Below are 71571 nucleotides of genomic sequence, written 5' to 3' on the forward strand. Positions count from 1 at the left end.
AGTAAAGTATTATTTCACTTGAGTGGCTATAAATACTTTTGTTTATATCAGTGTTTTTCAACCACTAGTGTGCCGTGGGAGATTATCTAATTTCACCTATTTGGGTTAAAAATATTTTTTGCAAACCAGTAATTATAGTCTGCAAATGATGTGTCAGTGCTGTCTAGAGCTCGGCAGAGTAACCGTGTAATACTCTTCCATATCAGTAGGTGGCAGCCGGTAGCTAATTACTTTGTAGATGTCGGAAACAGCGGGAGGCAGCGTGCAGGTAAAAAAAGTGTCTAATGCTTAAACCAAAAATAAACAAAAGGCGAGTGCCCCTAAGAAAAGGCATTGAAGCTTAGGGAAGGCTACGCAGAACGAAACTAAAACTGAACTGGCTACAAAGTAAACAAAAAAAAGAATGCTGGACGACAGCAAAGACTTACTGTGGAGCAAAAACGGCGTCCACAGTGTACATCCGAACATGACACGACAATCAACAATGTCCCCACAAAGAAGGATTAAAAACAACTGAAATATTCTTGATTGCCAAAACAAAGTAGATGCGGAAAATATCGCTCAAAGGAAGACATGAAACTGCTACAGGAAAATACCAAAAAAAGAGAAAAAGCCAGCAAAAATAGGAGCGCAAGACAAGAACTAAAACACTACACTCTGGAAAACAGGAAAAAAGTCCAAATAAGTTAGGGTGTGATGTGACAGGTGGTGGCAGTACACCTGCTTTGAGACAAGAGGTTAGTTATGGTTTAAAGTCATATCCAACAATTGCGACAACGATTTTTTTTTACTGTCAACTGAGTTTCGTTTTTTAATGATTTCTGCTGGTGGTGTGCCTCCGGATTTTTTCAACGCAAAAAATGTGCTTTGGCTCAAAATAGGTTAAAAAACACTGGTTTAGAGTAATTATTCAACTTCATGATTTAAAGTGCTACAAACTGTCTGTATTCATGGTTGCTTATTTAATTTTGGTTGACTCAAAATATCACAAGTGTCATAACTAAAATCAACAATATGATTTAGTAGGTAAAATAACCTTCAAAATCCTGCCAACTTGCCACTTATTATGCACCAAACATGATCTTTCTATTAATAACAGCAAGAGCCCCAATTCAGTAAGATCAACTCATATGTTGCCTTTTAATATTTACTATACGTAATAAATACAGTCATTATTTAGTACATACATCAAGATTTGTTTGTTTTTTTCCATTTCATCCATGAGATCTGAGCCGAGGATGTCGTTGTGGCTTGTGCAGCCCTTTGAGACACTCGTGATTTAGGGCTATATAAATAAATACGTTTTAAAATATAATAAATATATTTGTGGCAGCATCGGTCCTTTTAAAGTTATGTTAAAGTTTCACTTTTGTAGCTCACAGCACATAACTGTCAAATATCCTTCAAAAGTCAAGCATCGCCAAATTTTTTTTTTTTAAGGCAGGAAGGGCTTAACCCCAACAGATGCACTAATCATAATTAAAAAACTAATAGTTATTATCATTATAATGATATATTTTTAAGGTGATAATGATTTGTATCCACTATAATGACACAGCTAATCTCAATACAAAGTGAATGGAAACTTGACAGATTTAAAATCATACTGAATAATGACATATTGTATGATTATTAAAACTCACTTTCTGGCTACTTTATATCACATTTGTCGGCACTATTTAAAAAAATATATAAATCAATCAAATAAAAATGAACAGAACTTAAAAGAAACACCAAATAATTTATGGGGGTTTAAACATATTTTAGTGGGTCTTAGAAGTCAGCGGTCGAATACTACTACTCCAACCATACTATTATTGTTAATAATAATAATAATATTAATGATAATAATAAATAAGTAGTCTGAAAGACCAAAATAGGGCCACGTCCGTGTCTAATATTTTAATGCTGAATTTATATAAGCTGTAAATAAATAATATTGAATATGTTGTTGTGAATGCTGCATACTTTTTATTACTTATTATTACTTATTATTACTTACTATTACTTATTATTACTTATTATTCAGACTGATTCCTGCATGTTTTTAGCCATCAAAATGTATTCGGTGCTGCATCATAGAAAGAGAAGGGGATGGAAGGTGGGTGGGTGTGGGGGTGAGATAGAGGGGTGGGGGTCTGTTTGCATTGATATGTTAATTAGGTGCCTCTTATATATAAATCCACACGTGGTCAACTTTCCCATCCGTGCTGTGGAGGAAGAAAAGAAAGGGGGGAAAAAAGTATGGTGGCCACTACTGACTGCATGGACAAGTCCATCACTGCAAATAGGGTATGTCTAAAATGTAACTAAAACAATCCAAATGCCATTTTTACTTCTAAACGTATAGCAGCGTTCCTTAATGCGTTTGTTTTGAAAAATTGCAGGTTTCTAAACCGCTGATGGAGAAGAAACGACGGGCTCGTATTAACAAATGTTTGGACCAGTTGAAATGTCTTCTGGAGAGCCACTACAGCAGCAGCGTGAGTATATTTTGATATATATTTACGTTGTTCAGAACAAAAATATACGTCTAAAAACACAAGAAATAGCAATATTTGCTTGAAGTAAGTGCCGTAAAATTAGATTTAAATCATTTTGAATGAATGCAAAATAATATATATATATATATTGTGTTTATATAAATAAGCTATTTTAGTATTATATTGGATAGATAGATAGATAGATAGATAAATAGATAGATAGATAGATAGATAGATAGATAGATAGATAGGTAGGCAGGTAGGTAGGTAGATAGATAGATAGATAGACAGACAGATAGATAGATAGATAGATAGATAGATAGATAGATAGATAGATAGATAGATAGATAGATAGATAGATAGATAGATAGATAGATAGATAGCACGTTAATGATTCCTTCAGGAGAGTTCCCTCAGGAAAATTAAAATTCCAGCAGCAGTGTACATAATTGAGATATAATTTAAAAAGTAAATAATGGAGGTATAAATGGAAATAAAATAGAAAATATAACAATAAGAATACAAATAAAATGTAACAATAAGAATACAAATATAAAGGTAAAAATAAGAATATAACAAGAGAAACTAGGCAGTAGTGACCATGTTATGAAAATTTAAAAAAAATAGAAAAACGGTAATACCGTCGATTATATGAAATATGTGATGTGTATATTGCACCTTTAAAATGTATTGCACTGTTATTGCTGTTAATTGCACTAATTGCATTATATGATTGACAGTCGCCAGGGAATAAACGGCAACTCATCTCTTACTCGCGTATAAGCAATAAATACTCAATATTAGATCATTATTATTGTTATTTTGTCTGACTCAATCAGTTTTGCACTCTTTTTTTCTCTCCTCTTTTTTAATATAGCAAAATTAAACAGGACAATATTATAATATCATAATGTTATTTTGTATTATACTTTTCTTTATTCATATCTGTGTAATTGCTTTAATACAGAAAAAACTATACAGGACAATCATAATAAAAAATAGAATCAAATTATTATAATTGTTCATTTATTATTGTTATTTTTGCTTGAAGCTTCACTTCACAAACAAAAATGATAAAAAGTATATTCTGCAACATTTTATCTGCACCTGCACAGATTCGTAAGCGCAAATTGGAGAAGGCCGACATCTTGGAGCTCACCGTGAGACACGTCAAGCACCTCCAGAAGACTCAGACATGTACGCCATTCCCATGTTATTAAAAAACTCATCACATTTATAGTCTTTTTCCTCCTATATTGGTCCTCATTATTGTATTTTTTCCCCAGATTTTTGCAGGCGTGGCGAGCTCTCCGACTACCATAAAGGCTTCCAAAGTTGTCTGGCCAACTTCAACCACTACCTGCTGATGGCCGACAAAAACGTCACCGACAGAAACCGCCTGAAGTTGGCGCAGTTGCGCGCCAAACTGTGCGCCGGCGGCGCGCCACAGGACGCGATCAGCACCATGGACAGCGGCCTGGCGCAGCAGTTGGCGAGGAGAGCCGAGGAGGACGAGTCGAGCTCGGTTGTGCGGGGCCGTGACAGCGAGCACAGTCGTGGGTCCAAACAACGTGGGCTTGTCACGACCACCTCATCCAAAGACACACGTGGGAAAAGCGCCACACAGAAGAAGTCCACGGGTCCCATTCAGGACAAAGTGTGGCGACCGTGGTAGAGCTGCACTGAAATATATATTGGTTTATAATTGCACTGTATGGAAGTTATTGCTTATATTATACTTGTCTATCTCTCAATAAAAAGAAGGTATTATTTTGTACGGATTTTAGTATTCTGCATGCAACCAACAAAAGCCTATACAGCCACCATTTTGTATCACAATGATTGTATTTTAGATTTTTTATTATTATTTGTAACTGCATTGCTTTTGAGTATGAACTTCTATTTTATTTAGCAATATTTTTTACATTTTTTTATAGAGATGTCCGATAATATCGGCCGATAAATGCTTTAAAATGTAATATCGGAAATTATCGGTATTGTTTTTTTTTTTTTTTTTTTTTGTTTTTTTTAATTAAATCAACATAAAAAACACAAGAAACACTTACAATTAGTGCACCAACCCAAAAAACCTCCCTCCCCCATTCACACTCATTCACACAAAAGGGTTTTTTCTTTCTGTTATTAATATTCTGGTTCCTACATTATATATCAATATATATCAATACAGTCTGCAAGGGATACAGTCCGTAAGCACACATGATTGTGCGTGCTGCTGGTCCACTAATAGTACTGACCTTTAACAGTTAATTTTACTCATTTTCATTAATTACTAGTTTCTATGTAACTGTTTTTATACTGTTTTACTTTCTTTTTTATTCAAGAAAATGTTTTTAAATTTATTTATCTTATTTTATTATTATTTTTAAAAAAGGACCTTATCTTCACCATACCTGGTTGTCCAAATTAGGCATAATAATGTGTTAATGCCACGACTGTATATATCGGTATCGGTTGATATCGTATCTGTAATTAAGAGTTGGACAATATCGGAATATCAGATATCGGCAAAAAGCTATTATCGGACATCCCTATTTTTTTATTTTTTTATTAAATGTTCGAGATGAATACAATGATAAAATAAATCCAAGAGTATGTAAATTTCTTCTAAAGCTATTATTGGTAACAGTCACATATATAACAGTGTTTTATGTGTCTCCCAGATCTATAGTTTAAGTTGGCACGTTGTGTAAATCGTAAATAAAAACAGAATACAATAATTTGCAAATCCTTTTCAACTTGTATTCAATTGAATAGACTGCAAAGACAAGATATTTAATGTTCCAACTGAGAAACTTTTTTTTTTTTTTTTTTGCAAATAATCATTAACTTAGAATTTAATGGCAGCAACACATTGCAAAAAAGTTGGCACAGGGGCATGTTCACCACTGTGTTACATGGCCTTTCCTTTTAACAACACTCAGTAAATGTTTGGGAACTGAGGAGACCAATTTTTGAAGCTTTTCAGGTGGAATTCTTTCCCGTTCTTGCTTGATGTACAGCTTAAGTTGTTCAACAGTCTGGGGGAGGCCAGTCTAGTACCCGCACTCTTTTACTATGAAGCCACGCTGTTGTAACACGTGGCTTGGCATTGTCTTGCTGAAATAAGCAGGGGCGTCCATGATATCGTTGCTTGGATGGCAACATACGTCGCTCCAAAACCTGTATGTACCTTTCAGCATTAATGGCGCCTTCACAGATGTGTAAGTTACCCATGTCTTTGGCACTAATACACCCCCATACTATCACATTTAAACTTGTTCTCGTTAAATTTGCTCTTTTATGAATTTGGTTTATTTCTATGTTTTACAAAATATTTGTAAAATGTATTCATATTTTCAATATGTTATTATATTTTACAGTATATTGTTATACTTTATATTATATATTTTTTGTATTATATTTTCATATTGTATATTATAATATATTCTTCATATATTATATAATATAACATTTTAAAATTTTACATCATATGCTAATATTTTATTTTATACTATATTTTTTATATGTTCTTTTGTATTTTTAGAATTTGCGGCCTTGGGCGCAAATGCCCATGGCTTAGACCAGTGTTTTTCAACCTTTTTGAGCCAAGGCACATTTTTTGCGTTGAAAAAATGCGGAGGCACACCACCAGCAGAAATCATTAAAAAACAAAACTGAGTTGACAGTAAAAAGTCATTGTCGCAATTGTTGGATATGACTTTAAACCATAACTAACCATGCATCAATACAACTCTTGTCTCAAAGTAGGTGTACTGTCACTACCTGTCACATCACGCCATGACTTATTTTAAGTTTGTTGGTGTTTTCCTGTGTGTAGTGTTTTAGTTCTTGTATTGTGCTCCTATTTTGGTGTTTTTTTTCCTCTTTTTTTGGTATTTTCCTGTAGCAGTTTCATGTCTTCCTTTGAGCGATATTTCCCGCATCTACTTTGTTTTAGCAATCAAGAACATTTCATTTGCTTTTATCCTTCTTTGTGGGGACATTGTTGATTGTCATGTCATGTTCGGATGTACACTGTGGACGCCGTCTTTGCTCCACAGTAAGTCTTTGCTGTTGTCCAGCATTCTGTTTTTGTTTACTTTGTAGCCCGTTCAGTTTTAGTTTCGTTCTGCGTAGCATTCCCTAACCTTCAATGCCTTTTCTTAGGGGCACTCACCTTTTGTTTATTTTTGGTTTAAGCATTAAACACCTTTTTACCTGCACGCTGCCTCCCGCTATTTCCGACATCTACAAAGCAATTAGCTACCTGCTGCCACCTACTGATATGGAAGAGTATTACACGGTTACTCTGCCGAGCTCTAGACAGCACCGACACTCAACAACAACACATCATTTGCAGACTATAATTACTGGTTTGCAAACAATATTTTTAACCCAAACAGGTGAAATTAGATCATCTCCCACGGCACACCAGACTGTATCTCACCGCACACTAGTGTGCCGCGGCACAGTGGTTGAAAAACACTGGTTTAGATAATATAAGCTAATTTTAGATTAATATTCTATACAAGTAAGCCTATATTTTACGTTAGTTATTAAATGTTATTACATCTGCATTTTTAATACTATTGATTTTTACTTTTATTAAAATTAACTTTATTAATTAATTCCCCTTCATTTTTGGTCATTTTTCCATTGAGAATTATTGGGAAACACGTGTTTACATGACATTACACGTTGGTTCGTATGAGGCTACCATAGTTTAATTCCCAATGCCCCTTGTGGAATGACTGGAAGTAAAGAACTGCATAATAACAGCGAGCTGCATTCAGCGGCTCCTTTAAGTTGGGTTTCCTTCCTGCATCTGTTTGAAGTGTTCAGAGTTGTTTTTTGTTTTGTATTTTTGCAGGGGCGTCATAAAATGTGGGCTTTTATGGAGGATCTCTAATGGAGAGTGAGAGGATGGCACCTTGCAGCGAGGAGAATCGCTCATACGCCCACTTGTCTCTCACACTTTTGCCCACACAGAAGACGGATGCTTCTGTATGTTGATGCTCCCCAAAGCCCAATAGCATATTTCAGGCAAAATATATATATATAAAATATATGTATATATATTAGTTAGCTTTGCCTCTATTAAAATATTTAATCCGGGGAAGACGAAGCCATAGAAACATGCTAACAACAGACTAACAATAGCCATGGTTGTTGTTTTAAACTATTATTAAATTACCAACATTATCCTTATAACATTTCAGAAATCTATTGCAATTTTCATAACATTTTTATTAGCGACGTGGTAAATCGTGACGTTGTAGAAAAGCGAAGAAAAAATGTTAGCAGAGGATGGTTTCGATCCATCGACCTCTGGGTTATGGGCCCAGCACGCTTCCGCTGCGCCACTCTGCTTCTTCGCCTCCGCCAATATTTTTGCCTCTAAAAACACTCTCTCATTAAGGTAATTAGTAATTATTTACCAACGTTAATTCCTAATGATGCAATAAGCACTTTCTCTTATTGTGTTAAATAATTTTTTTTGGAAAAAACAACAACAACACCCCATTAAATATCCATCGTGAAATATAATTCATAAGATTAGAATGTATACCTTCGAATGTACGCAAGGGACTTCCATTCTATTTTTTTCAATATATTGAACGATACACAAACCTCCCGCTAGGTGGCAGCACTGCTCCAATTAATCAACCAGGAAACATGACCCATACATATATAAAACCCTTCAATTTGCCAGTAATGATCCATCCATCCAGTTTTTTTCTACCGCTTGTCCCTCTCGGGGTTACGGGGGTGTCTGGAGCCTATCCAGGGTGCACCCTGAATGATGACATAAATATATTTTGTCAGATTCTCATTAGGATTCCAATTCAGGGGGTGTGTGAACAATGTTTTGTCTCCGACAGGGGGCGTGGTAGAACACATTTGAGAACCACCGGATTAACCACACTGCGTGTCTAAATTAGGGCCCAAAGCAGAATTTTATTTTGAGCCACAAATGACAAGAATTAATTACATTTACTTACGTGAAACAATTTTTATACTTTTTTTTTTTTATCAAACTTGAATTAAACTTGATGCATGTACTAAAACCAAATAATGTTAAATACACTATATTGCCAAAAGTATTTGGCCACCTATCCAAATGATGAGAATCAGGTGTCCTAATCACTTGGCCCGGCCACAGGTGTATAAAATCAAGCACTTAGGCATGGAGACTGTTTCTACAAACATTTGTGAAAGAATGAGCCAGGATCAGGAGCTCAGTGATTTCCAGCGTGGAACTGTCAAAGGATGCCACCTGTGCAACAAATCCAGTCGTGAAATTTCCTCGCATCCTAAATATTCCAAAGTGAACTGTCGGCTTTATTATAAGAAAATGGAAGAGTTTGGGAACAACAGCAACTCAGCCACCAAGTGGTAGGCCACGTAAACTGACAGAGAGGTCAGCGGATGCTGAAGCGCATAGTGCAAAGACTTTCTGCACAGTCACTTGCTACAGAGCTCCAAACTGTATGTGACCTTCCAATTAGCCCACGTACAGTACGCAGAGAGCTTCATGGAATGGGTTTCCATGGCCGAGCAGCTGCATCTAAGCCCTACATCACCAAGTCCAATGCAAAGCGTGGGATGCAGTGGTGTAAAGCACGTCGCCACTGGACTCTAGAGCAGTGGAAATGCCTTCTCTGGAGTGATGACTCACGCTTTACCATCTGGCAATCTGATGGACGGGTCTGGGTTTGGAGGTTGCCAGGAGAACGGTACATTTTGGACTGCATTGTGCCGAGTGTGAAATTTGGTGGAGGAGGAATTATGGTGTGGGGTTGTTTTTCAGGAGTTGGGCTTGGCCCCTTAGTTCCAGTGAAAGGAACTTTGAATGCTCTAGGATACCAAAACATTTTGGATAATTCCATGCTCCCAACCTTGTGGGAACAGTTTGGAGCGAGCCCCTTCCTCTTCCAACATGACTGTGCACCAGTGCACAAAGCAAGGTCCATAAAGACATGGATGGCAGAGTCTGATGTGGATGAACTTGACTGGCCTGCACAGAGTCCTGACCTGAACCCGATAGAACACCTTTGGGATGAAGTAGAACAGAGACTGAGAGCCAGGCCTTCTAGACCAACATCAGTGTGTGACCTCACCAATGCGCTTTTGGAAGAATGATGGGAAATTCCGATGAACACACTCCGCAACCTTGTGGACAGCCTTCCCAGAAGAGTTGAAGCTGTAATAGCTGCACCGACATCATATTGAACCCTATGGGTCAGGAATGGGATGGCACTTCAAAGTTCATATGTGAGTTAAGGCAGGTGGCCAAATACTTTTGGCAATATAGTGTATGTAAAACCTGATTCACCCAGTATACTCCTTTATGACTCTCTGGCGGAATTTGCCATTATATTCATATCAGTGGCGGAGCAGGAATGCGCTAGGAATAAGTTTGCGGTACAATTTCATATGACGCGCCCTGCCATTTAGTAAATGACATTTTACATGCAATATTTCTGCAAAACGCCCCTTTACACCAAGGATCGCATATGCACCTGCTCTGCGTATCGTGCACCACACTGACATGTGGGGTCAAATAAAATTAGGGTTTCAAGCTGGCTATAGGGTTACAAATGGGTTAGGGTTTCCAGTTAGGGTTGGGGTAAGATTAATGAGCATTACACCAACCGTAACAATATTTAGTGATGGAATGCAAAGCGGCGGGCAAAAACACACTTGATGCATTCGTTGGTGATTTTAATCGGTCACATACTTTTTTTTTCTTTTTTAATCAAAACAAAGTCATCATCTCATAACAATTAAACATCAGTCATATTTGAACCATATATCTCTGAATATGTTACAAAATCAAATATTGTAAACACAACAGATTACCAAAGTCAATGTATTGATGTGATGCTAGGAAAGAAAAAAGGTGCACTAAATATTATAGACAACTTATACAAACCCCGTTTCCATATGAGTTGGGAGATTGTGTTAGATGTAAATATAAACGCAATACAACGATTTGCAAATCATTGTATTCCGTTTATATTTACATCTAACACAATTTCGGGGTTTGTAAATGACAACAAATTATAAGGGATGTCCGATAATGGCTTTTTGCCGATATCCGATATTCCGATATTGTCCAACTCTTTAATTACCGATACCGATATCAACCGAAACCGATATCAACCGATATATGCAGTCGTGGAATTAACACATTATTATGCCTAATTTGGACAACCAGGTATGGTGAAGATAAGGTACTTTGGTTAACACTGTTGGCCACCAAGCAAGGGGTACTGGGTTCAAATCCCAGTAGGGAGTTAGTGTTTTGTTTCACTATCATTGTGATTTTGTGAGACAGGTTCTCAACTAAATATGTAATTGGGGACGGAAATCTCCTTTCAAGAAGACCACAGATAGCTGAATGGTTAAAGCAGCTAGCTCCCAATCAAAGGGTTCTGCGTTCAAATCCCAGTCAGGTCACTCTGAAGGTAGTAAAGATCTAGTCAGAGGAATAAATCTTTTGTATGATAGTTTAAAGAATCTCAATTATATATGTCATTGGGGCCCAAAATCTAGTAACAAAAAGACTAAGGGTAGCTGAATGGTTAAACAGCTAGCTCCCAATCATAGGGTTCTGCGTTCAATCCCAGTCAGATCAATGATCTTTGATTTGTGTTTTGTAACATGTATTTAAAACAACAGAGTGCTCCTGTCTTAGAAAGGATTTTTGACCTGCATTTTTCCACAGTACAGTGCTCCCGTCAAACAAGATCTTTGATTAGTGTTTTGTAACACCTCCACTCCACTGTATTATCCTGAATCAGATGCACCTGTGTGAGGTCGTTAGCTGCATAAAGACACCTGTCCAATCAGTAAGAGCCAAACATTCAGCATGGCTAAGAGCAAAGAGCTGTCCAAAGACACCAGAGACAAAATGGTACAACTCCACAAGGATGGAAAGGGCTACGGAGAAATTGCCAAGCAGCTTGGTGAAAAAAGGTCCACTGTTGGAGCAATCATTAGAAAATGGAAGAAGCTAAACATGACGGTCAATCTCAATGGGAGTGGAGCCCCATGCAAGATATCACCTGGTGGGGTCTCAATGATGCTAAGAAAGGTGAGGAATCAGCCCAGGACTACACGGCAGGACTTGGTCAATGACCTGAAAAGAGCTGGGACCACTGTTTCCATGGTCACTGTTGGTAATAACGTCATGGTTTGAAATCATGCATGGCACGGAAGGTTCCCCTGCTTAAACCAGAACATGTTAAGGCCCGTCTTAAGTTTGCCAATGACCATTTGGATGATCCAGAGGAGTCATGGGAGAAAGTGTTGTGGACAGTGTTTTATCACATCTCTATCATAGTTTACAGACACAGGTTCACCATTACATCTGGTCTTAAGAAAACCCAAGGTAGCTCAGTGGGTAACATCAATACTGTTAACCAAGGGGTACTGGGTTCAAGTCCCACTTACAGTTTTATATCATAGTTTACTGAGACAGGTTCTCAATTAAATGTTTCATTGGGGCCCGAAAACTTTGTTCTAGAAGACCAAAGATAGCTGAAGGGCTAAACAGCTACCTCCCGATCAAAGGGTTCTGGGTTCAATCCCAGTCAGGTCACTCTACAACTACTAAATATCCACTCAGAGCAATTCATCTTTTAAATGAAAGTTTACTGAGACAGTTCTCAATTATATATGTCATTGGGGCCCGGAAATCTGGCAACAAAAAGAGCAAGGATGGCTGAATGGTTAAACAGCTACCTCTCAATCAAAGGGTTCTGGGTTCAATCCCAGTCAGGTCACTCTACAACTACTAAATATCCACTCGGAGCAATTAGTCTTTTAAATGAAAGTTTACTGAGACAGTTCTCAAATATATATGTCATTGGGGCCCGGAAATCTGTTAATAAAAAGAACAAGAATGGCTGAATGGTTGAACAGCTAGCTTACAATCAAAGGGTTCTGGGTTCAATCCCAGTCTGGTCACTCTACAACTACTAAATATCCACTCAGAGCAATTAATCTTTTAAATGAAAGTTTACTGAGACAGTTCTCAATTATATATGTCATTGGGGCCCGGAAATCTGGCAATTGTATGGCCGAGGATAGCTGAATGGTTAAACATCTAGCTCCCAACAAAGGGTTCATGGGTTCAATCCCAGTCCAAGGTCCAAGCAAGGGTGGGGAGTAGCGTTATGTGGGGGTGTATCACCTCCCCCACACAGAGTAAAGTCAAGTGGTAGCTGGTTAATTAACTTATAGTTAAAAAGGTAAGTATGAGTAATAATAATAACAAATAGTCTACAGTCCAAAAGTCAAAGGTAACCTCGGGGGTTAGCTCCTCCTCCTTGCCGAGGCTAAAGTTGGCTGGGATGGGCGGGAATAGAAAGATAGATAATTAATTCATTGTGAGTGTTGACCAATCAGCTCTCCTGGTCTGACTAATTGCAGTTGAGATAATAAAAAAAAAAAAAAACTGCAATTGATACAATAAAGAAATAATAATTGAATAATAAAAAAATAAGATGAAAAAAAACATGTTTGTCTTGCAATTGAGATAATTACAATTGAGATAATTGGAATGGAGATAATTAATTTTAATTATCTTAATTAATTGTGATAATTAATTATCTCCATTGAGATAATTAAAATTAATTATCTCCATTCCAATTAACTCAATTGTAATTATCTCAATTGCAAGACAGACATGTTTTTTTTCATCTTATTTTTTTATTATCCAATTATTTTTTTTTTTTATTGTATCAATTGCAGTTTTTTTTTATTTTTTATTATCTCAACTGCAATTAGTCAGACCAGGAGAGCTGATTGGTCAACACTCACAATGAATTAATTATCTATCTTTCTATTCCCGCCCATCCCAGCCAACTTTAGCCTCGGCAAGGAGGAGGAGCTAACCCCCGAGGTTACCTTTGACTTTTGGACTATAGACTATTTGTTATTATTATTACTCATACTTACCTTTTTAACTATAAGTTAATTAACCAGCTACCACTTGACTTTACTCTGTGTGGGGGAGGTGATACACCCCCACATAACGCTACTCCCCACCCTTGCTTGGACCTTGGACTGGGATTGAACCCATGAACCCTTTGTTGGGAGCTAGATGTTTAACCATTCAGCTATCCTCGGCCATACAATTACCAGATTTCCGGGCCCCAATGACATATATAATTGAGAACTGTCTCAGTAAACTTTCATTTAAAAGATTAATTGCTCTGAGTGGATATTTAGTAGTTGTAGAGCGACCAGACTGGGATTGAACCCAGAACCCTTTGATTGTAAGCTAGCTGTTTAACCATTCAGCCATCCTTGCTCCTTTTGTTGTCAGATTTCCGGGCCCCAATGACATATATAATTGAGAACTGTCTCAGTAAACTTTAATTTAAAAGATTAATTGCTCTGACTTGATATTTACTAGTTTTAGAGTGACCTGACTGGGATTGAACCCAGAACCCTTTGATTGGGAGCTAGCTGTTTAACCCTTCAGCTATCTTTGGTCTTCTAGAACAAAGTTTTCAGGCCCCAATGAAACATTTAATTGAGAACCTGTCTCAGTAAACTATGATATAAAACTGTAAGTGGGACTTGAACCCAGTACCCCTTGGTTAACAGTATTGATGTTACCCACTGAGCTACCTTGGGTTTTCTTAAGACCAGATTTAAGGGTGAACCTGTGTCTGTAAACTATGATAGAGATGTGATAAAACACTGTCCACAACACTTTCTCCCATGACTCCTCTGGATCATCCAAATGGTCATTGGCAAACTTCAGACGGGCCTTAACATGTTCTGGTTTAAGCAGGGGAACCTTCCGTGCCATGCATGATTTCAAACCATGACGTTATTACCAACAGTGACCATGGAAACAGTGGTCCCAGCTCTTTTCAGGTCATTGACCAAGTCCTGCCGTGTAGTCCTGGGCTGATTCCTCACCTTTCTTAGCATCATTGAGACCCCACCAGGTGATATCTTGCATGGGGCTCCACTCCCATTGAGATTGACCGTCATGTTTAGCTTCTTCCATTTTCTAATGATTGCTCCAACAGTGGACCTTTTTTCACCAAGCTGCTTGGCAATTTCTCCGTAGCCCTTTCCATCCTTGTGGAGTTGTACCATTTTGTCTCTGGTGTCTTTGGACAGCTCTTTGCTCTTAGCCATGCTGAATGTTTGGCTCTTACTGATTGTATGGGGTGGACAGGTGTCTTTATGCAGCTAACGACCTCACACAGGTGCATCTGATTCAGGATAATACAGTGGAGTGCTCCTGTCACAGAACACTAATCAAAGATCTTGTTTGACGGGAAAATGCAGGTCAAAGATCCTTTCTAAGACAGGAGCACTCTGTTGTTTTAAATACATGTTACAAAACACAAATCAAAGATCATTGATCTGACTGGGATTGAACGCAGAACCCTATGATTGGGAGCTAGCTGTTTAACCATTCAGCTATCCTTAGTCTTTTTGTTGCTAGATTTTGGGCCCCAATAACATATATAATTGAGAACCTTTAAACTATCATACAAAAGATTTATTCCTCTGACTAGATCTTTACTACCTTCAGAGTGACCTGACTGGGATTTGAACCCAGAACCCTTTGATTGGGAGCTAGCTGCTTTAACCATTCAGCTATCTGTGGTCTTCTTGAAAGGAGATTTCCGTCCCCAATGACATATTTAGTTGAGAACCTGTCTCAGTAAACTATGATATAAAAGAGTAATTTCTCTGACTGGATCTTTCCTAGTCACCAAACGATCTGACTGGGATTTGAACCCAGTCCCATTTGATTGGGCACTAGCTGCTTTGACCACTAAGCTATTCTTGGTCTTCTTGAAGCTAGATTTCGGGCCCCAATGACATATTCAATTGAGAACCTGTCTCACAAAATCACAATGATAGTGAAACAAAACACTAACTCCCTACTGGGATTTGAACCCAGTACCCCTTGCTTGGTGGCCAACAGTGTTAACCACTCAGCTACCCCAGGTCTTGCAGAGCTAGATTCCAGGCCCTAATGACAAATATAATCGAGGACCCGTCTTAGTGAACTACGATGGAGGTGAACCAAAACTTTGGAGCTTTGTTAAGTTACTGATCAAGCAAATAGTCAATCATGACATTGCTGGTTTTACTGCTGTTGGGCAGCACACACACACAGAGTACTTACAAGCAGACACAGTGTGTAGACAGAAAAGGGAGAATGGACGCATTTTGGTGTAAAAAGTAAAGATAAAGGTGAAGTTATAACACTGAAACACCCTCAGGAAGAGCTGCTTTAAGACATGGCTAACTAGCTCGCAGCTAACACACATCCACAGTGTTTCAGCTACTTCTAAATCACTAATCCTGGCCTCCATGGCGACAAATAAAGTAAGTTTTTTACAAGTAGCATTATCACTGGAGGATGAGGAATACCTAAACATGCTTCACTACACACCGTAGGAGGATACAATATCTCACCGCCATCACAATGTAAACAAATGCCATTGGTGGATCTACACCTGACATCTACCGTAATGATACCAAGTACAAGAGCGTATCTAGTCGATACTACTATGATTACATCGATATTTTTTATCGTCACAAAATCTTTTTTCCTTTTTTTAAAATGTATATTAGGTTTATAAAGTCAGTAAATACGTCCCTGGACACATGAGGACTTTGAAAATGACTAATGTATGATCCTGTAACTACTTGGTATCAGATCGATACCTAAATGTGTGGTATCATCCAAAACTAATGTAAAGTATCAAAGAAGAGAAGAATAAGTGATTATTACATTTGAACAAAAGTGTAGATAGAAAATGTTGAAACAGAAAATAAGCAGATTTTAACAGCAAATGAACAAGTAGATTAATAAGCAATTTTTGCAGTTTGTCCCTCATAATGTGTACAAAATAATAGGTAGATAAATGACACAATGTGTTAATGCATACGTCAGCAGACTAATTAGGAGTCTTTGTTTGTTTACTTATTACTAAAAGACAAGTTGTCTAGTACGTTCACTTTTTTATTTGAGGACTAAATGACAATAATAAACATATGTTTCATGTACACTAAGATGTTTTGTTCAAATAAAGCTAATAATGCAATTTTTTGTGGTACCCTTTTTTTAGAAAAGTATCAAAATACATTTTGGTACCGGTACTGTTACGTAAGACGAAGGGGGAAGGAGACGGTACGACAGCAGGAGGTCTAGCTCAACGGGTTTTATTTGAGCTTGATGATTACGTAGGGTGTGTATGCTACTATGTGTGTGGATGCAGGGCTATGTGTAGAAGTTAACCAAATATAAGTTACCAGAGGTTATTGTAAGTGTGTGTTGGTTGTGGCAGCAAACAAGTCCAGAGGGGCGAAGCAAAAGAGGTTCGTGATCCGAGCGAGGTCCGTGGGGGCAGGAGAGAGGCGTCCAGAAGTCCAGGTCCGAGTGCGGGGGTCGAGGAAGGCAGTCAGAGTCCAGGGGGAAGATCGGCAGGTGAGGCGCACGGCTCACTGCGGAGACACGGAGGTACTGTGGGAACAGGAGATGCCATTTTTAGGTTTTGTAGGGACTCCTGATGACGTTTTGAGACATCTCCTACAACTACAGCACCAGAATTGTGCTGCTGAAGCAAGTCCGTTTTTTGGAATTTTTACGACAGGGTCCCCCCTTACGACATTTTAGCAAAAAATGTTTTTCGTAAAATATGCATTTTCTTACATTTACGGGTTTAGTCGGGACTCCTGATGACGTTTTGAGACTTCTCCTACAACTACAGCACCAGAATTGTGCTGCTGAAGCAAGTCCGTCTTTTGGAGTTTTTACGACAGGGTCCCCCCTTACGACATTTTAGCAAAAAATGTTTTGCGTAAAAAATGCATTTTCTTACATTTACGGGTTTAGTCGGGACTCCTGATGACGTTTTGAGACATCTCCTACAACTACAGCACCAGAATTGTGCTGCTGAAGCAAGTCCGTTTTTTGGAATTTTTACGACAGGGTCCCCCCTTACGACATTTTAGCAAAAAATGTTTTTCTTAAAAAATGCATTTTCTTACATTTACGGGTTTAGTCGGGACTCCTGATGATGTTTTGAGACATCTCCTACAACTACAGCACCAGAATTGTGCTGCTGAAGCAAGTCTGTTTTTTGGAATTTTTACGACAGGGTCCCCCCTTACGACATTTTAGCAAAAAATGTTTTTCGTAAAAAATGCATTTTCTTACATTTTCTTACATTTACGGGTTTAGTCGGGACTCCTGATGACGTTTTGAGACATCTCCTACAACTACAGCACCAGAATTGTGCTGCTGAAGCAAGTCTGTTTTTGGAATTTTTTTTTGTAAAAAAAAAGTTTTCCCAAAAAAAAGCATTTTATGCCATTTTTAGGTTTTGTAGGGACTCCTGATGACGTTTTGAGACATCTCCTACAACTACAGCACCAGAATTGTACTGCTGAAGCAAGTCCGTTTTTTGGAATTTTTACGACAGTTACGAAATTTTAGCAAAAAATGTTTTTCGTAAAAAATGCATTTTCTTACATTTACGGGTTTAGTCGGGACTCCTGATGACGTTTTGAGACATCTCCTACAACTACAGCACCAGAATTGTGCTGCTGAAGCAAGTCTGTTTTTTGGAATTTTTACGACAGGGTCCCCCCTTACGACATTTTAGCAAAAAATGTTTTTCTTAAAAAATGCATTTTCTTACATTTTCTTACATTTACGGGTTTAGTCGGGACTCCTGATGATGTTTTGAGACATCTCCTACAACTACAGCACCAGAATTGTGCTGCTGAAGCAAGTCCGTTTTTTTGAATTTTTTTACGACATTTTGCAAAATATTTTTTTTCCCGTAAAATATGCATTTTCTTCTAATTTCTTCCATTTTCGGGTTTTGTCGGGACTCCTGATGACGTTTTGAGACATCTCCTACAACTACAGCACCAGAATTGTGCTGCTGAAGCAAGTCCGTTTTTTTGAATTTTTTTTACGACATTTTGCAAAATATTTTTTTTCCGTAAAATATGCAATTTCTTCCATTTTCGGGTTTAGTCGGGACTCCTGATGACGTTTTGAGACATCTCCTACAACTACAGCACCAGAATTGTGCTGCTGAAGCAAGTCCGTTTTTTGGAATTTTTACGACAGGGTCCCCCCTTACGACATTTTAGCAAAAATTTTTTTTCTTAAAAAATGCATTTTCTTACATTTTCTTACATTTACGGGTTTAGTCGGGACTCCTGATGACGTTTTGAGACATCTCCTACAACTACAGCACCAGAATTGTGCTGCTGAAGCAAGTCCGTTTTTTGGAATTTTTACGACAGGGTCCCCCCTTACGACATTTTAGCAAAAAATATTTTTCTTAAAAAATGCATTTTCTTACATTTACGGGTTTAGTCGGGACTCCTGATGATGTTTTGAGACATCTCCTACAACGACAGCACCAGAATTGTGCTGCTGAAGCAAGTCTGTTTTTTGGAATTTTTACGACAGGGTCCCCCCTTACGACATTTTAGCAAAAAATGTTTTTCGTAAAAAATGCATTTTCTTACATTTTCTTACATTTACGGGTTTAGTCGGGACTCCTGATGACGTTTTGAGACATCTCCTACAACTACAGCACCAGAATTGTGCTGCTGAAGCAAGTCTGTTTTTGGAAAAAATTTTTGTAAAAAAAAAGTTTTCCCAAAAAAAAGCATTTTATGCCATTTTTAGGTTTTGTAGGGACTCCTGATGACGTTTTGAGACATCTCCTACAACTACAGCACCAGAATTGTACTGCTGAAGCAAGTCCGTTTTTTGGAATTTTTACGACAGGGTCCCCCCTTACGAAATTTTAGCAAAAAATGTTTTTCGTAAAAAATGCATTTTCTTACATTTACGGGTTTAGTCGGGACTCCTGATGACGTTTTGAGACATCTCCTACAACTACAGCACCAGAATTGTGCTGCTGAAGCAAGTCTGTTTTTTTGAATTTTTTTACGACATTTTGCAAAATATTTTTTTCCCCGTAAAATATGCATTTTCTTCTAATTTCTTCCATTTTCGGGTTTTGTCGGGACTCCTGATGACGTTTTGAGACATCTCCTACAACTACAGCACCAGAATTGTGCTGCTGAAGCAAGTCCGTTTTTTTGATTTTTTTTTACGACATTTCGCAAAATATTTTTTTTCCGTAAAATATGCATTTTCTTCTAATTTCTTCCATTTTCGGGTTTAGTCGGGACTCCTGATGACGTTTTGAGACATCTCCTACAACTACAGCACCAGAATTGTGCTGCTGAAGCAAGTCCGTTTTTTGGAATTTTTACGACAGGGTCCCCCCCCTTACGACATTTTAGCAAAAAATGTTTTTCTTAAAAAATGGATTTTCTTACATTTTCTTACATTTACGGGTTTAGTCGGGACTCCTGATGACGTTTTGAGACATCTCCTACAACTACAGCACCAGAATTGTGCTGCTGAAGCAAGTCTGTTTTTGGAATTTTTTTTTGTAAAAAAAAAAAGTTTTCCCAAAAAAAGCATTTTATGCCATTTTTAGGTTTTGTAGGGACTCCTGATGACGTTTTGAGACATCTCCTACAACTACAGCACCAGAATTGTGCTGTTGAAGCAAGTCCGTTTTTTGGAATTTTTACGACAGGGTCCCCCCTTACGACATTTTAGCAAAAAATGTTTTTCGTAAAAAATGCATTTTCTTACATTTTCTTACATTTACGGGTTTAGTCGGGACTCCTGATGACGTTTTGAGACATCTCCTACAACTACAGCACCAGAATTGTACTGCTGAAGCAAGTCCGTTTTTTGGAATTTTTACGACAAAAATGTTTTTCTTAAAAAATGCATTTTCTTACATTTACGGGTTTAGTCGGGACTCCTGATGACGTTTTGAGACATCTCCTACAACTACAGCACCAGAATTGTGCTGTTGAAGCAAGTCCGTTTTTTGGAATTTTTACGACAGGGTCCCCCCTTACGACATTTTAGCAAAAAATGTTTTTTGTAAAAAATGCATTTTCTTACATTTTCTTACATTTACGGGTTTAGTCGGGACTCCTGATGACGTTTTGAGACATCTCCTACAACTACAGCACCAGAATTGTGCTGCTGAAGCAAGTCTGTTTTTTGAATTTTTTTTTGTAAAAAAAAAGTTTTCCCAAAAAAAGCATTTTATGCCATTTTTAGGTTTTGTAGGGACTCCTGATGACGTTTTAAGACATCTCCTACAACTACAGCACCAGAATTGTACTGCTGAAGCAAGTCCGTTTTTTGGCATTTTTACGACAGGGTCCCCCCTTACGACATTTTAGCAAAACATTTTTTTCTTAAAAAAGGCATTTTCTTACATTTACGGGTTTAGTCGGGACTCCTGATGACGTTTTGAGACATCTCCTACAACTACAGCACCAGAATTGTGCTGCCGAAGAAAGTCCGTTTTTTTGAATTTTTTTTACGACATTTTGCAAAATATTTTTTTTCCGTAAAATATGCATTTTCTTCTAATTTCTTCCATTTTCGGGTTTAGTCGGGACTCCTGATGACGTTTTGAGACATCTCCTACAACTACAGCACCAGAATTGTGCTGCTGAAGCAAGTCCGTTTTTTGGAATTTTTACGACAGGGTCCCCCCTTACGACATTTTAGCAAAAAATGTTTTTCGTAAAAAATGCATTTTCCTACATTTACGGGTTTAGTCGGGACTCCTGATGACGTTTAAGGACATCTCCTACAACTACAGCACCAGAATTGTGCTGCTGAAGCAAGTCTGTTTTTGGAAAAAAAAATTGTAAAAAAAAAGTTTCCCCAAAAAAAGCATTTTATGCCATTTTTAGGTTTTGTAGGGACTCCTGATGACGTTTTGAGACATCTCCTACAACTACAGCACCAGAATTGTACTGCTGAAGCAAGTCCGTTTTTTGGAATTTTTACGACAAAAATGTTTTTCTTAAAAAATGCATTTTCTTACATTTACGGGTTTAGTCGGGACTCCTGATGACGTTTTGAGACATCTCCTACAACTACAGCACCAGAATTGTGCTGTTGAAGCAAGTCCGTTTTTTGGAATTTTTACGACAGGGTCCCCTCTTACGACATTTTAGCAAAAAATGTTTTTCGTAAAAAATGCATTTTCTTACATTTTCTTACATTTACGGGTTTAGTCGGGACTCCTGATGACGTTTTGAGACATCTCCTACAACTACAGCACCAGAATTGTGCTGCTGAAGCAAGTCCGTTTTTTGGAATTTTTACGACAGGGTCCCCCCTTACGACATTTTAGCAAAAAATGTTTTTCGTAAAAAATGCATTTTCTTACATTTACGGGTTTAGTCGGGACTCCTGATGACGTTTAAGGACATCTCCTACAACTACAGCACCAGAATTGTGCTGCTGAAGCAAGTCCGTTTTTTGGAATTTTTACGACAGGGTCCCCCTTACGACATTTTAGCAAAAAATGTTTTTCTTAAAAAATGCATTTTCTTACATTTACGGGTTTAGTCGGGACTCCTGATGACGTTTTGAGACATCTCCTACAACTACAGCACCAGAATTGTGCTGCTGAAGCAAGTCCGTTTTTTGGAATTTTTACGACAGGGTCCCCCTTACGACATTTTAGCAAAAAATGTTTTTCTTAAAAAATGCATTTTCTTACATTTTCTTACATTTACGGGTTTAGTCGGGACTCCTGATGACGTTTTGAGACATCTCCTAGAACTACAGCACCAGAATTGTGCTGCTGAAGCAAGTCCGTTTTTTGGAATTTTTACGACAGGGTCCCCCCTTACGACATTTTAGCAAAAAATGTTTTGCGTAAAAAATGCATTTTCTTACATTTTCTTACATTTACGGGTTTAGTCGGGACTCCTGATGACGTTTTGAGACATCTCCTACAACTACAGCACCAAAATTGTGCTGCTGAAGCAAGTCCGTTTTTTGGAATTTTTACGACAGGGTCCCCCCTTACGACATTTCAGCAAAAAATGTTTTGCGTAAAAAATGCATTTTCTTACATTTACGGGTTTAGTCGGGACTCCTGATGACGTTTTGAGACATCTCCTAGAACTACAGCACCAGAATTGTGCTGCTGAAACAAGACCGTTTTTTAAATTTTATTTTGTAAAAAAAAAGTTACCCAAAAAAAGCATTTTATGCCATTTTTAGGTTTTGTCGGGACTCCTGATGACGTTTTAAGACATCTCCTACAACTACAGCACCAGAATTGTGCTGCTGAAGCAAGTCTGTTTTTTGAAATTTTTTTTGGTGAAAAAAAGTTTTCCAAAAAAAAGCATTTCATGCCATTTTTAGGTTTTGTAGGGACTCCTGATGACGTTTTGAGACATCTCCTACAACTACAGCACCAGAATTGTGCTGCTGAAGCAAGTCCGTTTTTTGGAATTTTTACGACAGGGTCCCCCCTTACGACATTTTAGCAAAAAATGTTTTTCGTAAAAAATGCATTTTCTTACATTTACGGGTTTAGTCGGGACTCCTGATGACGTTTTGAGACATCTCCTACAACTACAGCACCAGAATTGTGCTGCTGAAACAAGACCGTTTTTTAAAATTTTTTTTGTAAAAAAAAAGTTTTCCCAAAAAAAGCATCTTATGCCATTTTTAGGTTTTGTCGGGACTCCTGATGACGTTTTAAGACATCTCCTACAACTACAGCACCAGAATTGTGCTGCTGAAGCAAGTCCGTTTTTTGGAATTTTTACGACAGGGTCCACCCTTACGACATTTTAGCAAAAAATGTTTTTCGTAAAATATGCATTTTCTTACATTTACGGGTTTAGTCGGGACTCCTGATGACGTTTTCAGACATCTCCTACAACTACAGCACCAGAATTGTGCTGCTGAAGCAAGTCCGTTTTTTGAATTTTTACGACAGGCTCCCCCCTTACGACATTTTAGCAAAAAATGTTTTTCGTAAAATATGCATTTTTTTTTACATTTTCTTACATTTACGGGTTTAGTCGGGACTCCTGATGACGTTTTGAGACATCTCCTAATACTACAGCACCAGAATTGTGCTGCTGAAACAAGACCGTTTTTTAAATTTTTTTTTGTAAAAAAAAAACTTTTCCCAAAAAAAGTATTTATGCCATTTTTAGGTTTTGTAGGGACTCCTGATGACGTTTTGAGACATCTCCTACAACTACAGCACCAGAATTGTACTGCTGAAGCAAGTCCGTTTTTTGGAATTTTTACGACAAAAATGTTTTTCTTAAAAAATGCATTTTCTTACATTTACGGGTTTAGTCGGGACTCCTGATGACGTTTTGAGACATCTCCTACAACTACAGCACCAGAATTGTGCTGCTGAAGCAAGTCCGTTTTTTGGAATTTTTACGACAGGGTCCCCCCTTACGACATTTTAGCAAAAAATGTTTTTCGTAAAAAATGCATTTTCTTACATTTACGGGTTTAGTCGGGACTCCTGATGACGTTTAAGGACATCTCCTACAACTACAGCACCAGAATTGTGCTGCTGAAGCAAGTCCGTTTTTTGGAATTTTTACGACAGGGTCCCCCTTACGACATTTTAGCAAAAAATGTTTTTCTTAAAAAATGCATTTTCTTACATTTACGGGTTTAGTCGGGACTCCTGATGACGTTTTGAGACATCTCCTACAACTACAGCACCAGAATTGTGCTGCTGAAGCAAGTCCGTTTTTTGGAATTTTTACGACAGGGTCCCCCTTACGACATTTTAGCAAAAAATGTTTTTCTTAAAAAATGCATTTTCTTACATTTTCTTACATTTACGGGTTTAGTCGGGACTCCTGATGACGTTTTGAGACATCTCCTAGAACTACAGCACCAGAATTGTGCTGCTGAAGCAAGTCCGTTTTTTGGAATTTTTACGACAGGGTCCCCCCTTACGACATTTTAGCAAAAAATGTTTTGCGTAAAAAATGCATTTTCTTACATTTTCTTACATTTACGGGTTTAGTCGGGACTCCTGATGACGTTTTGAGACATCTCCTACAACTACAGCACCAGAATTGTGCTGCTGAAGCAAGTCCGTTTTTTGGAATTTTTACGACAGGGTCCCCCCTTACGACATTTCAGCAAAAAATGTTTTGCGTAAAAAATGCATTTTCTTACATTTACGGGTTTAGTCGGGACTCCTGATTACGTTTTGAGACATCTCCTAGAACTACAGCACCAGAATTGTGCTGCTGAAACAAGACCGTTTTTTAAATTTTATTTTGTAAAAAAAAAGTTACCCAAAAAAAGCATTTTATGCCATTTTTAGGTTTTGTCGGGACTCCTGATGACGTTTTAAGACATCTCCTACAACTACAGCACCAGAATTGTGCTGCTGAAGCAAGTCTGTTTTTTGAAATTTTTTTTGGTGAAAAAAAGTTTTCCAAAAAAAAGCATTTCATGCCATTTTTAGGTTTTGTAGGGACTCCTGATGACGTTTTGAGACATCTCCTACAACTACAGCACCAGAATTGTGCTGCTGAAGCAAGTCCGTTTTTTGGAATTTTTACGACAGGGTCCCCCCTTACGACATTTTAGCAAAAAATGTTTTGCGTAAAAAATGCATTTTCTTACATTTACGGGTTTAGTCGGGACTCCTGATGACGTTTTGAGACATCTCCTACAACTACAGCACCAGAATTGTGCTGCTGAAACAAGACCGTTTTTTAAATTTTTTTTTGTAAAAAAAAAGTTTTCCCAAAAAAAGCATCTTATGCCATTTTTAGGTTTTGTCGGGACTCCTGATGACGTTTTAAGACATCTCCTACAACTACAGCACCAGAATTGTGCTGCTGAAGCAAGTCCGTTTTTTGGAATTTTTACGACAGGGTCCACCCTTACGACATTTTAGCAAAAAATGTTTTTCGTAAAATATGCATTTTCTGACATTTACGGGTTTAGTCGGGACTCCTGATGACGTTTTCAGACATCTCCTACAACTACAGCACCAGAATTGTGCTGCTGAAGCAAGTCCGTTTTTTGAATTTTTACGACAGGGTCCCCCCCCTTACGACATTTTAGCAAAAAATGTTTTTCGTAAAATATGCATTTTTTTTACATTTTCTTACATTTACGGGTTTAGTCGGGACTCCTGATGACGTTTTGAGACATCTCCTACAACTACAGCACCAGAATTGTGCTGCTGAAACAAGACCGTTTTTTAAATTTTTTTTTGTAAAAAAAAACTTTTCCCAAAAAAAGTATTTATGCCATTTTTAGGTTTTGTAGGGACTCCTGATGACGTTTTGAGACATCTCCTACAACTACAGCACCAGAATTGTGCTGCTGAAGCAAGTCCGTTTTTTTGAATTTTTACGACAGCAAAAATGTTAGCAAAAAATGTTTTTCGTAAAATATGCATTTTCTTACATTTTCTTACATTTACGGGTTTAGTCGGGACTCCTGATGACGTTTTGAGACATCTCCTACAACTACAGCACCAGAATTGTGCTGCTGAAGCAAGTCTGTTTTTTGAAATTTTTTTTGTGAAAAAAAGTTTTCCAAAAAAAGCATTTCATGCCATTTTTAGGTTTTGTAGGGACTCCTGATGACGTTTTGAGACATCTCCTACAACTACAGCACCAGAATTGTGCTGCTGAAGCAAGTCCGTTTTTTGGAATTTTTACGACAGGGTCCCCCCTTACGACATTTTAGCAAAAAATGTTTTTCTTAAAAAATGCATTTTCTTACATTTACGGGTTTAGTCGGGACTCCTGATGATGTTTTGAGACATCTCCTACAACTACAGCACCAGAATTGTGCTGCTGAAGCAAGTCTGTTTTTTGGAATTTTTACGACAGGGTCCCCCCTTACGACATTTTAGCAAAAAATGTTTTTCGTAAAAAATGCATTTTCTTACATTTTCTTACATTTACGGGTTTAGTCGGGACTCCTGATGACGTTTTGAGACATCTCCTACAACTACAGCACCAGAATTGTGCTGCTGAAGCAAGTCTGTTTTTGGAATTTTTTTTTGTAAAAAAAAAGTTTTCCCAAAAAAAAGCATTTTATGCCATTTTTAGGTTTTGTAGGGACTCCTGATGACGTTTTGAGACATCTCCTACAACTACAGCACCAGAATTGTACTGCTGAAGCAAGTCCGTTTTTTGGAATTTTTACGACAGTTACGAAATTTTAGCAAAAAATGTTTTTCGTAAAAAATGCATTTTCTTACATTTACGGGTTTAGTCGGGACTCCTGATGACGTTTTGAGACATCTCCTACAACTACAGCACCAGAATTGTGCTGCTGAAGCAAGTCTGTTTTTTGGAATTTTTACGACAGGGTCCCCCCTTACGACATTTTAGCAAAAAATGTTTTTCTTAAAAAATGCATTTTCTTACATTTTCTTACATTTACGGGTTTAGTCGGGACTCCTGATGATGTTTTGAGACATCTCCTACAACTACAGCACCAGAATTGTGCTGCTGAAGCAAGTCCGTTTTTTTGAATTTTTTTACGACATTTTGCAAAATATTTTTTTTCCCGTAAAATATGCATTTTCTTCTAATTTCTTCCATTTTCGGGTTTTGTCGGGACTCCTGATGACGTTTTGAGACATCTCCTACAACTACAGCACCAGAATTGTGCTGCTGAAGCAAGTCCGTTTTTTTGAATTTTTTTTACGACATTTTGCAAAATATTTTTTTTCCGTAAAATATGCAATTTCTTCCATTTTCGGGTTTAGTCGGGACTCCTGATGACGTTTTGAGACATCTCCTACAACTACAGCACCAGAATTGTGCTGCTGAAGCAAGTCCGTTTTTTGGAATTTTTACGACAGGGTCCCCCCTTACGACATTTTAGCAAAAAATGTTTTTCTTAAAAAATGCATTTTCTTACATTTTCTTACATTTACGGGTTTAGTCGGGACTCCTGATGATGTTTTGAGACATCTCCTACAACTACAGCACCAGAATTGTGCTGCTGAAGCAAGTCCGTTTTATGGAATTTTTACGAAAGGGTCCCCCCATACGACATTTTAGCAAAAAATTTTTTTCTTAAAAAATGCATTTTCTTACATTTTCTTACATTTACGGGTTTAGTCGGGACTCCTGATGACGTTTTGAGACATCTCCTACAACTACAGCACCAGAATTGTGCTGCTGAAGCAAGTCCGTTTTTTGGAATTTTTACGACAGGGTCCCCCCTTACGACATTTTAGCAAAAAATATTTTTCTTAAAAAATGCATTTTCTTACATTTACGGGTTTAGTCGGGACTCCTGATGATGTTTTGAGACATCTCCTACAACGACAGCACCAGAATTGTGCTGCTGAAGCAAGTCTGTTTTTTGGAATTTTTACGACAGGGTCCCCCCTTACGACATTTTAGCAAAAAATGTTTTTCGTAAAAAATGCATTTTCTTACATTTTCTTACATTTACGGGTTTAGTCGGGACTCCTGATGACGTTTTGAGACATCTCCTACAACTACAGCACCAGAATTGTGCTGCTGAAGCAAGTCTGTTTTTGGAAAAAATTTTTGTAAAAAAAAAGTTTTCCCAAAAAAAAGCATTTTATGCCATTTTTAGGTTTTGTAGGGACTCCTGATGACGTTTTGAGACATCTCCTACAACTACAGCACCAGAATTGTACTGCTGAAGCAAGTCCGTTTTTTGGAATTTTTACGACAGGGTCCCCCCTTACGAAATTTTAGCAAAAAATGTTTTTCGTAAAAAATGCATTTTCTTACATTTACGGGTTTAGTCGGGACTCCTGATGACGTTTTGAGACATCTCCTACAACTACAGCACCAGAATTGTGCTGCTGAAGCAAGTCTGTTTTTTTGAATTTTTTTACGACATTTTGCAAAATATTTTTTTCCCCGTAAAATATGCATTTTCTTCTAATTTCTTCCATTTTCGGGTTTTGTCGGGACTCCTGATGACGTTTTGAGACATCTCCTACAACTACAGCACCAGAATTGTGCTGCTGAAGCAAGTCCGTTTTTTTGATTTTTTTTTACGACATTTCGCAAAATATTTTTTTTCCGTAAAATATGCATTTTGTTCTAATTTCTTCCATTTTCGGGTTTAGTCGGGACTCCTGATGACGTTTTGAGACATCTCCTACAACTACAGCACCAGAATTGTGCTGCTGAAGCAAGTCCGTTTTTTGGAATTTTTACGACAGGGTCCCCCCCCTTACGACATTTTAGCAAAAAATGTTTTTCTTAAAAAATGGATTTTCTTACATTTTCTTACATTTACGGGTTTAGTCGGGACTCCTGATGACGTTTTGAGACATCTCCTACAACTACAGCACCAGAATTGTGCTGCTGAAGCAAGTCTGTTTTTGGAATTTTTTTTTGTAAAAAAAAAAAGTTTTCCCAAAAAAAGCATTTTATGCCATTTTTAGGTTTTGTAGGGACTCCTGATGACGTTTTGAGACATCTCCTACAACTACAGCACCAGAATTGTGCTGTTGAAGCAAGTCCGTTTTTTGGAATTTTTACGACAGGGTCCCCCCTTACGACATTTTAGCAAAAAATGTTTTTCGTAAAAAATGCATTTTCTTACATTTTCTTACATTTACGGGTTTAGTCGGGACTCCTGATGACGTTTTGAGACATCTCCTACAACTACAGCACCAGAATTGTACTGCTGAAGCAAGTCCGTTTTTTGGAATTTTTACGACAAAAATGTTTTTCTTAAAAAATGCATTTTCTTACATTTACGGGTTTAGTCGGGACTCCTGATGACGTTTTGAGACATCTCCTACAACTACAGCACCAGAATTGTGCTGTTGAAGCAAGTCCGTTTTTTGGAATTTTTACGACAGGGTCCCCCCTTACGACATTTTAGCAAAAAATGTTTTTTGTAAAAAATGCATTTTCTTACATTTTCTTACATTTACGGGTTTAGTCGGGACTCCTGATGACGTTTTGAGACATCTCCTACAACTACAGCACCAGAATTGTGCTGCTGAAGCAAGTCTGTTTTTTGAATTTTTTTTTGTAAAAAAAAAGTTTTCCCAAAAAAAGCATTTTATGCCATTTTTAGGTTTTGTAGGGACTCCTGATGACGTTTTAAGACATCTCCTACAACTACAGCACCAGAATTGTACTGCTGAAGCAAGTCCGTTTTTTGGCATTTTTACGACAGGGTCCCCCCTTACGACATTTTAGCAAAACATTTTTTTCTTAAAAAAGGCATTTTCTTACATTTACGGGTTTAGTCGGGACTCCTGATGACGTTTTGAGACATCTCCTACAACTACAGCACCAGAATTGTGCTGCCGAAGAAAGTCCGTTTTTTTGAATTTTTTTTACGACATTTTGCAAAATATTTTTTTTCCGTAAAATATGCATTTTCTTCTAATTTCTTCCATTTTCGGGTTTAGTCGGGACTCCTGATGACGTTTTGAGACATCTCCTACAACTACAGCACCAGAATTGTGCTGCTGAAGCAAGTCCGTTTTTTGGAATTTTTACGACAGGGTCCCCCCTTACGACATTTTAGCAAAAAATGTTTTTCGTAAAAAATGCATTTTCCTACATTTACGGGTTTAGTCGGGACTCCTGATGACGTTTAAGGACATCTCCTACAACTACAGCACCAGAATTGTGCTGCTGAAGCAAGTCTGTTTTTGGAAAAAAAAATTGTAAAAAAAAAGTTTTCCCAAAAAAAGCATTTTATGCCATTTTTAGGTTTTGTAGGGACTCCTGATGACGTTTTGAGACATCTCCTACAACTACAGCACCAGAATTGTACTGCTGAAGCAAGTCCGTTTTTTGGAATTTTTACGACAAAAATGTTTTTCTTAAAAAATGCATTTTCTTACATTTACGGGTTTAGTCGGGACTCCTGATGACGTTTTGAGACATCTCCTACAACTACAGCACCAGAATTGTGCTGTTGAAGCAAGTCCGTTTTTTGGAATTTTTACGACAGGGTCCCCTCTTACGACATTTTAGCAAAAAATGTTTTTCGTAAAAAATGCATTTTCTTACATTTTCTTACATTTACGGGTTTAGTCGGGACTCCTGATGACGTTTTGAGACATCTCCTACAACTACAGCACCAGAATTGTGCTGCTGAAGCAAGTCCGTTTTTTGGAATTTTTACGACAGGGTCCCCCCTTACGACATTTTAGCAAAAAATGTTTTTCGTAAAAAATGCATTTTCTTACATTTACGGGTTTAGTCGGGACTCCTGATGACGTTTAAGGACATCTCCTACAACTACAGCACCAGAATTGTGCTGCTGAAGCAAGTCCGTTTTTTGGAATTTTTACGACAGGGTCCCCCTTACGACATTTTAGCAAAAAATGTTTTTCTTAAAAAATGCATTTTCTTACATTTACGGGTTTAGTCGGGACTCCTGATGACGTTTTGAGACATCTCCTACAACTACAGCACCAGAATTGTGCTGCTGAAGCAAGTCTGTTTTTGGAAAAAAAAATTGTAAAAAAAAAGTTTTCCCAAAAAAAGCATTTTATGCCATTTTTAGGTTTTGTAGGGACTCCTGATGACGTTTTGAGACATCTCCTACAACTACAGCACCAGAATTGTACTGCTGAAGCAAGTCCGTTTTTTGGAATTTTTACGACAAAAATGTTTTTCTTAAAAAATGCATTTTCTTACATTTACGGGTTTAGTCGGGACTCCTGATGACGTTTTGAGACATCTCCTACAACTACAGCACCAGAATTGTGCTGTTGAAGCAAGTCCGTTTTTTGGAATTTTTACGACAGGGTCCCCTCTTACGACATTTTAGCAAAAAATGTTTTTCGTAAAAAATGCATTTTCTTACATTTTCTTACATTTACGGGTTTAGTCGGGACTCCTGATGACGTTTTGAGACATCTCCTACAACTACAGCACCAGAATTGTGCTGCTGAAGCAAGTCCGTTTTTTGGAATTTTTACGACAGGGTCCCCCCTTACGACATTTTAGCAAAAAATGTTTTTCGTAAAAAATGCATTTTCTTACATTTACGGGTTTAGTCGGGACTCCTGATGACGTTTAAGGACATCTCCTACAACTACAGCACCAGAATTGTGCTGCTGAAGCAAGTCCGTTTTTTGGAATTTTTACGACAGGGTCCCCCTTACGACATTTTAGCAAAAAATGTTTTTCTTAAAAAATGCATTTTCTTACATTTACGGGTTTAGTCGGGACTCCTGATGACGTTTTGAGACATCTCCTACAACTACAGCACCAGAATTGTGCTGCTGAAGCAAGTCCGTTTTTTGGAATTTTTACGACAGGGTCCCCCCTTACGACATTTTAGCAAAAAATGTTTTGCGTAAAAAATGCATTTTCTTACATTTTCTTACATTTACGGGTTTAGTCGGGACTCCTGATGACGTTTTGAGACATCTCCTACAACTACAGCACCAAAATTGTGCTGCTGAAGCAAGTCCGTTTTTTGGAATTTTTACGACAGGGTCCCCCCTTACGACATTTCAGCAAAAAATGTTTTGCGTAAAAAATGCATTTTCTTACATTTACGGGTTTAGTCGGGACTCCTGATGACGTTTTGAGACATCTCCTAGAACTACAGCACCAGAATTGTGCTGCTGAAACAAGACCGTTTTTTAAATTTTATTTTGTAAAAAAAAAGTTACCCAAAAAAAGCATTTTATGCCATTTTTAGGTTTTGTCGGGACTCCTGATGACGTTTTAAGACATCTCCTACAACTACAGCACCAGAATTGTGCTGCTGAAGCAAGTCTGTTTTTTGAAATTTTTTTTGGTGAAAAAAAGTTTTCCAAAAAAAAGCATTTCATGCCATTTTTAGGTTTTGTAGGGACTCCTGATGACGTTTTGAGACATCTCCTACAACTACAGCACCAGAATTGTGCTGCTGAAGCAAGTCCGTTTTTTGGAATTTTTACGACAGGGTCCCCCCTTACGACATTTTAGCAAAAAATGTTTTTCGTAAAAAATGCATTTTCTTACATTTACGGGTTTAGTCGGGACTCCTGATGACGTTTTGAGACATCTCCTACAACTACAGCACCAGAATTGTGCTGCTGAAACAAGACCGTTTTTTTAAATTTTTTTTGTAAAAAAAAAGTTTTCCCAAAAAAAGCATCTTATGCCATTTTTAGGTTTTGTCGGGACTCCTGATGACGTTTTAAGACATCTCCTACAACTACAGCACCAGAATTGTGCTGCTGAAGCAAGTCCGTTTTTTGGAATTTTTACGACAGGGTCCACCCTTACGACATTTTAGCAAAAAATGTTTTTCGTAAAATATGCATTTTCTTACATTTACGGGTTTAGTCGGGACTCCTGATGACGTTTTCAGACATCTCCTACAACTACAGCACCAGAATTGTGCTGCTGAAGCAAGTCCGTTTTTTGAATTTTTACGACAGGCTCCCCCCTTACGACATTTTAGCAAAAAATGTTTTTCGTAAAATATGCATTTTTTTTACATTTTCTTACATTTACGGGTTTAGTCGGGACTCCTGATGACGTTTTGAGACATCTCCTAATACTACAGCACCAGAATTGTGCTGCTGAAACAAGACCGTTTTTTAAATTTTTTTTTGTAAAAAAAAACTTTTCCCAAAAAAAGTATTTATGCCATTTTTAGGTTTTGTAGGGACTCCTGATGACGTTTTGAGACATCTCCTACAACTACAGCACCAGAATTGTACTGCTGAAGCAAGTCCGTTTTTTGGAATTTTTACGACAAAAATGTTTTTCTTAAAAAATGCATTTTCTTACATTTACGGGTTTAGTCGGGACTCCTGATGACGTTTTGAGACATCTCCTACAACTACAGCACCAGAATTGTGCTGCTGAAGCAAGTCCGTTTTTTGGAATTTTTACGACAGGGTCCCCCCTTACGACATTTTAGCAAAAAATGTTTTTCGTAAAAAATGCATTTTCTTACATTTACGGGTTTAGTCGGGACTCCTGATGACGTTTAAGGACATCTCCTACAACTACAGCACCAGAATTGTGCTGCTGAAGCAAGTCCGTTTTTTGGAATTTTTACGACAGGGTCCCCCTTACGACATTTTAGCAAAAAATGTTTTTCTTAAAAAATGCATTTTCTTACATTTACGGGTTTAGTCGGGACTCCTGATGACGTTTTGAGACATCTCCTACAACTACAGCACCAGAATTGTGCTGCTGAAGCAAGTCCGTTTTTTGGAATTTTTACGACAGGGTCCCCCTTACGACATTTTAGCAAAAAATGTTTTTCTTAAAAAATGCATTTTCTTACATTTTCTTACATTTACGGGTTTAGTCGGGACTCCTGATGACGTTTTGAGACATCTCCTAGAACTACAGCACCAGAATTGTGCTGCTGAAGCAAGTCCGTTTTTTGGAATTTTTACGACAGGGTCCCCCCTTACGACATTTTAGCAAAAAATGTTTTGCGTAAAAAATGCATTTTCTTACATTTTCTTACATTTACGGGTTTAGTCGGGACTCCTGATGACGTTTTGAGACATCTCCTACAACTACAGCACCAGAATTGTGCTGCTGAAGCAAGTCCGTTTTTTGGAATTTTTACGACAGGGTCCCCCCTTACGACATTTCAGCAAAAAATGTTTTGCGTAAAAAATGCATTTTCTTACATTTACGGGTTTAGTCGGGACTCCTGATGACGTTTTGAGACATCTCCTAGAACTACAGCACCAGAATTGTGCTGCTGAAACAAGACCGTTTTTTAAATTTTATTTTGTAAAAAAAAAGTTACCCAAAAAAAGCATTTTATGCCATTTTTAGGTTTTGTCGGGACTCCTGATGACGTTTTAAGACATCTCCTACAACTACAGCACCAGAATTGTGCTGCTGAAGCAAGTCTGTTTTTTGAAATTTTTTTTGGTGAAAAAAAGTTTTCCAAAAAAAAGCATTTCATGCCATTTTTAGGTTTTGTAGGGACTCCTGATGACGTTTTGAGACATCTCCTACAACTACAGCACCAGAATTGTGCTGCTGAAGCAAGTCCGTTTTTTGGAATTTTTACGACAGGGTCCCCCCTTACGACATTTTAGCAAAAAATGTTTTGCGTAAAAAATGCATTTTCTTACATTTACGGGTTTAGTCGGGACTCCTGATGACGTTTTGAGACATCTCCCAAAACTACAGCACCAGAATTGTGCTGCTGAAACAAGACCGTTTTTTAAATTTTTTTTTGTAAAAAAAAAGTTTTCCCAAAAAAAGCATCTTATGCCATTTTTAGGTTTTGTCGGGACTCCTGATGACGTTTTAAGACATCTCCTACAACTACAGCACCAGAATTGTGCTGCTGAAGCAAGTCCGTTTTTTGGAATTTTTACGACAGGGTCCACCCTTACGACATTTTAGCAAAAAATGTTTTTCGTAAAATATGCATTTTCTGACATTTACGGGTTTAGTCGGGACTCCTGATGACGTTTTCAGACATCTCCTACAACTACAGCACCAGAATTGTGCTGCTGAAGCAAGTCCGTTTTTTGAATTTTTACGACAGGGTCCCCCCCCTTACGACATTTTAGCAAAAAATGTTTTTCGTAAAATATGCATTTTTTTTACATTTTCTTACATTTACGGGTTTAGTCGGGACTCCTGATGACGTTTTGAGACATCTCCTACAACTACAGCACCAGAATTGTGCTGCTGAAACAAGACCGTTTTTTAAATTTTTTTTTGTAAAAAAAAACTTTTCCCAAAAAAAGTATTTATGCCATTTTTAGGTTTTGTAGGGACTCCTGATGACGTTTTGAGACATCTCCTACAACTACAGCACCAGAATTGTGCTGCTGAAGCAAGTCCGTTTTTTTGAATTTTTACGACAGCAAAAATGTTAGCAAAAAATGTTTTTCGTAAAATATGCATTTTCTTACATTTTCTTACATTTACGGGTTTAGTCGGGACTCCTGATGACGTTTTGAGACATCTCCTACAACTACAGCACCAGAATTGTGCTGCTGAAGCAAGTCTGTTTTTTGAAAAATTTTTTGTGAAAAAAAGTTTTCCAAAAAAAGCATTTCATGCCATTTTTAGGTTTTGTAGGGACTCCTGATGACGTTTTGAGACATCTCCTACAACTACAGCACCAGAATTGTGCTGCTGAAGCAAGTCCGTTTTTTGGAATTTTTACGACAGGGTCCCCCCTTACGACATTTTAGCAAAAAATGTTTTTCGTAAAAAATGCATTTTCTTACATTTTCTTACATTTACGGGTTTAGTCGGGACTCCTGATGACGTTTTGAGACATCTCCTACAACTACAGCACCAGAATTGTGCTGCTGAAGCAAGTCTGTTTTTGGAATTTTTTTTTGTAAAAAAAAAGTTTTCCCAAAAAAAAGCATTTTATGCCATTTTTAGGTTTTGTAGGGACTCCTGATGACGTTTTGAGACATCTCCTACAACTACAGCACCAGAATTGTACTGCTGAAGCAAGTCCGTTTTTTGGAATTTTTACGACAGTTACGAAATTTTAGCAAAAAATGTTTTTCGTAAAAAATGCATTTTCTTACATTTACGGGTTTAGTCGGGACTCCTGATGACGTTTTGAGACATCTACAACTACAGCACCAGAATTGTGCTGCTGAAGCAAGTCTGTTTTTTGGAATTTTTACGACAGGGTCCCCCCTTACGACATTTTAGCAAAAAATGTTTTTCTTAAAAAATGCATTTTCTTACATTTTCTTACATTTACGGGTTTAGTCGGGACTCCTGATGATGTTTTGAGACATCTCCTACAACTACAGCACCAGAATTGTGCTGCTGAAGCAAGTCCGTTTTTTTGAATTTTTTTACGACATTTTGCAAAATATTTTTTTTCCCGTAAAATATGCATTTTCTTCTAATTTCTTCCATTTTCGGGTTTTGTCGGGACTCCTGATGACGTTTTGAGACATCTCCTACAACTACAGCACCAGAATTGTGCTGCTGAAGCAAGTCCGTTTTTTTGAATTTTTTTTACGACATTTTGCAAAATATTTTTTTTCCGTAAAATATGCAATTTCTTCCATTTTCGGGTTTAGTCGGGACTCCTGATGACGTTTTGAGACATCTCCTACAACTACAGCACCAGAATTGTGCTGCTGAAGCAAGTCCGTTTTTTGGAATTTTTACGACAGGGTCCCCCCTTACGACATTTTAGCAAAAAATGTTTTTCTTAAAAAATGCATTTTCTTACATTTTCTTACATTTACGGGTTTAGTCGGGACTCCTGATGATGTTTTGAGACATCTCCTACAACTACAGCACCAGAATTGTGCTGCTGAAGCAAGTCCGTTTTATGGAATTTTTACGAAAGGGTCCCCCCATACGACATTTTAGCAAAAAATTTTTTTCTTAAAAAATGCATTTTCTTACATTTTCTTACATTTACGGGTTTAGTCGGGACTCCTGATGACGTTTTGAGACATCTCCTAGAACTACAGCACCAGAATTGTGCTGCTGAAGCAAGTCCGTTTTTTGGAATTTTTACGACAGGGTCCCCCCTTACGACATTTTAGCAAAAAATGTTTTGCGTAAAAAATGCATTTTCTTACATTTTCTTACATTTACGGGTTTAGTCGGGACTCCTGATGACGTTTTGAGACATCTCCTACAACTACAGCACCAGAATTGTGCTGCTGAAGCAAGTCCGTTTTTTGGAATTTTTACGACAGGGTCCCCCCTTACGACATTTCAGCAAAAAATGTTTTGCGTAAAAAATGCATTTTCTTACATTTACGGGTTTAGTCGGGACTCCTGATGACGTTTTGAGACATCTCCTAGAACTACAGCACCAGAATTGTGCTGCTGAAACAAGACCGTTTTTTAAATTTTATTTTGTAAAAAAAAAGTTACCCAAAAAAAGCATTTTATGCCATTTTTAGGTTTTGTCGGGACTCCTGATGACGTTTTAAGACATCTCCTACAACTACAGCACCAGAATTGTGCTGCTGAAGCAAGTCTGTTTTTTGAAATTTTTTTTGGTGAAAAAAAGTTTTCCAAAAAAAAGCATTTCATGCCATTTTTAGGTTTTGTAGGGACTCCTGATGACGTTTTGAGACATCTCCTACAACTACAGCACCAGAATTGTGCTGCTGAAGCAAGTCCGTTTTTTGGAATTTTTACGACAGGGTCCCCCCTTACGACATTTTAGCAAAAAATGTTTTGCGTAAAAAATGCATTTTCTTACATTTACGGGTTTAGTCGGGACTCCTGATGACGTTTTGAGACATCTCCCAAAACTACAGCACCAGAATTGTGCTGCTGAAACAAGACCGTTTTTTAAATTTTTTTTTGTAAAAAAAAAGTTTTCCCAAAAAAAGCATCTTATGCCATTTTTAGGTTTTGTCGGGACTCCTGATGACGTTTTAAGACATCTCCTACAACTACAGCACCAGAATTGTGCTGCTGAAGCAAGTCCGTTTTTTGGAATTTTTACGACAGGGTCCACCCTTACGACATTTTAGCAAAAAATGTTTTTCGTAAAATATGCATTTTCTGACATTTACGGGTTTAGTCGGGACTCCTGATGACGTTTTCAGACATCTCCTACAACTACAGCACCAGAATTGTGCTGCTGAAGCAAGTCCGTTTTTTGAATTTTTACGACAGGGTCCCCCCCCTTACGACATTTTAGCAAAAAATGTTTTTCGTAAAATATGCATTTTTTTTACATTTTCTTACATTTACGGGTTTAGTCGGGACTCCTGATGACGTTTTGAGACATCTCCTACAACTACAGCACCAGAATTGTGCTGCTGAAACAAGACCGTTTTTTAAATTTTTTTTTGTAAAAAAAAACTTTTCCCAAAAAAAGTATTTATGCCATTTTTAGGTTTTGTAGGGACTCCTGATGACGTTTTGAGACATCTCCTACAACTACAGCACCAGAATTGTGCTGCTGAAGCAAGTCCGTTTTTTTGAATTTTTACGACAGCAAAAATGTTAGCAAAAAATGTTTTTCGTAAAATATGCATTTTCTTACATTTTCTTACATTTACGGGTTTAGTCGGGACTCCTGATGACGTTTTGAGACATCTCCTACAACTACAGCACCAGAATTGTGCTGCTGAAGCAAGTCTGTTTTTTGAAAAATTTTTTGTGAAAAAAAGTTTTCCAAAAAAAGCATTTCATGCCATTTTTAGGTTTTGTAGGGACTCCTGATGACGTTTTGAGACATCTCCTACAACTACAGCACCAGAATTGTGCTGCTGAAGCAAGTCCGTTTTTTGGAATTTTTACGACAGGGTCCCCCCTTACGACATTTTAGCAAAAAATGTTTTTCGTAAAAAATGCATTTTCTTACATTTTCTTACATTTACGGGTTTAGTCGGGACTCCTGATGACGTTTTGAGACATCTCCTACAACTACAGCACCAGAATTGTGCTGCTGAAGCAAGTCTGTTTTTGGAATTTTTTTTTGTAAAAAAAAAGTTTTCCCAAAAAAAAGCATTTTATGCCATTTTTAGGTTTTGTAGGGACTCCTGATGACGTTTTGAGACATCTCCTACAACTACAGCACCAGAATTGTACTGCTGAAGCAAGTCCGTTTTTTGGAATTTTTACGACAGTTACGAAATTTTAGCAAAAAATGTTTTTCGTAAAAAATGCATTTTCTTACATTTACGGGTTTAGTCGGGACTCCTGATGACGTTTTGAGACATCTACAACTACAGCACCAGAATTGTGCTGCTGAAGCAAGTCTGTTTTTTGGAATTTTTACGACAGGGTCCCCCCTTACGACATTTTAGCAAAAAATGTTTTTCTTAAAAAATGCATTTTCTTACATTTTCTTACATTTACGGGTTTAGTCGGGACTCCTGATGATGTTTTGAGACATCTCCTACAACTACAGCACCAGAATTGTGCTGCTGAAGCAAGTCCGTTTTTTTGAATTTTTTTACGACATTTTGCAAAATATTTTTTTTCCCGTAAAATATGCATTTTCTTCTAATTTCTTCCATTTTCGGGTTTTGTCGGGACTCCTGATGACGTTTTGAGACATCTCCTACAACTACAGCACCAGAATTGTGCTGCTGAAGCAAGTCCGTTTTTTTGAATTTTTTTTACGACATTTTGCAAAATATTTTTTTTCCGTAAAATATGCAATTTCTTCCATTTTCGGGTTTAGTCGGGACTCCTGATGACGTTTTGAGACATCTCCTACAACTACAGCACCAGAATTGTGCTGCTGAAGCAAGTCCGTTTTTTGGAATTTTTACGACAGGGTCCCCCCTTACGACATTTTAGCAAAAAATGTTTTTCTTAAAAAATGCATTTTCTTACATTTTCTTACATTTACGGGTTTAGTCGGGACTCCTGATGATGTTTTGAGACATCTCCTACAACTACAGCACCAGAATTGTGCTGCTGAAGCAAGTCCGTTTTATGGAATTTTTACGAAAGGGTCCCCCCATACGACATTTTAGCAAAAAATTTTTTTCTTAAAAAATGCATTTTCTTACATTTTCTTACATTTACGGGTTTAGTCGGGACTCCTGATGACGTTTTGAGACATCTCCTACAACTACAGCACCAGAATTGTGCTGCTGAAGCAAGTCCGTTTTTTGGAATTTTTACGACAGGGTCCCCCCTTACGACATTTTAGCAAAAAATGTTTTTCGTAAAAAATGCATTTTCTTACATTTTCTTACATTTACGGGTTTAGTCGGGACTCCTGATGACGTTTTGAGACATCTCCTACAACTACAGCACCAGAATTGTGCTGCTGAAGCAAGTCTGTTTTTGGAAAAAATTTTTGTAAAAAAAAAGTTTTCCCAAAAAAAAGCATTTTATGCCATTTTTAGGTTTTGTAGGGACTCCTGATGACGTTTTGAGACATCTCCTACAACTACAGCACCAGAATTGTACTGCTGAAGCAAGTCCGTTTTTTGGAATTTTTACGACAGGGTCCCCCCTTACGAAATTTTAGCAAAAAATGTTTTTCGTAAAAAATGCATTTTCTTACATTTACGGGTTTAGTCGGGACTCCTGATGACGTTTTGAGACATCTCCTACAACTACAGCACCAGAATTGTGCTGCTGAAGCAAGTCTGTTTTTTTGAATTTTTTTACGACATTTTGCAAAATATTTTTTTCCCCGTAAAATATGCATTTTCTTCTAATTTCTTCCATTTTCGGGTTTTGTCGGGACTCCTGATGACGTTTTGAGACATCTCCTACAACTACAGCACCAGAATTGTGCTGCTGAAGCAAGTCCGTTTTTTTGATTTTTTTTTACGACATTTCGCAAAATATTTTTTTTCCGTAAAATATGCATTTTCTTCTAATTTCTTCCATTTTCGGGTTTAGTCGGGACTCCTGATGACGTTTTGAGACATCTCCTACAACTACAGCACCAGAATTGTGCTGCTGAAGCAAGTCCGTTTTTTGGAATTTTTACGACAGGGTCCCCCCTTACGACATTTTAGCAAAAAATGTTTTTCGTAAAAAATGCATTTTCTTACATTTTCTTACATTTACGGGTTTAGTCGGGACTCCTGATGACGTTTTGAGACATCTCCTACAACTACAGCACCAGAATTGTACTGCTGAAGCAAGTCCGTTTTTTGGAATTTTTACGACAGGGTCCCCCCTTACGAAATTTTAGCAAAAAATGTTTTTCGTAAAAAATGCATTTTCTTACATTTACGGGTTTAGTCGGGACTCCTGATGACGTTTTGAGACATCTCCTACAACTACAGCACCAGAATTGTGCTGCTGAAGCAAGTCTGTTTTTTTGAATTTTTTTACGACATTTTGCAAAATATTTTTTTCCCCGTAAAATATGCATTTTCTTCTAATTTCTTCCATTTTCGGGTTTTGTCGGGACTCCTGATGACGTTTTGAGACATCTCCTACAACTACAGCACCAGAATTGTGCTGCTGAAGCAAGTCCGTTTTTTTGATTTTTTTTTACGACATTTCGCAAAATATTTTTTTTCCGTAAAATATGCATTTTCTTCTAATTTCTTCCATTTTCGGGTTTAGTCGGGACTCCTGATGACGTTTTGAGACATCTCCTACAACTACAGCACCAGAATTGTGCTGCTGAAGCAAGTCCGTTTTTTGGAATTTTTACGACAGGGTCCCCCCCCTTACGACATTTTAGCAAAAAATGTTTTTCTTAAAAAATGGATTTTCTTACATTTTCTTACATTTACGGGTTTAGTCGGGACTCCTGATGACGTTTTGAGACATCTCCTACAACTACAGCACCAGAATTGTGCTGCTGAAGCAAGTCTGTTTTTGGAATTTTTTTTTGTAAAAAAAAAAAGTTTTCCCAAAAAAAGCATTTTATGCCATTTTTAGGTTTTGTAGGGACTCCTGATGACGTTTTGAGACATCTCCTACAACTACAGCACCAGAATTGTGCTGTTGAAGCAAGTCCGTTTTTTGGAATTTTTACGACAGGGTCCCCCCTTACGACATTTTAGCAAAAAATGTTTTTCGTAAAAAATGCATTTTCTTACATTTTCTTACATTTACGGGTTTAGTCGGGACTCCTGATGACGTTTTGAGACATCTCCTACAACTACAGCACCAGAATTGTACTGCTGAAGCAAGTCCGTTTTTTGGAATTTTTACGACAAAAATGTTTTTCTTAAAAAATGCATTTTCTTACATTTACGGGTTTAGTCGGGACTCCTGATGACGTTTTGAGACATCTCCTACAACTACAGCACCAGAATTGTGCTGTTGAAGCAAGTCCGTTTTTTGGAATTTTTACGACAGGGTCCCCCCTTACGACATTTTAGCAAAAAATGTTTTTTGTAAAAAATGCATTTTCTTACATTTTCTTACATTTACGGGTTTAGTCGGGACTCCTGATGACGTTTTGAGACATCTCCTACAACTACAGCACCAGAATTGTGCTGCTGAAGCAAGTCTGTTTTTTGAATTTTTTTTTGTAAAAAAAAAGTTTTCCCAAAAAAAGCATTTTATGCCATTTTTAGGTTTTGTAGGGACTCCTGATGACGTTTTAAGACATCTCCTACAACTACAGCACCAGAATTGTACTGCTGAAGCAAGTCCGTTTTTTGGCATTTTTACGACAGGGTCCCCCCTTACGACATTTTAGCAAAACATTTTTTTCTTAAAAAAGGCATTTTCTTACATTTACGGGTTTAGTCGGGACTCCTGATGACGTTTTGAGACATCTCCTACAACTACAGCACCAGAATTGTGCTGCCGAAGAAAGTCCGTTTTTTTGAATTTTTTTTACGACATTTTGCAAAATATTTTTTTTCCGTAAAATATGCATTTTCTTCTAATTTCTTCCATTTTCGGGTTTAGTCGGGACTCCTGATGACGTTTTGAGACATCTCCTACAACTACAGCACCAGAATTGTGCTGCTGAAGCAAGTCCGTTTTTTGGAATTTTTACGACAGGGTCCCCCCTTACGACATTTTAGCAAAAAATGTTTTTCGTAAAAAATGCATTTTCCTACATTTACGGGTTTAGTCGGGACTCCTGATGACGTTTAAGGACATCTACAACTACAGCACCAGAATTGTGCTGCTGAAGCAAGTCTGTTTTTGGAAAAAAAAATTGTAAAAAAAAAGTTTTCCCAAAAAAAGCATTTTATGCCATTTTTAGGTTTTGTAGGGACTCCTGATGACGTTTTGAGACATCTCCTACAACTACAGCACCAGAATTGTACTGCTGAAGCAAGTCCGTTTTTTGGAATTTTTACGACAAAAATGTTTTTCTTAAAAAATGCATTTTCTTACATTTACGGGTTTAGTCGGGACTCCTGATGACGTTTTGAGACATCTCCTACAACTACAGCACCAGAATTGTGCTGTTGAAGCAAGTCCGTTTTTTGGAATTTTTACGACAGGGTCCCCTCTTACGACATTTTAGCAAAAAATGTTTTTCGTAAAAAATGCATTTTCTTACATTTTCTTACATTTACGGGTTTAGTCGGGACTCCTGATGACGTTTTGAGACATCTCCTACAACTACAGCACCAGAATTGTGCTGCTGAAGCAAGTCCGTTTTTTGGAATTTTTACGACAGGGTCCCCCCTTACGACATTTTAGCAAAAAATGTTTTTCGTAAAAAATGCATTTTCTTACATTTACGGGTTTAGTCGGGACTCCTGATGACGTTTAAGGACATCTCCTACAACTACAGCACCAGAATTGTGCTGCTGAAGCAAGTCCGTTTTTTGGAATTTTTACGACAGGGTCCCCCTTACGACATTTTAGCAAAAAATGTTTTTCTTAAAAAATGCATTTTCTTACATTTACGGGTTTAGTCGGGACTCCTGATGACGTTTTGAGACATCTCCTACAACTACAGCACCAGAATTGTGCTGCTGAAGCAAGTCCGTTTTTTGGAATTTTTACGACAGGGTCCCCCTTACGACATTTTAGCAAAAAATGTTTTTCTTAAAAAATGCATTTTCTTACATTTACGGGTTTAGTCGGGACTCCTGATGACGTTTTGAGACATCTCCTAGAACTACAGCACCAGAATTGTGCTGCTGAAGCAAGTCCGTTTTTTGGAATTTTTACGACAGGGTCCCCCCTTACGACATTTTAGCAAAAAATGTTTTGCGTAAAAAATGCATTTTCTTACATTTTCTTACATTTACGGGTTTAGTCGGGACTCCTGATGACGTTTTGAGACATCTCCTACAACTACAGCACCAAAATTGTGCTGCTGAAGCAAGTCCGTTTTTTGGAATTTTTACGACAGGGTCCCCCCTTACGACATTTCAGCAAAAAATGTTTTGCGTAAAAAATGCATTTTCTTACATTTACGGGTTTAGTCGGGACTCCTGATGACGTTTTGAGACATCTCCTAGAACTACAGCACCAGAATTGTGCTGCTGAAACAAGACCGTTTTTTAAATTTTATTTTGTAAAAAAAAAGTTACCCAAAAAAAGCATTTTATGCCATTTTTAGGTTTTGTCGGGACTCCTGATGACGTTTTAAGACATCTCCTACAACTACAGCACCAGAATTGTGCTGCTGAAGCAAGTCTGTTTTTTGAAATTTTTTTTGGTGAAAAAAAGTTTTCCAAAAAAAAGCATTTCATGCCATTTTTAGGTTTTGTAGGGACTCCTGATGACGTTTTGAGACATCTCCTACAACTACAGCACCAGAATTGTGCTGCTGAAGCAAGTCCGTTTTTTGGAATTTTTACGACAGGGTCCCCCCTTACGACATTTTAGCAAAAAATGTTTTGCGTAAAAAATGCATTTTCTTACATTTACGGGTTTAGTCGGGACTCCTGATGACGTTTTGAGACATCTCCTACAACTACAGCACCAGAATTGTGCTGCTGAAACAAGACCGTTTTTTAAATTTTTTTTTGTAAAAAAAAAGTTTTCCCAAAAAAAGCATCTTATGCCATTTTTAGGTTTTGTCGGGACTCCTGATGACGTTTTAAGACATCTCCTACAACTACAGCACCAGAATTGTGCTGCTGAAGCAAGTCCGTTTTTTGGAATTTTTACGACAGGGTCCACCCTTACGACATTTTAGCAAAAAATGTTTTTCGTAAAATATGCATTTTCTGACATTTACGGGTTTAGTCGGGACTCCTGATGACGTTTTCAGACATCTCCTACAACTACAGCACCAGAATTGTGCTGCTGAAGCAAGTCCGTTTTTTGAATTTTTACGACAGGGTCCCCCCCCTTACGACATTTTAGCAAAAAATGTTTTTCGTAAAATATGCATTTTTTTTACATTTTCTTACATTTACGGGTTTAGTCGGGACTCCTGATGACGTTTTGAGACATCTCCTACAACTACAGCACCAGAATTGTGCTGCTGAAACAAGACCGTTTTTTAAATTTTTTTTTGTAAAAAAAAACTTTTCCCAAAAAAAGTATTTATGCCATTTTTAGGTTTTGTAGGGACTCCTGATGACGTTTTGAGACATCTCCTACAACTACAGCACCAGAATTGTGCTGCTGAAGCAAGTCCGTTTTTTTGAATTTTTACGACAGCAAAAATGTTAGCAAAAAATGTTTTTCGTAAAATATGCATTTTCTTACATTTTCTTACATTTACGGGTTTAGTCGGGACTCCTGATGACGTTTTGAGACATCTCCTACAACTACAGCACCAGAATTGTGCTGCTGAAGCAAGTCTGTTTTTTGAAATTTTTTTTGTGAAAAAAAGTTTTCCAAAAAAAGCATTTCATGCCATTTTTAGGTTTTGTAGGGACTCCTGATGACGTTTTGAGACATCTCCTACAACTACAGCACCAGAATTGTGCTGCTGAAGCAAGTCCGTTTTTTGGAATTTTTACGACAGGGTCCCCCCTTACGACATTTTAGCAACATTTTTTTTTCGTAAAATATGCATTTTCTTACATTTTCTTACATTTACGGGTTTAGTCGGGACTCCTGATGACGTTTTGAGACATCTCCTACAACTACAGCACCAGAATTGTGCTGCTGAAACAAGACCGTTTTTTAAAATTTTTTTTGTAAAAAAAAGTTTCCCCAAAAAAAGCATTTTATGCCATTTTTAGGTTTTGTCGGGACTCCTGGTGACGTTTTAAGACATCTCCTACAACTACAGCACCAGAATTGTGCTGCTGAAGCAAGTCCGTTTTTTGGAATTTTTACGACAGGGTCCCTCCTTACGACATTTTAGCAAAAAATGTTTTTCGTAAAATATGCATTTTTTTACATTTTCTTACATTTACGGGTTTAGTCGGGACTCCTGATGACGTTTTGAGACATCTCCTACAACTACAGCACCAGAATTGTGCTGCTGAAGCAAGTCCGTTTTTTTGAATTTTTTTACGACATTTTGCAAAATATTTTTTTTCCGTAAAATATGCATTTTCTTCTAATTTCTTCCATTTTCGGGTTTTGTCGGGACTCCTGATGACGTTTTGAGACATCTCCTACAACTACAGCACCAGAATTGTGCTGCTGAAGCAAGTCTGTTTTTTGGAATTTTTACGACAGGGTCCCCCCTTACTACATTTTAGCAAAAAATGTTTTTCTTAAAAAATGCATTTTCTTACATTTTCTTACATTTACGGGTTTAGTCGGGACTCCTGATGACGTTTTGAGACATCTCCTACAACTACAGCACCAGAATTGTGCTGCTGAAGTAAGTCTGTTTTTTGGAATTTTTACGACAGGTTACGACATTTTAGCAAAAAATGTTTTTCGTAAAAAATGCATTTTCTTACATTTACGGGTTTAGTCGGGACTCCTGATGACGTTTTGAGACATCTCCTACAACTACAGCACCAGAATTGTGCTGCTGAAGCAAGTCCGTTTTTTTTAAAAATTTTTTACAACATTTTGCTTAATATTTTTTTTCCGTAAAATATGCATTTTCTTCTAATTTCTTCCATTTTCGGGTTTAGTCGGGACTCCTGATGACGTTTTGAGACATCTCCTACAACTACAGCACCAGAATTGTGCTGCTGAAGCAAGTCCGTTTTTTGGAATTTTTACGACAGGGTCCCCCCTTACGACATTTTAGCAAAAAATGTTTTTCGTAAAAAATGCATTTTCTTACATTTACGGGTTTAGTCGGGACTCCTGATGACGTTTTGGGACATCTCCTACAACTACAGCACCAGAATTGTGCTGCTGAAACAAGACCGTTTTTTAAATGTTTTTTTGTAAAAAAAAAGTTTTCCCAAAAAAAGCATTTTATGCCATTTTTAGGTTTTGTCGGGACTCCTGATGACGTTTTAAGACATCTCCTACAACTACAGCACCAGAATTGTGCTGCTGAAGCAAGTCCGTTTTTTTGAATTTTTATGACATTTTAGCAAAAAATGTTTTGCGTAAAAAATGCATTATCTTACATTTTCTTACATTTACCGGTTTAGTCGGGACTCCTGATGACGTTTTGAGACATCTCCTACAACTACAGCACCAGAATTGTGCTGCTGAAACAAGACCGTTTTTTAAATTTTTTTTTGTAAAAAAAAAAGTTTTCACAGAAAAAGCATTTTATGCCATTTTTAGGTTTTGTCGGGACTCCTGATGACGTTTTAAGACATCTCCTACAACTACAGCACCAGAATTGTGCTGCTGAAGCAAGTCCGTTTTTTTGAATTTTTTGTAAGGGTCCCCCCTTACGACATTTTAGCAAAAAAATTGTTTCGTAAAATATGCATTTTATTCCATTTTCGGGTTGTGTCGGGACTCCTAATGACGTTTTGAGACATCTCCTATAACTACAGCACCAGAATTGTGCTGCTGAAGCAAGTCCGTTTTTTTGAATTTTTTGTAAAGGTCCCCCCTTACGACATTTTAGCAAAAAAAAAATTCCGTAAAATATGCATTTTTTTTACGATTTCTTACATTTACGGGTTTAGTCGGGACTCGTGATGAGAGTTTTGAGACATCTCTTACAACTACAGCACCAGAATTGTGCTGCTGAAGCAAGTCCGTTTTTTTGAATTTTTAGCAAAAAATGTTTTTCGTAAAATATGCATTTTCTTACATTTACAGGTTTAATCGGGACTCCTGATGACGTTTTGAGACATCTCCTACAACTACAGCACCAGAATTGTGCTGCTGAAGCAAGTCCGTTTTTTGGAATTTTTTTTTGCGAAAAAAAGGTTTCCCAAAAAAAGCATTTTCTGCCAATTTTGGGATTTGTCGGGACTCCTGATGACCTTTTTTAGACATCTCCTACAACTACAGCACCAGAATTGTGCTGCTGAAGCAAGTCCGTTTTTTGGAATTTTTTGTAAGGGTCCCCCCTTACGACATTTTAGCAAAACATTTTTTTTTTTTGTAATTTAGTGTTAAAAAGGTAATAATGTACTGTACTGTACATATTAATTTGCCACCGCCATCATCACCACCGTGCACCTACATTATGCGAGGGTGCTCTCGGTCCATTTGAACTTTTAATAGGATCCAAAGTGCACGACCTTTGACTGAACATCACACTGTGAAATTGGATTGTGGACTTTTTTTATGTTATTATCAAATCACACAGCATGTGAGAGTTAGCAGGCACACTTCCACTTTTCCCACTGCTCTATATCTAAGGGTGACCAGATCGCAATTCAGCAGGGGCCTCGTGTTATGTTGTGCTTATGCACAAAAACCTGGCGTACGTCCTTTTTTCCATGGTAAAGATGAAAGGTATCGAGACCGAACTTGACGTTGAATTGTGCGCTGTTTCACTCCAGGTTCGTTCTTCACATACTCACATTTGCTTTGCCGACATTTCAACAATGTAAAATAGATCGCGGCGAGGACACACAATGCACTTTTTGGCCAATGCGTTTACCGTAATTTCCGGACTATAAGGCGCATTTAAAATCCTTTTTTATTTCTCAGTGCGCCTTACACAGTTGCGCCTAATGTAATGAACAAGTTTGGTTGAGCTTACCCACCTCGAGGCTATTTTATTTGGTACATGGTGTAATTATAAGTGTGAGCAGTAGATGGCAGTCAAACATAAGAGATACGTGTAGCCTGCACTATGATGGGTTTTAAATAAACAACAGCAACATTTTAAATGTTCCGTTGAAAATATAGAACATTAGACACGGCGCTCAAAAATCTATCAAAATGTTTTAGCACGACTTTGGTCAGCTATGAAGCCGCACCGCTTGAAGGATTGTCGGCGCATTAAACATACCACTATTATTATGGTGTGTGTATAAGGTAAGACATTATCTGGCGTTTTGTTTCGCAATATTATGCAACTTTTCTTAACTTCTGGTACCTGCTGATCTGTATTTGGGATCTGCATGAGTCCTGAAAAATTGTGTGTCCGCCTTTGTAGTTAATAAGCTTCTTCTTTTTCTCTATCTTCTTGTTATGTGACATTCATCCTCCGCTGTTGCCATTTCTAATATAAAGTAGTGTCAAGTTCTCACTTATATCTGTCAGTAAACTTGCCATGAAAGCGCTAAAACATACCGGTGTAGTGAGTTTACATTATTCACCCAAGGAAGTTTAGTTATTAGAGAGTTCCGGTTGAACGGTTTTTCACGGGACACATTTCCGGTGTGGTTGTTTCCGGATGAGGAGATGCTGCTCCATTATTGATTTGATTTGATTTCGTGTAGACCGCAATATGACTCAAGTAAACAACACCAACATTGTATATGCTCCATTGAAAATATAGAACATTACACACGGCGCTCAAAAATCTATCAAAATGTTTTAGTAGGACTTTGGTCAGCTATGAAACTGCACCGCTTGATGGATTGTACTGTGCTTCAACATAGGAGTATTATTATGGTGTGTGTATAAGGTAAGACATATTTTCTGGTGTTTTGTTTCGCAATATTATGCAAAAGAAACTTTTCTTACCTTCTGGTACCTGAAATATTGTGCAGGTCCGCCTTTGTAGTCCGTGCCGACACCGTAGTCGATAAGATTCTTCTTTTTCTCCACCTTCTTGTTATGGGACATCCATCCTCTGCTGTTGCCATTTCTAATAAAAAGCAGTGTAAAGTTATTACTTATTTCAGTCAGTAAACTCGCCATGAAAGCCCTAAAACATACCGGTGTAGTGAGTTACCATTATTCACCCAAGGAACTTTAGTTATTAGAGTTCTGGTCGGACGGTTTTTCACGGGACACATTTCTGGTGTTGTTGTTTCTGGATGAGGAGATGCTGCTCCGTTATTGATTGAAGTAAAGTCTGAATGTCATTAAAACAGTTAGCTCCATCTTTTGACACTTCACAACAAAGATGACGGGGAGAAGACGCTGCCGAAGGTGAGCCACGTAAATAAGACCGCCCACAAAACGGCGCACCCGGAAGCGGCTTGAAGATGATGTGTAAAACATCATCTATGCAACATTTTGAGCAAAGAACCACCATTACATGTTATGTAGACCCCAAGGAAGTCTTTTACATTTAGAAAAAAATATATATATTATGACTCCTTTAATGCGCCTTATAATCCGGTGCGCCTTATATATGAAAAAAAGATCAAAAATAGACCATTCATCGGCAGTGCTCCTTATAATCCGGTGTGCCCTATGGTCCGGAAAATACGGTAATGCTTTATATCAATATTTGTGAGGATGTTTACCAATTTATCTAGGCCAGAGGTGTCAAACTCATTTTAGATCGGGGGCCACATTGAGAAAAATCTACTCCCAAGTGGGCCGGACTGGTAAAATCACGGCACGATAACTTAAAAATAAAGACAACTTCAGATTGTTTTCTTTGTTTAAAAATAGAATTTCTCAAAAATAAACAAATCGTGTTGTTTTTTTTACACTTACATGTTGCAGTTAATAGTGTTCTACCTTTAATTGTCGTTATTTATACTTTCTGAATAAATGACGTGATAATGTTCATCAGTCAACTCATTGGGGTTCATTTTCAATCTAACAAGATAAAAAAAAAATATCAAAATCAAATTACAGGATGTTATTTATGTAGTTTGCTAATTTTCTTCGACTATTGCACTAACATCATGTGTTTTATTTTTTTTGTACATACTGTATGTAGCATCATCTACAAAGATACAAAGAATTGCCATTGCCACATCTAGTGGACACATTTAAAACAGCAGTTTCTTTCATAGAAAAATTTCAGCTCATTTGTATACTTAGCAAATTCATCTGGATAGAACCTGTTCACGGGCCTGATCCGTTTCATCTCAGCGATCGTATTTGTCACGTTTCATGTGTCAGGTAAAGCGCAATGAATGACTCCGCTTCCTAGTGTAAGAGTGAGCTTTTATAAGTGTGCCATGACAGCAGACTCTCTAATCGGTGATTAAAACAGCTGACAAAAAATCAAGTCTTCCAGAGATGGGCACAGTCTACACTACCTGCTGTCTGAGGCGAGTGCACAGCATCCTGCGTGACCAACAACACCCTGCTCCTCACCTGCGGCCCTCAGGTAGAAGGAACAGGTCTATACGTGCCAGGACAACTTGCCAACAGCTCGTCTGTATCCTCAGGCAGTGACCCTCTCTCACATCCCACCCATGAACTGCAACGTCTAATTATCACTTCTATTGATCTGCCCTTTATACTGTACACTGCATCCGGAAAGTATTCACAGCGCTTCATTTTTTGCCACATTTTGCTATGTTACAGCCTTATTCTAAAATGGTATCAATTCATTTTCGTCCTCAAAACTCTGCGTTTCTGGGTGTTGTTGATAAATGCAACAACACCCAGAAACGCCGCTGGCTTCGCTCGGCCCGAGCTCATCTAAGATGGACTGATTGGTTGGAATCTGCGCTTTTGCATGATATACTAGTTCAATCAATCAATCAATGTTTATTTATATAGCCCTAAATCACAAGTGTCTCAAAGGGCTGTACAAGCCACAACGACATCCTCGGTACAGAGCCCACATACGGGCAAGGAAAAACTCACCCCAGTGGGACGTCGGTGAATGACTATGAGAAACCTTGGAGAGGACCGCATATGTGGGTAACCCCCCCCCTCTAGGGGAGACCGAAAGCAACGGATGTCGAGTGGGTCTGACATAACATTGTGAAAGTCCAGTCCACAGTGGATCCAACACATCAGCGGGAGTCCAGTCCACAGCGGGGCCAACAGGAAACCATCCCGAGCGGAGACGGGTCAGCAGCGCAGAGATGTCCCCAACCGATGCACAGGCTAGTGGTCCACCCGGGGTCCCGGCTCTGGACAGCCAGCACTTCATCCATGGCCACCGGACCTATGCGACTCCCCCTCGCAAGGGACAGGGGAGAAGAGGAGAGAAGAAAAGAAACGGCAGATCAACTGGTCTAAAAAAGGGGGGGTCTATTTAAAGGCTAGATTATACAAATGAGTTTTAAGATGGGACTTAAATGCTTCTACTGAGGTAGCATCTCTAACTGTTACCGGGAGGGCATTCCAGAGTACTGGAGCCCGAATAGAAAACGCTCTATAGCCCGCAGACTTTTTTTTGGCTCTGGGAATCACTAATAAGCCGGAGTTCTTTGAACGCAGATTTCTTGTCGGGACATATGGTACAATACAATCGGCGAGATAGGCTGGAGCTAAACCGTGTAGTATTTTATACGTAAGTAGTAAAACCTTAAAGTCGCATCTTAAGTGCACAGGAAGCCAGTGCAAGTGAGCCAGTATAGGCGTAATATGATCAAACTTTCTTGTTTTTGTCAAAAGCCTTGCAGCCGCATTTTGTACCAACTGTAATCTTTTAATGCTAGACATAGGGAGGCCCGAAAATAATACGTTACAGTAATCGAGACGAGACGTAACGAACGCATGAATAATGATCTCAGCGTCGCTAGTGGACAAGATGGAACGAATTTTAGCGATATTACGGAGATGAAAGAAGGCCGTTTTAGTAACACTCTTAATGTGTGACTCAAACGAGAGAGTTGGGTCGAAGATAATACCCAGATTCTTTACCGAGTCTCCTTGTTTAATTGTTTGGTTGTCAAATGTTAAGGTGGTATTATTAAATAGATGTTGGTGTCTAGCAGGACCGATAATCAGCATTTCCGTTTTCTTAGCGTTGAGTTGCAAAAAGTTAGCGGACATCCATTGTTTAATTTCATTAAGACACGCCTCCAGCTGACTACAGTCCGGCGTGTTGGTCAGCTTTAGGGGCATGTAGAGTTGAGTGTCATCAGCATAACAGTGAAAGCTAACACCGTACTTGCGTATGATGTCACCTAGCGGCAGCATGTAAATACTAAAGAGTGCAGGGCCAAGAACCGAACCCTGGGGAACTCCGCACGTTACCTTGACATAGTCCGAGGTCACATTGTTATGGGAGACGCACTGCATCCTGTCAGTAAGATAAGAGTTAAACCAAGACAAGGCTAAGTCTGACATACCAATACGTGTTTTGATACGCTCTAATAAAATATTATGATCGACGGTATCGAAAGCGGCGCTAAGATCAAGAAGCAGCAACATAGATGACGCATCAGAATCCATCGTTAGCAATAGATCATTAGTCATTTTTGCGAGGGCTGTCTCCGTAGAGTGATTTGCCCTGAAACCGGATTGAAAAGGTTCACAGAGATTGTTAGTCACTAAGTGTTCATTTAGCTGCTGTGCAACAGTTTTTTCGAGAATTTTGGAAATAAACGGAAGGTGGGAGACCGGTCGGTAGTTTACCATGAGGTCAGGATCGAGGTTAGGTCTTTTGAGCAGAGGATGAATAACCGCTTTTTTGAATGCTAGGGGAACAGTGCCGGAGGAAAGTGATAAGTTTATAATATTTAACACTGATGGACCTAATAATACAAACAGTTCCTTGATAAGTTTCCCAGGAAGTGGGTCAAGTAAACATGTTGTTTGTTTTATCCCACTTACACGCTGTAATAATTCCTCTAATGTTATTTCATCAAAAATAGAGAGACTATTTTGGAGGGCAGTGTCCGTCGTATATACAGTCGTATTTGTGTTAATAGAACCCAGTTGTAGCTGGGATGCGTTGTCTTTAATCTCCTTTCTAATGAGTTCAATTTTCTTATTAAAGAAATTCATAAAATCATCTGCCGAGTGGGTGGAGCTACTGGGAGGAGTCCCTTGTTGGGTTAGCGATGCTACTGTACTAAACAGAAATTTAGGATCGTTTTTGTTGAGGCGGATGAGATTTGAGTAGTATTTAGCTTTAGCTAAGGTAAGCATGCGTTTATAAGTTATTAAACTATCACTCCATGCTTGATGGAAAACCTCAAGTTTAGTCGCGCGCCATTTGCGTTCCAGTTTTCTACATGATAATTTATGAGCTCTAATTTCTTCTGTAAACCATGGGGTGCGCCTTTTAGGGGCCCTTTTTTGCTTTAGCGGTGCTATACTATCAATAATTTCGCGCAAGGCATCGTCAAAGTTGTTAGTGAGTTTATCAATAGAGCCGACATAATTTGGGAATGGTGCTATTACCGAAGGCAGTAGGTCAGCAAGAGTCATCGTTGTGGCAGCATTAATGTTGCGGCCGCTATAGCAGTTATTATTATTATTAGCTTGTTGACAAAGAGTCAAAACTTCAAATTTTATAAGGTAATGATCGGACATTACTTTAGTATATGGAAGTATCATAACTTTGGAGGTGGTGACACCCCTGACAAGCACTAGATCTATTGTATTACCGTTGCGATGCGTGGGTTCATGTATTATTTGTGTAAGACCACAGCTATCAATTATGGTTTGGAGCGCCACGCACTGAGGGTCCGATGGGGTATTCATATGGATATTAAAGTCCCCCATTATGATTATATTGTCGGCGTGCGTCACTAGATCAGCAACGAACTCTGAGAATTCACTGATAAAGTCCGAATAGGGCTTAGTTACTACTATCTTCTCAGAAAGCACGTAGTTTCAAAGTTGTATTTGTGTTGGTACTGCATCAAAAAGCGACATCAGTGTGTAAAGGATATCACCACATGGACTCAGGAACACTTCAGAAAACCACTGTCAGTAACTACAGTTGGTCGCTACATCTGTAAGTGCAAGTTAAAACTCTACAATGCAAAGCGAATGCCATTTATCAACAACACCCAGAAACGCCGCCGGCTTCGCTCGGCCCGAGCTCATCTAAGATGTACTGATGCAAACTGGAAAAGTGTTCTGTGGTCTGACAAGTCCACATTTCAAATTGTTTTTGGAAACTGTGGACGTCGTGTCCTCCGGTCCAAAGAGGAAAAGAACCATCCGGATTGTTCTAGGCGCAAAGTTGAAAACCCAGCGTCTGTAATTGTATGGAAAACTTGTTTTGTTTTGTTTTTAATGTATGTTTTTATTGTTTTGTTTTTTAATGTATTATATTCTGTTTTTATATGTTTAAATGGATCTTAAGGTCTGCAATAAAGATTGATGATATGGGGGTGTATTAGTGGGTAACTTACACGTTTGTGAAGGCACCATTAATGCTGAAAGGTACATACAGGTTTTGGAGCAACAAAAGTTGCCATCCAAGCGACGTCTTTTTCATGGCCGCCCCTGCTTATTTCAGTAAGATATCGCCGAGCCACATTCTGCACGTGTTACAACAGCGTGGCTTCGTAGTAAAAGAGTGTGGGTACTAGACTGGCCTGCCTGTAGTACGAACTGTGCTCTGTAAATAAACTCGCCTTGCCGACCGTTTTCTGTCGTGGACAACGACAATTTCAATAAACTACAAGTTAAAAAAAAGGCATGAACATTTCCCTCTTTTGGGTATGGAAAAAATGTATCGAACGGCGCCGCTCAAGTACCGATCCATACCAGACTGAGAATTTTGTGCATCGTTCGTGGCACCCTTTGTGTTTACGCGTTTCATGGGTCAGGATTGCACCACCTAACGCATTTTTGATACATGGTTACTATGCAGTGTGTGTGTTATTCACTATGACAATGACAATAAATGCATTGAACTGAATAAAAATCATGTTAGAGTAAATGAATACTTCTCTGATTTGAGGGCGAAGGCTTGTTCATGTGTCCTGTGATGAACTGGCGGCCAGTCTAGAGTGTAGGCCGGGGGTCAGCAACCCGCGTCTCTTTAGCACCGCCCTCGTGGCTCCCTGGACCTCTTTCAGAGATGTGTGAAAATGGAAAAAGATGAAGAACATTTTTATTGGAATATATTTTCTGTAGCAGAACAAACATGACACAAACCTTCCTAATTGTTAGAAGTCCCACTGTTTATGTTAAACATGCTTCACTGATGAGAGTATTTAGCAAGCACTGTTTTGTCCTACTAATTTCAGCGATCCTTGAACTCATTGTTGTTTGTTTACATGTACAACTTTCTCCGACGCTGCCACAGAAAGACGTGTTTTATGCCACTTCTTTGTCTCATTTTGTCCACCAAACGTTCTACGCTGTGCGCAAATGCACAAAAGGTGAGCTTTGTTGATGTTATTGACTTGTTGGAGTGCTAATCAGGCATATTTGGTCAGAGCATGACTGCAAGCTAATCAATGCTAACATGCTATTTAAGCTAGCTGTATGTACATATTGCATCATTATGACTCGTTTGTAGGAATATTTGAGCTCATTTCATTTCCTTTACTTATGTCCTCTGTGCATTTCATTTATATTTGCATGTCTCATGACACATTATCTGTACGTAATATTGGCTGCATTTCTGATAGTTGTTTGTGCGCCATGTTGTTCCAGACCACAGCAAACGTTACCCGGCTTGTAAAGATTGTAATAAATCCATTAGAAGAAGACAGCCTGCCTTTTCCTTTAACTTGGACACACACATTTATACCTCTGACCCTTATGAGCCAGTCATTTCCAGAAGTTATCTCATCATGTGAGAAGCCTCCATTTAAATAACATATTATTATTTTATCTTAATAGATTAAAAATGAACACCAATGAGTTGACTGATGAACATTATCACATCATTTAATCAGAAAGTATACATATCGACAAATAAAGGTAGAATACTATTAACCGCAACATGTAAGTGTAAAAAAACAAAACAACAACATTATGATTTGTACATTTTCAGAATGTGCTTGCTCTATTTTTAACAAAGAAAAAAACAAACAATCTGAAGTTGTCTTTATTTTTAAGTTATCGTGCCTTGATTTTACCAGTCCGGCCCACTTGGGAGTAGATTTTTGTCCATGTGGCCCCCGATATAAAATGAGTTTGACACCTCTCACTACTTTTAAAACTAGACTGAAGACTTTTATGTTCACCTTAGCTTTCAGCTAAATCTTTTAATCTTTTAACTTTTAACGTCTGCACTGTTTTTATTTTTATTGTCTGCATTTTAATTTTGCTTTTATTTTCTTTCATTTCACTTTGTTGTCTGTGAAGCACTTTGAGTCTGCCTTGTGTATGAAAAGCGCTATACAAATAAAGTTGCCTTGCCTTGCCTTGCCTCTACATTAGAACTTATGAATAATGGATTGGTAGGTTCATCATAGCCAGCCTTGTGTATTATTCCAATTACCCTTTTTTCAAGTTGAATTATTGAGCCTGTGTTTGTTCTATAAACATTTCCCCAAAGTTCAACACATTATGTTAGATATGGAAAAATAAAATAATAATATAACTACAGCTGCAGCTATCGAATATTTTAGTAATCGAGTATTCTATCGAATATCCCGATCGATTAATCGAATAAATCATAATTTTGTTTAATTATACACGTTAAGATGTGCCCTCAATTATTGTGGTTGGCCTAATCGTCTTATTTCCTAAACGCCTGTTTTCATTATTGAAGGCTGACACGCACAGCTAAAAATGTGTATGTGCTAATAAAAACAGGTGCGCTCACAGCCCTATGTGCTGTGTGGTGTGACCGCATAAACAAAGTTCTTGTCTCTCGTGCGTTTTTGATGATTATCATACGGTGCCGTTTAAACGTTTTCTAAACTCGAGCGTACTTAAAAGAGCGGTGTCGTGCAGTGCAAGGGGGGGATGATCTGTGACGTAAACACGCTGTGCAACACCTAAACAGTCTGTGCGAAACGTGAGCTTTGACTACTGTTTAGTGAACCAGGCAAAATGCCGTAAAAAAAAATATGTACGACACCTCGAGGCAGCAACAATTCCTCAAATGTATTTTGTAATCGAATTACTCAAGGAATCATGTGCAGATATTTCTTATTCAGCATGTGTCTTACTTTATATAAAGAATAGCAATGGATTTGGATGTTTTTAGAATAGAATAGAATAGAATAGAAAGCACTTTATTGATCCCTCGGGGAAATTCAGCACCACAGTTCGCTCACAATAAAAATAAACACTAAGGTATTTTTTACATGTGAATAATATAAATACAGTCTATTATACAGCATTATTCACTTGTGAATAATATAAATACAGTCTATTATACACAGTGTTGGGTTAGTTACTGAAAACCAGTAACTGGTTACAGTTACTAGTTACTTTATTTCAAAAGCAACTCAGTTACTAACTCAGTTACTTACACCAAAAAGTAATGCGTTATTGTGAAAAGTAACTATTTAGTTACTTGTTTTTTTCTTCTTCTTTTTTTAAAGCTACCATTAATGCCCTTTAAGCCTTCATTTAAGTACTGTTATTGCACTGGAGAATAATACAATCTGTTGATCAGCGCTAGGAATTTTCAAAATGGGGTCCCAGGGACCCCATCAAGTCATAAAAATGGGGTCCTACAGTAAATTTTTGGGGTCCCACTTTTTGGTAAGCGTTTTGACAACAAAAAAGATAAACGTATGCATTATCCTGTTATATCTCACATTATATATTGTGTTTTGGAAAAAGGTTGTCATAAACGTTACTTAATTCATTAAAAAAAATAATAAAGAAAGAAAACAAATTTGTATACATATGTAAATGTATTCAGTTCTAAACATTCATTCACTTTCTTCTTTCCTTCATGGATCTAAACTTTACCGCTGCTGGTAGTTTTTTCTATGTTTTTATTGAATAAGTTGTAGGTGTATTTATTTCAGTATAAAAGTGTAAAAAGTGTTTTGCTTGGGTCATGAAATGATGATAATGGTGTGCCAGGGCATACAAACATTTTATATTTAACGCTTAAATCTCTGGAGTCTACATCAACTTCAGATCTATCCCTCATTTCAAAATGTTTTAGTTATGTTGTTTTTTTGTCTGTTTGTTTTCCGCCCTTTTCTGTCAAACAAAACTATGTTTTTAATGGCAAACACACAAAATATGCAAAATCTTCCACCAAAAATATTTTTCAAAGTGGAATATTTGATGTGAAGTAATGGGAACCTTGGATAGGTCAATAATTCATAATAACATTGATTTTGATTCAATATTATGTTTTGAGCAATGACAGTTTGAAATAAATGGATTAATGTGGACCCCGATTTAAACAAGTTGAAAAACTTATTCGGGTGTTACCATTTAGTGGTCAATTGTACGGAATATGTACTGTACTGTGCAATCTATTAATAAAAGTCTCAATCAATCAATCCACTCCCTCGCTCTCTCTGTCCCTCCCTCACGAATGCTGCACGAATTAGTTTTGTTTTTAACCCCATCTTAACCCTGAACGTACATTGAAAATATACGCAACCCTGCCGGACATTTGAGGCATTTAAGAAACTCCGCCCGGACAGCCCCGCAAAAGAAGACACATGGTCAGTCTAGAATATCTCCATGTTAAGAAACTCGGCTTTAGCTCCACCATGATGTCTTGTAAGTAAACACAGACACGCCCCCCCCGCACCCCCCACACCTCTCCACACCCACACACAGACACACACACACACACACACACACACACACACAGCGCCTCTTCTCTTGTGACACAGGAAGAATTAAGTTAAGTTAAAGTTAAAGTACCAATGATTGTCACACACACACTAGGCGTGGTGAAATTTGTCCTCTGCATTTGACCCATACCCTTGGGGAGCAGTGGGCAGCAGCGGCGCCGCGCCCGGGAATCATTCAGAAGGACGACACTGCAACTCTCCAATAAAACACACTCAGATCTTCTGTTTTTAGCCGATACTACATAAGAAATGACATAAAATAACGCAGTAACGCATCATGTAGTAACGGTAACTGAGTTACTGAATATAAAAAATAACGCGTTAGACTACTAGTTACTTTGTAACGCGTTAGTCCCAACACTGATTATACAGCATTATTCACATGTCAATAACATAAATACAGTCTATTATACAGCATAATTCACATTTGAATAATATAAATACATTTAAGCACAGTTAAGTACTGTTTTCCCTTTAACATCACAAATGAGTTTGACATTTGAAGTTAATTGCTGACATGAATGGACTTTTCCAGCATATTATGTGTGTATGACTTTCACCTGTGTAATAGAATGACTTCATGCAACTTTTCTCGGAGGACAATTGAACACTCACCTACCGAAAATGCAAACTTCGTCGCTGCTCGGTGACCTTCGTCTAGCGGCAGAATGTCTCTCTCGTCGTGTTGATCTAAATGAGAAGGAATGAATGACATTGGAACAAATAACAGCGCTGACATGATAGGAGGCGTGTTAGTTAGCAACCTGTTGTATTCTGATGACGTGCTAGCGTCACTTCCGCTGGGACGAGACCGGAGCGGTTAAAAAAAACGTGACTTTCATTTATAATAATTGAATGGTGTGTGTTCAAATAACCCTCCTCGGCCTTATAATTGTTACAAGTCGCGCTGTTGACATCTTTTCTTGGGAAATGGAGTCGACTCCAGGGGGTCTTTCCGCGGGCTCTGCCATTTTGAAATATGACATCACGACGCGACGTCATCACCACCCGGAAGTGTGGATCTTCTTCTTCTTCTTTTGTTTTTATAGCAGGTTGGCAAGCAACCTTCTGGTGTGCATTACCGCCACCTACTGACATGGAGTGTGGACCACTTCTAGAGATCACCTTAGCACAGACCCGGGCAAATGAACGTCCGGGGGCCACATGCGGCCCCTTAAGCTTTTCAATCTGAATAATATGAATAACATCATTAAAAGTTCAGTTAAAGTGCCAATGATTGTCACACACACACACACTAGGTGTGGCGAAATTGTTCTCTGCATTTGAACCATCACCCTTGATCACCCCCAGGGAGGTGAGGGGAGCAGTGAGCAGCAGCGGTGGCCGCGCCCGGGAATCATTTTGGTGATTCAACCCCCAATTCCAACCCTTGATACTGAGTGCCAAGCAGGGAGGTAATGGCTCCCATTTTTATATAATAAAATACATGAATAAATCTTATTCATACACTCTTAGTCATACACTCTTATTCATCCACTCTTATTCATACACTGTTATTCATATACTCTTATTCATGCATTCTTATTCATACACTCTTAGTCATACACTCTTATTTATACACTCTTATTCATACACTGTTATTCATATAATCTTATTCATATACTCTTATTCATACACTCTTAGTCATCCACTCTTATTCATACACTCGTATTCATGCATTCTTATTCATACACTGTTATTCATATAATCTTATTCATCCACTCTTATTCATACACTCTTATTCATACACTCTTATTCATACACTCTTATTCATCCACTCTTATTCATACACTCTTATTCATACACTCGTATTCATGCATTCTTATTCATACACTGTTATTCATATAATCTTATTCATACACTCTTAGTCATCCACTCTTTCCATCCACTGCGGAGGTCGAGGAAGGCAGTCAGAGTCCAGGGGGAAGATCGGCAGGTGAGGCGCACGGCTCACTGCAGAGACACGGATGTACTGTGGGAACAGGAGATGACAAGGACAAATAAGGACTAGGCACGAGGGAGACAAAGCGAGCAAAAGAGAGAGACACAGGTGAGGAGCCAGAGACGTGAAGCTTACTGAATCAGGGCTTTGTTCCGGCGTGGAGTAGTCAGTGGAGTGAGCCTTTATGCTGCTGCTTCTCGTCAAGACCAGGTGCGTTGATTGATGATTGCCGCCGGCTGTGGAGGCGCGTGGCCGCGGTCTGCGTGGCGCGTGCGGGGGCGTGTCCTGCGGTGCTTGCAGCGTAGCTTCGAGGAGCTCCTGCCGAGGAGGGAGAAGCAGACTGCGCGAGCGCCGTAACAGTGCCCCCCCTCTTATGCGAGGCTCTCGACGAGCGCCGGAGAGCTCCAGGGTTGACCCTATAGAAGTCCTCCAGAAGGGTGAGGTCAGCAAGGTAGGAGGCCGACACCCAGGATCTATCCTCTGGACCATAACCCTCCCAATGTACCAAAAATACCAGGCCCCTACCTTGCCGACGGACCCCAAGGATCTCCTTGACGGTCCAAACTGGGTCACCGTTATCCAGAATTCTAGGAGGGGGGTCAGGGGAAGAGAGTGGAGAACTGGAGACAGGCTTACTCTGGGATACATGGACCACCGGATGTCGCTTCACCGAGGGGGGTAGAGACAGACTAACAGATACTGTTGGATAAGCTCAGAGCAATCGGATTTAACAAAACGTCATGGAGCTGGATGCAATCTTACTTGGAGGGGAGGAAACAGGTGGTAGAGGTGAACGGCACCGTGTCCCCCCCCCTCTCAGTGAGCTGTGGAGTCCCCCAAGGCAGTATATTAGGGCCTTTACTGTTCCTGGTATACATAAACGACTTGTCATCGGCATGCGACTGTGAATTGTTTTTGTTTGCGGATGACTCTGCCTTGCTGGTATCCGGCAAGGACAAGTCACAGGTGGAGAAAATCCTCAGTGCTGAACTCTGTAGAACTTGCACCTGGCTCGCTGACAACAAGCTATCCATACACTTGGGTAAAACGGAATCCATCCTGTTTGGGTCCCACATCAACCTTAAGAAAGTCAATGACTTCACTATAAAAGTGGGTGACGTTGTTCTCACCAGGAAAGATGAGGTCACCTACCTAGGTTCCATTCTAGAGGCTAATCTTTCCTGTGATAAAATGGCAACCAAGGTAATCAAAAAGGTCAACCAACGAACGAGATTTCTCTATAGAATCTCCTCTCTGGTCAACAAAAGCACCTTGAGGATTCTGGTGGGAACTCTCGTTCAACCCTTTTTTGATTACGCATGCACCTCCTGGTACCCTAGCACCTCTAAAACCCTCAAATCTAAACTCCAAACATCCCAGAACAAGCTAGTCAGATTACTTCTAGACCTCCACCCCAGATCCCGCCTCACTCCTACCCACTTCTCCAAAGTGGGCTGGCTCAAGGTGGAGGACAGAGTAAAACAACTTGCACTGAGCCTAGTCTATAAAATCCGCTACACCTCCCTGAAACCGAAGTACATGTCAAACTACTTCCATAACGTAAATGACCGCCATAACCACAACACCAGGGGGAGCTCCACTAACCACGTTAAACCCAGATTCCGATCTAACAAAGGTCTTAACTCATTCTCTTTCTATGCCACATCAATGTGGAATGCACTCCCAACAGGTGTAAAAGAAAGCATAAGAAAAAGTATCTACATTTGATTGTTAACATTTGATTTATATATGTTTATTTTTTAAATATTTTTATGAATTTATTAATCAATCAACAAAACAATACACAACAATGCAATCCAATTCCAAAAGCAAACCCGCCCCAGCAACACTAAGAACAACAGTAAACAGAGCAATTGAGGACACAAACATGACACGGAACAATCCAAATGTAGTGAAACAAAAATGAACATTATCGACAACAGCATCAATACTAGTAACAATATCAAAACAGCAGTGATTAAAAATCCCTCATTGACATTATCATTAGACATTTATATATATAAAAAAAAGAACAATAGTGTCACAGTGGCTTACACTTGCATCGCATCTCATAAGCTTGACAACACACTGTGTCCAATATTTTCACAAAGATAAAATAAGTCATATTTTGGTTCATTTAATAGTTGAAACAAATTATTCTTGAGACAAGATTTCGGGCCCCAATGACATATTTATTTGAGAAGCTGTCTCAGAAAATTATGATATAAAACAATAACTCCCCAGCTGGAGCCTTCCTAGTCACTGCTGGACCATGACTTGGATTTGAACCTAGTACCCTTTGATTGAGGCTAGCTGCTATAACCACTCAGCTATTCTTTATCTGCCAATTCCCAGTTTTCAGGCCCCAATGACATAACCTGTCCTAGTAAACTAGGATATAAAACAGCAACTCTTCCAGTTGGAGCTTTCCTAGTCACTGCACGACATGACGTGGATTTGAAACCAATCCCCTTTGAGTGACAGCTAGCTGCCTTAACCACTCAACTATCATTGGTCTGCTGGAGCCAAGACTTCGGGCCCCTATGACATATTTAATTGAGAAACTGTCTCAGTAAACTATGATACAAAAAAGTAACTCCTCCAGCCGGAGTTTACCCAGTCACTGCTTGGCCATGACTGGGATTTGAACCCAGTCCTCTTTGATTGGAAGCTAGCTGCTTTAACCACTCAGCTACCCTTGGTTGGCTGAAGGTCAGATTTTGGTGCCCCAATGACATATTTATTTGAGAAGCTGTCTCAGAAAATTATGATATAAAACAATAACTCCCCAGCTGGAGCCTTCCTAGTCACTGCTGGACCATGACTTGGATTTGAACCTAGTACCCTTTGATTGGGAGCTAGCTGCTATAACCACTCAGCTATCCTTTATCTGCCAATTCACAGTTTTCAGGCCCCAATGACATAACCTGTCCTAGTAAACTAGGATATAAAACAGCAACTCTTCCAGTTGGAGCTTTCCTAGTCACTGCACGACATGACGTGGATTTGAAACCAATCCCCTTTGAGTGACAGCTAGCTGCCTTAACCACTCAACTATCATTGGTCTGCTGGAGCCAAGACTTCGGGCCCCAATGACATATTTAATTGAGAAACTGTCTCAGTAAACTATGATACAAAAAAGTAACTCCTCCAGCCGGAGTTTACCCAGTCACTGCTCGGCCATGACTGGGATTTGAACCCAGTCCTCTTTGATTGGAAGCTAGCTGCTTTAACCACTCAGCTACCCTTGGTTGGCTGAAGGTCAGATTTTGGTGCCCCAATGACATATTTAAATGAGAACCTGTCTCAGTTAACTACAAATGGACGTGTAAAAAAACACTGACTCTTTTGGCTGGAGTCTTGTAACCTGACCAGGATTTTTACCCAGTACCCCTTGGTGCACAGTTACCAGTGTTAACCACTCAGCTACATATATATACTGTACATACTGTATATGTATGTATACATATACAAAAATTAACATTTATACCGTATATCTAAGGGCTGTCAAGTGATTAATTTGTTTTAATCAGATTAATCACACTCTATCAATCAATCAATCAATGTTTATTTATATAGCCCTAAATCACAAGTGTCTCAAAGGGCTGTACAAGCCACAACGACATCCTCGGTACAGAGCCCACATACGGGCAAGGAAAAACTCACCCCAGTGGGACGTCGGTGAATGACTATGAGAAACCTTGGAGAGGACCGCATATGTGGGTAACCCCCCCTCTAGATCTGTGATTAATCACAGATTATTTTTCTAGCATTTTTTAAATTATATATATATATATATATATATATATATATATATATATATATATATATATATATATATATATATATATATATACATATACATATATATATAATGTGGGGTGAAGGAGTGATGCGTGGGATGATGCAACACTATGCTCAGATGTGGGATGTGAGTTCAGGATGTTGGTGTGGCTTGTGCAGCCCTTTGAGACACTCGTGATTTAGGGCTATATAAGTACTGTGAAGTCTGAGAAGCTAAATTAGGCACACTTGGAAATAATGAATTTCTTTGTGTGCAATTGCGGTAGAAGTCCACAGGAGGGCGCACGTTCCCTTCCAGAGTCTATTGCTGCCATTAAAAGACACTTGGGCAATAGCCAGAGGTGCATCTTAAAACGAATGTGTTGGAAATAACACAATTTGTGTTGTTTTTTTTACACATCTCCATGTCCAGAGGGGGACAACTCAATTTGTCAATTTTAACACATTAACTTTGTTACTTATATTAACACAGTAAATGTGTAGGTTTTAGTAACAAATGTTTGTGTTACTCAAATTAAACACATTTTGTGTATATTGGCAACACTTGTGTGTGTGTGCATGCTATGCTATATAAAAAAAACAACATAATTGAAATTTAATTGGCATTTAATTCAAAAATTCCTTCTATTCATTACAAGTCACAACATTTAGGAAATAAGTCTGTATCTTGTCAGTAAGTGCAATTCAGAATCTCTCAGCTCATATTAGGGATGTCCGATAATGGCTTTTTGCCGATATCCGATATGCCGATACCGATATCAACCGATATATACAGTCGTGGAATTAACACGTTATGCCTAATTTGGACAACCAGGTATGGTGAAGATAAGGTACTTTTTTAAAAAAAATGAATCAAATAAGATAAGATAAATAAATTCAAAACATTTTCTTGAATAAAAAAGAAAGTAAAACAATATAAAAACAGTTACATAGAAACTAGTAATTAATGAAAATTAGTAAAATTAACTGTTAAAGGTTAGTATTATTAGTGGACCAGCAGCACGCACAATCATGTGTGCTTACGGACTGTATCCCTTGCAGACTGTATTGATATATATTGATATATAATGTAGGAAGCAGAATATTAATAACAGAAAGAAACAACCCTTTTGTGTGAATGAGTGTAAATGGGGGAGGGAGGTTTTTTGGGTTGGTGCACTAATTGTAAGTGTATCTTGTGTTTTTTATGTGGATTTAATAAAAAAAAACAAAAAAAAACAAAAAAACACCGATACTAATAAAAAAACCGATACCGATAATTTTCGATATTACATTTTAACGCATTTTTCGACATCTCTAGCTCATATACATCAAGTGGCAAAGCATCAGTTGCATCTTTCAGATTCATCACTTGAAATTAGTCTTTTTAATCACATAAGTGTGAAGGTGTTCATCAAAATAGTTAACAGTGAGAACTCTCAACAAAATGAACACCTCATCACGGTCAGAAAAGGTTACAATATACACTGTCTCTCCAAAGATATGTTTGTTGTCCAGGTCACATTTTAAGGAAAGCACACAACCAGGTCTGTAGCAATGACCAAATATAGACACACTACTGATACTCCAAATGTTTAAATCATTGATTGCAACTTTATTAGTAGATTGCACAGTGAAGTACATATTACATACAATTGACCACTAAATGGTAACACCCCAATAAGTTTTTCAACTTGTTTAAGTCGGGGTCCACTTATGTCCACAGGCTGCCATTTTTTCAATCAACAACTCCTACTTTACCAACCAGGCAAGGTTACAAGCCCAATACAATTTTTTTTTTTTTTTTTTATAATGTCCTGCCCAGCTTCTCGGGCAAATCCTATAGCAGATGTAGATGCCCGTATCGGCTGTTCAGATTTACTTTACAAAAGAGAAGTGTAGGATACTTCTCTTGTTGCCTTACTTGTATTTTGACTTTATTAAATGTATTTATCTTATCATTTGGTGCAGCCGGGCCGGAGCAGGAGGGGATAGAAAGAGAAAAAAAGGAAGACAGAGGGGGGAATTGTGGGGACAAGAGGGGGATTAGACAGAGAGACAAAAACAACAACAGCAAACACAACAACAACAACAGAGCAACATCAGCAAATACGACATGTACAAATATGATGGTAAAAGTAATAGCAAATAAGCAGTTAGCGAAAATTTTAAAAAAAATACAGAAATGACAATGAGCATTATTACACTAAAAATGGAGCAATATGAATACCAATAGAAATAGTGCTATTGATATTAAACAATACCAGTACTTTTCCTTTATTATCAACAATACAATTGTTCAAATGCAACAATACATATACGTAATGATAACTTGAGATACGAAAGAATGCAGAAAAATGGAGGGGAAAAAAGAGAAGCAACCTACATTAACCTTGTAGATTGTTATAGTAACAATAGGTTAAGCTTTGTCAGTGTGCCATGTGTTATACCCAGTTTACACTAGGGCAGCAACGTTAATATATGTTTGATGAAACGTGATTATGTGCATGAGTGTATGTGTGCATATGTACTTGTATATGTACAGTATGTGTATATGTGTGCTTGTACAGTGAATGTATATGTACAGTATGTGTATATGTGTGTACAGCGAATGTATATGTACAGTATGTGTATATGTATGTTTGTACAGTGAATGTATATGTACAGTATGTGTATATGTGTGTACAGCGAATGTATATGTACAGTATATGTATGTGTGTGTACAGCGAATGTATATGTACAGTATGTGTATATGTATGTTTGTACAGTGAATGTATATGTACAGTATGTGTATATGTGTGTACAGCGAATGTATATGTACAGTATGTGTATGTGTGTGTACAGCGAATGTATATGTACAGTATGTGTATATGTATGTTTGTACAGTGAATGTATATGTGTAGTATGTGTATGTGTGTGTTTGTACAGTGAATGTATATGTGTAGTAAGTGTATGTGTGTGTTTGTACAGTGAGTGTATATGTACAGTATATGTATGTGTGTGTTTGTACAGTGAGTGTATATGTACAGTATGTGTATGTGTGTGTTTGTACAGTGAGTGTATATGTACAGTATGTGTAAATGTGTGTTTGTACAGTGAATGTATATGTACAGTATATGTATGTGTGTGTTTGTACAGTGAATGTATGTGTAGTATGTGTATGTGTGTGTTTGTACAGTGAATGTATATGTACAGTATGTGTATACAGTATGTTTGTATAATGAATGTGCGTGTGGATGTACGAACTTTGAGTGTGTAAATATGTACTGTATTTATTTGTATATGTATGTGGGAGCGTAGGTACCTATGTATGTATGTGTGTATGTATGTGTGTGAGTATATGTGAATTTGCATGTACAATACATTTGACTCCCAGTGTGTGCGGGAGCCAGAGTACGGCCCCAGCCTCCCCGAGAACCCATCCCACAAACAGTAGGTGTGGTGCCCAGGGAACCAGGGGCCACCGCCCCCACACAGCCAAGCCGGACAGCGACAGGAACCCCAGAGCCTGGCCCACCGCGCCGCCCACAAGGGCCAGCAGCAGGCCGCAGACAGACGCACCCGGCAGAGGACAAGGCACGAGAAAAGCAGGGGGCAGCCAGACCCCAAGCCAGCGAGAGACCACACCCCACACGGACAGAAAGGCGGGACGCCCCGCCCGAGGGGCCCGGAGACCCCCGCAACCGGACGGGAAGACCGCCCCCGCCCCACCGGCAACAGGGCCCCCACGAGCCCCCCCCCCACCCCCGGAGAGCGCAGCTAGGCCAGCCCACGACCCCCCACCCAAGCCGGCCGCCACAGGACCACCCAGCACGGGGCCACAGGAACCACCCACCCCACCCGCAGGGACCCCAACGATGGAGATGGAACAACCAGCAACCGCCCCGCCGAGTCCCCCCCCCTTAGGTAGGGGAATAAATAAATAAAATAAATAAATACATAATAATAATAATAATAATATTAATAAAATATATTAATAAAAAAAAAAAAGGAAAAAAAATAAATAAATAATTAAATCTATTTATAAAAAAAGTAAATAAATAAATAAAAAAGAATTAAAAGAAGATCACAGACATGCTGACACACAAGGTCGCTACCCCAACAACTGGCCGACTCGCAGCACCTCGGAATACCCTGCAGCACCAAGCCACCACAGTAGACGCAGGGACCAGACCCAGCAGGCCCCAACCAAGACGGGCACCCGGAAGGGATGGACGGCGGGACCCAGGAGCTCCAGACACGCAGTCCGGATGCAGTAGCCTGAGGCGCCGACCCCCACCCGACAGGCAGGCCCAGAACGTACACTATTTCTGAATGTCATTTAAAAAGAAGAATGCGATATTGTGGACTTTGATTCACTACTTTTTTTTACAAGCACAGATATGAATGGACAAATATGTATACCGGTAATTAAGAGTTAATAATTAGTTAATCATGGCGTATGTCCGTGGGGGTGTGCCCGAGTCTCACCAGTAGAACTTCCCAAGGTATGGCGACGGGCAGCTTTTTTTTCAAAGCGCTCATTCAGCACCTTGCCCGCACTGAGTGTCGCCATAGCAACCAAAGAGGCTGACAGAGTTCCAGTTGTCACGCTGGTCATTCCGTACAGGATGTCTTATAAAGTGTGGAAAAGAGACACAATCCGTCAGGCTGTAACCATCTCCAACATGGAACAAGGACACTTTTATAAGCGGACCGTAATTATTAGTAAAACGGTGTGTTGTTTCAAGCAGAAGCCAGCACTCCAATGTGTCGCCGTGCAGATATTCCAGTCATGAGGGGCAGCTGCAGCACCATCACATGCAGGCCGGCAGCTGTAGTGTAGCCTCCGATGACGGGGTCAGACAACCAGCGACACACAGCCCCGCACGTAAAGTAGAAGCTGGATGAAGTACACAGAGTATTTATTATAGTGATCCATCCATCTTCTTTTTTTTTTTTTTTGGTCCCTTCCAGCTTCTCAGGCAAATCATATTGTTGATGTACAAACCCCGTTTCCATTTGAGTTGGGAAATTGTGTTAGATGTAAATATAAACGGAATACAATGATTTGCAAATCCTTTTCAAGCCATATTCAGTTGAATATGCTACAAAGACAACATATTTGATGTTCAAACTCATAAACTTAATTATAACATAATAATTAACTTAGAATTTCATGGCTGCAACACGTGCCAAAGTAGTTGGGAAAGGGCATGTTCACCACTGTGTTACATGGCCTTTCCTTTTAACAACACTCATTAAACGTTTGGGAACTGAAGAGACACATTTTTGAAGCTTCTCAGGTGGAATTCTTTCCCATTCTTGCTTGATGTACAGCTTAAGTTGTTCAACAGTCCGGGGGTCTCCCTTGTGCTATTTTAGGTGCCACACATTTTCAATGGGAGACAGGTCTGGACTACAGGCAGGCCAGTCTAGTACCCGCACTCTTTTACTATGAAGCCACGTTGATGTAACACGTGGCTTGGCATTGTCTTGCTGAAATAAGCCGGGGCGTCCATGGTAACGTTGCTTGGATGGCAACATATGTTGCTCCAAAACCTGTATGTACCTTTCAGCATTAATGGCGCCTTCACAGATGTGTAAGTTACCCATGTCTTGGGCACTAATACACCCCCATACCATCACACATGCTGGCTTTTACACTTTGCGCCTATAACAATCCGGATGGTTCTTTTCCTCATGACGTCCACAGTTTCCAAAAACAATTTGAAATGTGGACTCGTCAGACCACAGAACACTTTTCCACTTTGTATCAGTCCATCTTAGATGAGCTCAGGCCCAGCGAAGCCGACGGCGTTTCTGGGTGTTGTTGATAAACGGTTTTCGCCTTGCATAGGAGAGTTTTAACTCGCACTTACAGATGTAGCGACCAACTGTAGTTACTGACAGTGGGTTTCTGAAGTGTTCCTGAGCCCATGTGGTGATATCCTTTACACACTGATGTGGCTTGTTGATGCAGTACAGCCTGAGGGATGGAAGGTCACGGGCTTAGCTGCTTACGTGCAGTGATTTCTCCAGATTCTCTGAACCCTTTGATGATATTACGGAGCGTAGATGGTGTAATCCCTGAATTCCTTGCAATAGCTGGTTGAGAAAGGTTTTTCTTAAACTGTTCAACAATTTGCTCACGCATTTGTTGACAAAGTGGTGACCCTCGCCCCATCCTTGTTTGTGAATGACTGAGCATTTCATGGAATCTACTTTTATACCCAATCATGGCACCCACCTGTTCCCAATTTGCCTGCACACCTGTGGGATGTTCCAAATAAGTGTTTGATGAGCATTCCTCAACTTTATCAGTATTTATTGCCACCTTTCCCAACTTCTTTGTCACGTGTTGCTGGCATCAAATTCTAAAGTTAATGATTATTTG

The 71571-nt window shown here is 38.6% G+C and overlaps 2 protein-coding genes and 1 non-coding gene across 7 annotated transcripts; 1 reads left to right on the forward strand and 2 right to left on the reverse strand.

Annotated features, from left to right (window-relative positions):
* The first annotated feature begins 2244 nt into the window (after nucleotides 1–2244).
* her3 (hairy-related 3) lies at nucleotides 2245–4244 on the forward strand. The gene is made up of 4 exons (XM_062052235.1): nucleotides 2245–2292; nucleotides 2388–2483; nucleotides 3599–3695; nucleotides 3770–4244. The coding sequence occupies exons 1-4, from the start codon at nucleotides 2245–2247 to the stop codon at nucleotides 4156–4158; spliced, it is 630 nt and encodes a 209-aa protein (XP_061908219.1). The 3' UTR covers nucleotides 4159–4244.
* Nucleotides 4245–7781: 3537 nt separating this feature from the next.
* trnam-cau (transfer RNA methionine (anticodon CAU)) lies at nucleotides 7782–7853 on the reverse strand. The gene has a single exon. It is a non-coding gene; the product is annotated as a tRNA-Met (tRNA).
* Nucleotides 7854–16519: 8666 nt separating this feature from the next.
* Nucleotides 16520–60688, reverse strand: LOC133654244 (uncharacterized). Of its 5 annotated transcripts, XR_009826864.1 has the most exons (5): nucleotides 60235–60688; nucleotides 60086–60160; nucleotides 55682–55806; nucleotides 49647–49770; nucleotides 16525–17001 (listed from the first exon to the last, which is right to left on the reverse strand). XR_009826864.1 is itself a non-coding variant. In XM_062054446.1 (3 exons), the coding sequence occupies exons 1-3, from the start codon at nucleotides 60566–60568 to the stop codon at nucleotides 16759–16761; spliced, it is 648 nt and encodes a 215-aa protein (XP_061910430.1). In that variant the 5' UTR covers nucleotides 60569–60688; the 3' UTR covers nucleotides 16524–16758. The 5 variants fall into 5 exon arrangements, 2 of the variants coding, with proteins under 2 accessions (XP_061910430.1, XP_061910431.1); XM_062054446.1 differs by lacking the exons at nucleotides 49647–49770; nucleotides 55682–55806 and having other exon boundaries at nucleotides 16524–17001; nucleotides 60090–60160; XM_062054447.1 differs by lacking the exons at nucleotides 55682–55806; nucleotides 60235–60688 and having other exon boundaries at nucleotides 60086–60220.
* Between the last annotated feature and the right edge of the window lie 10883 nt (nucleotides 60689–71571).

Source organism: Entelurus aequoreus, linkage group LG07, assembly GCF_033978785.1.
Source record: "Entelurus aequoreus isolate RoL-2023_Sb linkage group LG07, RoL_Eaeq_v1.1, whole genome shotgun sequence".
Lineage (NCBI taxonomy): Eukaryota > Metazoa > Chordata > Actinopteri > Syngnathiformes > Syngnathidae > Entelurus > Entelurus aequoreus.

What these genes read in the sequence shown, in the direction of transcription:
- her3 (XM_062052235.1), top strand. Translation starts at nt 2,245, where the DNA reads ATGGTGGCCACTACTGACTGCATGGACAAGTCCATCACTGCAAATAGG. An exon ending in AGTCCATCACTGCAAATAGG is followed by an intron (nt 2,293 to 2,387) that starts GTATGTCTAAAA and finishes GAAAAATTGCAG; the next exon opens with GTTTCTAAACCGCTGATGGA. An exon ending in AGAGCCACTACAGCAGCAGC is followed by an intron (nt 2,484 to 3,598) that starts GTGAGTATATTT and finishes GCACCTGCACAG; the next exon opens with ATTCGTAAGCGCAAATTGGA.
- LOC133654244 (XM_062054446.1), bottom strand. Translation starts at nt 60,568, where the DNA reads ATGTCAGTAGGTGGCGGTAATGCACACCAGAAGGTTGCTTGCCAACCT. An exon ending in ACGTCATCAGAATACAACAG is followed by an intron (nt 60,161 to 60,234) that starts GTTGCTAACTAA and finishes CTTCTCATTTAG; the next exon opens with ATCAACACGACGAGAGAGAC. An exon ending in CGACGAAGTTTGCATTTTCG is followed by an intron (nt 17,002 to 60,089) that starts GTAGGTGAGTGT and finishes CTGTTCCCACAG; the next exon opens with TACCTCCGTGTCTCCGCAGT.